Source organism: Macaca nemestrina, chromosome 8 (assembly GCF_043159975.1).
Source record: "Macaca nemestrina isolate mMacNem1 chromosome 8, mMacNem.hap1, whole genome shotgun sequence".
Lineage (NCBI taxonomy): Eukaryota > Metazoa > Chordata > Mammalia > Primates > Cercopithecidae > Macaca > Macaca nemestrina.
The window spans coordinates 22,566,346-22,638,434 of NC_092132.1; the positions used below are offsets into that span (position 1 = coordinate 22,566,346).

Here is a 72,089-nt window from a genome sequence, read left to right on the forward strand (position 1 = left end):
AGGCTCCTGGAGTTGCTTGATCTATGACCTTTCCTATTAGGGAAAAATACAAACCCATTTGGACAGGCAGCGATTTGGGTGATGCTCAACCTTCTCATCGCCTCTCTCAGTCGGCAGCTTAGGTGCTGTCAGAGCATCCCCGTAATACATGAATACTGTAGAACATTTTGAAATTACAGATAAGAAAAAATACCCAAGAAAATTAAAATGTAATTCAACCACCGAATTAGTACCACTGGCATCATTTTTAGTCATTATCTTTCCAGGTCGTTGTGCGTGTGTGTGTACATGCCTGCATGCATGTGTGTGTAAGTATTACATTAAACTATTATTAAAACTCTTATTAGGTCATGTCATATACATTAGTTTGTGTGTGTATATACCTGCTTCTAAAAATGACTTCACGATACATTACAGTCAGTTTTCTGTGACATTAAATATTCTTGCACAAAATCATTTTCAGTGGCTGCTGGGTATTTCACCGTGGAGATGAAAGATAATTTAATTATCTACTCTTCTGTTGTTGGGCCTTTAGATTGTGTCCAGTTTTTCACTATTATAAACAATTCTGGAAATAAAAATTCTTTAGTGGTATTTTTGTGTACATCTATGATTATTCACCTAAGATAAATTCTTCCAAGCGGAATTGCTAAGTCAAAGCATTTGCAAACTCTGGAGGTTTTGTGACAGATATTTGACATCCAGTTGTGCAGTAGTTCCCTTCAGCAGTGGCCCATTTCCTTGAAATATGCCATGCCTGGGCGGTAGTGGGTCTTCAGCATTTCATTGCCTAATTGATAAGTGAGATGCCTCCTGAAGGGGCGCCCAGTGGTTTGACCTTCAGTTACCCACAGAGATAACTCTCTCATTAGCACACCCTTGCTTGGTGTTTTTATCTCCCTGTCTCACTTCTTGCATTTCCTCATTTGTCTTCATGGGATGACTTCCCAAATAAACTCTTTGCATCCAAGTCATTACTACAGAGTCTGTCTGAGTTTGAGGGAACCAACACCAAGTTTACGGAACTCAAACGAAGACATGTGGGAACACAGGGGAGGGAGGAGTCATTCTGTCTTCGTGGTAGTCGTAGCAGGAGTCATTGTTAAAATAATAACGGTAATAATATTTACAAGGCGGTAACAGCATCACCACTTACTGTGTGCTTCCTGCGTGCCAGGCACAATGATAAGCTCTTCATGCCCACTGGGCCACTCTACCTTAGAACTGCACGGGGTGTGTACTATTTTATCCTATCTGATGGGTGAGGAAACCAAAGCTTAGGAAGGGTAAGCGACTCTCCCTAGACATGTGGTACAAAGCGGGTAAGCTGGGATTTGGAGTCCGACTCCGGGATCTATAACCTTAGAGAAGGACACATTTGTGCTGATGCCTTGGTGAACAGTGTGTGGGGTCTGCCAGGTGTATAAGGAAAGAGGGACGTCTCGGGCAGATGGAGGAGCTTGTTGGGGCAGTGGGTCTTGCACAGGGGCTTGGAGGGAAAAGTGGGATGTGTCAGGAAGGGTCTAGATAGAAAAGAGAATCGAAGCTGCAGCATTTGGCGAGGCCAGGCTGTGATGGACTTCATTTATCCTGCTTAGAACTTTGTACTTGGAGGCATTGGATGGCACACTGTGAAGCACAGAAATGACATGCTCAGGCTTCATGGCAGAGTGGAGAGCGGAGAGGTGGCAGGGAACCCAATTAGCACACAATTGCGATGGGCTTTGCCTCCACCCTGCCATTTTCCTAACCACCTCAGTGGAGAGGGATCTGGGCCAGCTGGCAAGTGAGCTAAGTGGCTCCCCTGGGATTATTTTTTCAGCAACTGGCTGTTCTTCATACAGATTTGCTTCGCCAGGTTTCCAAAGCAGCCACAGACTGTCCTGATCTATAAATAAGTTATATCTGTCTCCGTTCACCCCCTCCCCCATCGCTCCAGGTGCAGCCTTTTCTTTCTAGAATTCAGATAACCAGAGAGATGGCCTGCAGCCTGTGCTGGGAATGGTGGGGGAGGGAGGGCATGTGGACAGGCACTGACAGTTCTGAGGATGTAGGTGGTGAAGCTTTGAGTGCTTGAGCTGTGCAGGACCTAAAGAGAAGAGACCTATATGACGTGGGGAAACTGAGGCTTAGAGACGCGAGCCTGGGTCTCCTGACTCCTTTAACTTACACAGCCTCACCAGAGGCCCATCTCTTCAGCTATTCCTGTTGCCTAAAAATGCATTTATTCCAGGGAGTCACTTGAAGACTCCCTACTTCCTTCAAATCTTTGCTTGAAATCTGCCCTTTTCTATGAGACCTACCTAGATAGCCCATTTAATATTGCAGCCTGGTCCTCCCTGACCCTCATTTTGTTCTCTCTTTTGCTTTAGCATTTATTGCCTTCTAATATACAATGTCATTAACTTGCCATTTTTACCCCTGCCCTGCTTTCCTCAGGGACAAGGTCTATGTCTACTTTGTTCACCGATCCCAAGTTTCTAGAGATGTCTGGCAATAGCATAAGCTCAATAAATATTTGTTGGACTAACCATAGTGCTTGTCTTTCTCTTCCTGGCTGCCTTTAATGGCGATTTGCAATTAGTCTCCCTGATACAAAATGTTAAAGTTGTGTAAATACGAGAAAAAACATGGTGGTAGTGATAATTTTAAACTCAGGGCCATAGTCAAATTGCTAAGGAAGAACTTGAGAACCTGCCCATCCAGTCTTAAACATTTAACAAATCACTTCTTTGAAAACACCCGTCTAAGCTTCAGCATTCTAGATCAGAGCCTTAGATCTGAAGAAAATGGGGTCACCTTTTCTCTGTTCCCTCAAGTCTAGACTGGCTGGCCATGCAGTGCCATGTCTAAGTCCACTTACCCAACCAGATTCATGGGTAGGGATGGCCAGGTTGCATGACAAACCCAGTAATGGGCAGAGAATCAGGCACAGAGAGAAGGCTTCCTTTGGGAAGAGGGCTGTGTGTGCAGATGCAGAAAGTGGGGTGCGGTCCAATAGAAATATAATACAAGGACACACACATACTTTTGAATGTTGTAGTAGCTACATTAAATGAGTAAAAAATGAACAGGTGAAATTAATTTTAATAATTCATTTCATTGAATCCATCATAGCCAAATATTGTCATTTCAACGTATAATCACTGTAAACATGATTAACGAGTTTTTATATATTTTTTTCTCCTTAAGTCTTTGAAATCCAGTGTGTATTTTATGCTTCCAGCACATCTCAATTTGGACTCATTGCTGAGCAACCACAGAAACCAGTGGTTTCCATACTGGACAGGGCAGTTCTGGAGGGGAAGACATGGCCTTTTTCCTCTAGTGGCTTCTATGTGAGCCAGTGGCAGCAGCACGTGGTAAGCCCAGGAGTAGAGGTGGGAAGTGGGTACAAGAGAAGACCAAGGCAGATGGGATTAGTTCTGTTTGAAGGGAGAGAAATTGGCAAAGACATGAAAAATCAGGTGTTTATTTTAACATCATTTACTGTTTGGTGGCAAATTGGATGGCTCATGACATGGAAAAGAACTTGGGGTAACTATGGTTCAACCTCCTTGTTTTATAGGTAGGGATGCTGAGATACAGAAAGGGGAGGTGACTAGCTCCGGGTCATACAGCAAGTCAATTTCCCTCTCTGTAAAATGACAAAACCCCTGTTCTACCCTCCCTTCAGAATTATTGTTGGAACAAATGGGATTGTAAACAGGATGTGTCTTGCATGGAAGAAAGTCTTTTTCTTCCATGCTAAAGTACATTTTCGCCCATGGCTAAAAATGTTATTCCCAAAGGGACTCTTTCTGAGGGGGTGTGGGCCTCAAGTTTCTCCATGTGTCACATGCTTCAGGGCTAAAGAGGCCTTGCTGAAGTCTATGCGCTGCCACGAGCTGTGTGTGTTGTGGGTTCACGTCTTTGCTGGTCCCAGTGCCTCCTCTGTATAGAAAGCCTGAGTGCAAAGTCTCCTGGGCGGGGAAAGAAATGAGTTTGAAGACAGGCAAATTAGGGTTTGCATGTTGGCTCAGTCACCAATTGCCTGAATGAGGTTGGGCCAGTCCCTCACTCTGTTTAAGCCTCAGTTTTCTCATCTGTAAAATGGGAGTAACCACAAGGCATGTGCCAGGTACTTGTTGTGAAGGCTCATAAAGGTAGCTCATGGGAGATGCTCACAAACATTTTTCTTCCTCCACCCCTTCCAGCCCCAGCTTTTGATATGGCCATTCACCCATTGCACCCTCCAGTGTGCCTGGCACCAGGCTGAGTGATTTGTAATATTACCCTGAAAATTCTTACAATCGCTTCTGTTAGGTGATTGAGAGGTGTAAGTGGAAGACATGGGAAATTGGCTAGAACCACGTGAAAACCTGCCTTTCCCAAATCAGCCCAGGTGTGGCCTCTCGCAGTTCTCCCTCCTCAGTCATTTCCCTCTACAGCAACTAGCAGGGTAGGCAGGGGCTTGCGGGCCCCACATCTTCCATTTTTTCCATTCCAGCTTCCTCCTGAAACTTCTTGTGCAGGAATTGCCCCAAGGGACAACAGGAGCCAAATTACCTTCTTGAGCAGTGGCAGGAATTCACAAGGTGTCACACTCACCTGAGGAGATTTCAGAGGGCGTCCTGGCCACACCTCTTGGCTCTCTGTCAAATCAACTTTCTCCTTATTTCTATTCATTGCAGAAATGTGAAAATTCAAAGCTAGAGTACAATAAACAATGATAATACAGCCAAGATTGTTAAGAATAATATCTGTATATTTCTACATGTAGATGGAGATTTAAAGCATGGTGTTGGATTACACCCACCTGTGAAAGTTGCTTTATTTCTATATAATATATGACAATCACCTTTCTTTTGGTCCATAAATATTCATTTGAAAGTTACTTAACAGCTGAGTGGAATTCTCTATTATGACTATACCCTATTACTGGACAATGAGTTCAGGACTGAGGTTTTATTGTTAGAAAGCAAAGCTTCCATGCACGTCCTTGTCAGCTCAGCCTTTGTGCCTGGGCTTATTTCTTTCTTCAACTTAAATTCCTGCATTGAAATTGATGAGTAAAAAGAGTTACACAATAAAAACTCTTAAATAAGAAAATTGTACTTAAAAAAGGATAAAAAAGTAGGCATGCATGATTTCTATAGTGATAGTCCCCTTACTCTCTCTGCCTCTCCAAACCATCCCTGGAGCCATCCCTGGAGTGCTGGTAACATTCCGTTGGGTATCCCTTCAAAACTTTTCTAGATTCAGCCAAGCATCCTTGTATGCAAACCCCACATGCCCTACACACACACACACACACATAAATATTGCTTCAAGCTTTTGATGTGTAATGTCAGGTTTTATTCCATAAAGATCTTTCTTCCCTTTAAATCTCCACTTGTTTCTGTCTTGTGACCCTGCTGCAGAGCCTTTGTGCCAGGTGCTATGGGATTTTTGGCACATCCAGCCTTTCGGAGCTCTCTGAGGCCAGGCAGAGAAGGTTTGAGTTGTGAAGTCTCTGCATTGTGGTGTATGTTGGGAGCAAAGCTCATTCCTGATTCTGCTTTGGCTCTTGACCCAGCCCAATCTGTCCCAAGGACAGAAAGGTATGGAGAGATTTAAAGACCATCCTGGCTCCTTTGAAGAATGTAATATAACACTCCCAACTTTGGCAAAGCTTCATGCCTCTTTGTCATAAAGCTCATGTGCAAGAAAAGAAAAACAGAAGGAGAAAAATACAATTTTTTTTTCCCCATAGCCTAACACAGTGAGGGCTACACCTAGGGCAGAGGCAGGGAGCTCTGTGGCCAAGACTGCTGAGAAGGTAATCATATAACTTACCGTCCAAGTGGGATACTTCTGGGAATGAAGTAGAGAGCTAATAATGTGTATACTTGGACAACAGGCACAAGCCAGGTATCTGGTTACTCTTCCTTACAAAGGATGTCTTCAGCTTATAGGAGACACAGGTGGGGTGCAGTTGATGGGGGCACCAGGTTGGAATCAGAAAGACTGGATTGAAGGTCCTGCCTCTCGTGATTGGTAAGACCTGAGACAGTCACTTCACACCTAGAGCCTGTTTTCTCCTCTGCAAAGTGAGGGGTAAAACTATTTACCTTACGGAGCTGATGCAGAGAGTAAATAGGATGTCGAGCTTTGTAAAGTGTGATTTGCTGTGTATGTGCTAGGTATTGGGGAACAAATTCCTTCAGCCTCATTAGTGAACCCCGTAGAAGGGTCTTGTGGAAAGAGCCTACTTAAGGTAACGACGGGGAGTTAAACTAATAATACTGACTTCAACCACATTCCAGTACTCCAAAGAAGGAGCAAATCCTCATATGAACCCAAGATAGAGATAAAGTGGGTGCTGTGGGCTGAATAGTGACACTAACATTCATGCCCAACTTGAACTTCAGATTGTGACCTTGTTTGGTGCTCTGGTCTGAATATTTATGTTCCTCCAAAATGCATGTGTTGAAATCAAATCCCCAATGTGTTGGTTTTAAGGGGTGAGGCCTTTGGAGGTGACTAGGACATGAAGGTGGAAACCTCATGAATGGAATCATTTCCCTTAATAAAAGAGGCCTGAAGAAGCTTGTTCACCACTTCAGCCACGTGAGAACCCAGCAAGCAGGTGCCATATTTGAAGCAGAGCCAGTCTCATCAGGTGCCAAATTGACTGGAGGCTCGCCTTCAGAACTGTGAGCAACAAATTCCTGTTGTTTATAAATTATCCAATAGAAGGTATTTTGTTATAGCAGCCTGAACAGACTAAGACATTTGGAAATAGGATCTTGCAGATATAATTAAGGTAAAGATTGAGAGGAGGTCATGCTGGATTAGGGTGGTCTAAGGTTACTCAATGCGAGTGTCCTTAAATGAAGAGGAGAGGACACACACAGGGAGAGGGAGGAAGGCCCTGTGCAGATGGAGGCAGAAATTAGAGAGATGCTGCCACAAGCCAAGAAATGCCAGGAGCCGCCAGAAGCCAGAAGAGACAGGGAATTATCTGCTCTAGAGCCCTGGAGGGTGCAAGACTCTGCTGACTCCTTGATTTCAGACTTCTGCCTCCAGGATTGTGAGAGGATAAATTTCTGTTGGTTTTAGCTACATTTGCTGCTGGTCATTACTGGATATCAGCAAAGGTGCGTGCCTTAGCAAAGGCCCAGAAGTTCTTTGAGTAGAAGGTTTAAAACTCACCATTGGCCGGGTGCAGTGGCTCATGCCTGTAATCCCAGCACTTTGGGAGACCAAGGTGGGCAGATCACTTCAGGTCAGGAGTTCAAGACCAGCCTGGCCAACATGGTGAAACCTGGTCTCTACTAAAAATACAAAAATTAGCTGGGAGTGGTGGCACATGCCTGTAGTCCCAGATACTCAGGAGGCTGAGGCACAAGAATCACTTGAACCTGGGAGGCGGAGGTTGTGGTGAGCCGAGATCACGCCACTGCACTCCAGCTTGGGCAACAGAGCGAGACTCCATCTCAAAACAAAACAAAACTCACCATCGAAGGCAGGAAATATGTGGCAGTCTTTGATATACACAACAGGTGTCAGCTAGACTTGAAAGGGGTGTAGGATACACAAACATACACACATGCACACCTCTTTCTTTACCAAATATGAGAGTCCTCTGCTTCCTCATCCTCATTACCGGCAGGCTTTAATTCCTGGGAATTAAATTGTGTCCTGGGTGGGCAGAGATGGTTTCTGCAGGTCTTTTGCTCTACTTCGCTCAGTGAAATCCTTCAAATTGGATTCACATTTCTCTTGATCACAAATAGTGCTACAAAAAGGGCCCTGAGAGTTTAAGCAGCAATGTGATGTAGAAAAAAAATATACTGTCTCTGAAGCCAGAAGACTAAGACTTCTTCAAGGACACACACCAAGCACATAGCCCTGAATACGCCTTTCCCTGTTTTGATGAAAGTTACACATATGGGTGCTCAAACCCTACTTAATCGACAAATTGATGTGTGTCCCTGGAATTGTTTGTGCAGCCAACTGCATGTGAATCCCAGAGAGGCGAGGGCGTCAGAAGGGCGAGCGTCTGGGATATTTTAATATTCAGTATTTTCAGACTCAGCAGGCAGCAGGCTAAATCTGTCCGCTGATGGGCAGGCATGAATTATGAAACCACTCACGCAGGTTGAGAGGTTGCCCTGAGCTGGGGGGGTGCTGCCCCCAGTGTCTGCTCAAGGTGGTTGGGGGATGGATTGCTCCCCACTCGGGAAAGAAGGGGGAATATGAACAGGTGAGTGACCACATTGGGGTTGTGACCCATAGACAGTGGGACCAGTGGGGGCTTCTCAAATCCGGGGCCCTCAGACTTTAGGATCAGAAGGGGGAAAAAACCCGGTAGGACAGGCTCAGCTTCCGGAGGCTGGAGGGTGAGGCTGCCCCCTAGTGGCTGAAGTTCATGACCGGACGGACGTTCAAGGAATCTCAGGCGTTCCAATGCCTTCTCCCAGGAAGCGGGCTGTGCAGGCTGGAGGTGCCCTAGTGTCAGGCTGAAGGCTGGGAGCCGACATCTAATCATCAAGATGATGGAACTCTGAGGGCTGAAGGTAAGACAGGAGGTGGTGGCGGTGGAGGATTGTGTGTAATGGCCAGGGGAGAGAACGAAGAAGCTGAGACTCTGTAGTAATACTTAACGACAGTAGCTCATTAAGAATAACTACTTATTGATGTTCTGTTTGTGTCTGACCTGGTGTTAAGCATCTCACATATTTTCTCAATTTATCACAACAACCTATTCATTAGATATAATTACCTTCAAATATACAGATAAGAGGCAACATAAATAATTCACTATTATCATTACAATGTGTGTGGTAGTTTATAGCTATGTAATACTGTCGCATAGGCACTTGAGAAGCATTATCTCTTTCAGTCTTTACACTTATTTTCCTGAGGTAGGCTTTATTCCTATTTTTATTATTTCTGTCTTATCATTGAAGAAACTGAGGCTTAGAGAGGGTGTATACCAGTTAGCTTTTACAATGTAGCAAATCATCCTTCAAATTTAGTGGCTTGAAACAATAGTTACTTATTTAGTTTGTAATGCAGTGAGTTGGCAATTTGGGCTGGGTTCAGCTGGGTGGTTCTTCTGGTCTCAGCTGGTGCATTGAGACCACTATACCTCAATGGTCAGATGCTGGTCAGCTAGGTGGTTCTGCTTCAAGGGATTGGTTAGTTGTGGGCTGGGGTAATGGGTGGAGACTGGTCCATGTGTCTCTCATCTAGCAGGCTAGCCTAGGCTTGTAGCTGGAAGGAGTCTGAGAGAAAGAATGGAAACATGCAATATCTCTTGAGGTCCAGGATCAAAACTAGTACAATGCCACTTCTACTCAACTATTGGCCAAGGCAGGTCACATGACTAGTACACATTTAAGGGGTTGGGAATATAGACCCCACCTGCTGATGGGAGGAGCTGTAAAATCACATAGCAAAGAGTGTGGTTATAGGAAGGGGTGGTGAACTGGGGCCAGTTTTGCCACTTATCACTGAGTGGCTGTGGGGAGTAGAGGATGGCTCCCAGGCAGAAAGAACAGAATGTACAAAGACCCCCCTGAGACTCTAGGCAGGAAAGAGCATGTATAAGCTGGCATGCCTAAAATACAAAAGAGGAGACAGTAGGAGAAGTTGGGATGGAGTGCTGTTCTTAGAACTTTGTATGGGTTAACTAACTTAATTCTCACAACAACCCCATGAGGCAAACAGTATGATTTTATTCCCTTTCTAGGAGGGAAAGCTGAGGCATGGAGAGGTTGCACAATACCCTAAGTCATACAGCTAGAAAGCAGCAGCATCAGATTCCAGGGAGCCTAGCTCCAAAGCCCATACCACAAACCACTTGTCACACTGCTGGCACCACAACAGGTGCCAAGAAAGAACATGGGAAGAAAAGGTTCTTGGTGTTGAGTTTGAGGGCCGAATGTTGAAACCACTTTCCTTAGAGGCTTAAAGACCATCAGGTGGAGATTCCCTGTCACCTGTTTGCTCAAGATTGGGACTGCTTATTTCTGCTTAAAGGTAGAAAGGAATCAGGAGAACTTGTGTTTCCTTCTGGCTCTGTGACCCTACAAATTGGTGCACAATACTGTCCAGTGTATTCACTAGGATCCTTTTGGTTTTAAGAAACAAACTGACTCAGTGTAGCTCAAGTTTTAAAAAGAGGTGTTCCTTAGTGCCTTACTGGGTGAGCTCAGAGAATTAGAGGATCTTAGGAAGGGGAGGAACTAAATGAGGTCCCGGGACTTCACTGATAGTAGTTTGTGGGTTCACTTTCTAGATTGTAGCCAGCCAGCTGAGTCGATTCTAAAGACTTCCCATCACTACGTCTCCTTGTTCAAGTCTTAACTTTCCGTGAGAGGGAATTTGCCACAACTTGGGTCACATGTCTTTACACTGGGCCAATTGAACCTGGTGAGGAGAACACATTCATGAGTATAACCAAGGCCACTCGGGGAATCACTATGAAGCCATCCTTATCGGAGTCTATTGCTTGGTGATGGGATGAGTTCTAAGCCCCACTACCTACACCCACCTGGAAAGTTCCAAGGATGCATCTATTTCTAAAGCAAAGGAGTAGCCTTTCTTCTCCCAAGGATCCCAAAGTTCCAGAGTTTCTGAGCAAACTCATATCCAGCAGCTTTGTTGCAGATACAAATTCTCAGCCAGAGAATTTGGATATTGTTTTATTAATTACATTTTTTGAGACCAGCAAATAGCTTTCATTAAATTATAACAACACAAGGCAGACAATATATTTAAGCCCAAACAATTGTACTGTGCAAAGCTTGTATTTATGAGATAGTGCTAGTCAATCCTGACTTCCTAAAAGATCAGGGTGGTAAAATATTTATTAGCAGTTCAAAGACATGTCTTTTTCAAATCCAATATCTTCTTTAGGATAGATATGAGGGCAGGCAGCTCTATTTGTTGATTTCACAGCATGATGTTCTTTGGATGGTTCAAAGGTGCTTCCTTGTGTTTCCAGAGAGATGGAGCTGGGTTCTGTAGATTAACAGTTCCTCTTCTAAGCTTCATGTGTGATTTGCCCCCAGACTGAAGAGTCCACTTGGACAGATTAGGTGAAATCCATGATTTTCAAAAATATATTTTGACTACTTAAATTTCCAGAAGAAAGTTTCTTATACACCAGCACAACTGTCTTGCACATAAATGCTTTATAACACTGATCATTCTAATTCTTGACATAGATACAATTTTTGTTTAAACATAATCTATTTGGAGAGTTTTGGGGTTGGAAATTTAAGACTCGAATACTCAGCAGGGGTGACTTTGCTACCAATCAATTCATTATGTGACCTTGGACGAACACCCCAGAATTTCTATACTTTTTTTCTATTTCAATATATAAAACTGGGATTGGTAATACCAGTTAGGAATGTGTTCAGCTACAAATAATGGAAAACCTGTTAGGGGTTTATTTTTCTCACCTGAATAGTCAAGACGTAGGAAAGGTAGAGTTGGTGTAATAATAAGAGGATGTTACTTAGGACCCAAGATCCTTTTCTATTCCTGTGATCAGCCTGTGGTTTTGTCCTCGTGGTGGCAAGATGGCCACTGCACCTTCAAATAGGGAGAAGAGGAAGGGTCATGGGTCAAACGAAATGCTAGCTGAGTCTGTGTTCCTCCTATTTTTAGGGAAGCAACAGGTTTCCTGGAAGATATCCCTCTGATTCCCAAATAGTCTTCTCATTACATCTCATCTGCCAGAACTGAAATATGCCCATCCTAATTGTGAAGGTGTCTGGGGAGGTGATCTTGTTTTCTGGGCATATTGTAGCCCTGAAGTTAAGGGCCTATTGGTAAATAATGAAAAATAAATGTTTTGTAGGAAACTAACAGTGTCCTTTTTTGTCCCAAAAAGGTAGATGAAAACTATTATTTATTGGTCTTCTACCAGTTGACAAGCATTGTGCTAAGCCTTTTTCACCAATTATGTCAAATTTAATTTCTACAACATACACACACACAAACACACACAGTAGGTGTGAACTTTATTTTATAGAGATGAAGAAACTAAAGTTCAAGAGATTAGGTAAATTGCTCAAGGTTACAGAGTGGGATGAATTAAAAATATCTCCTATCTCTATTGAGTTCAGAAAGGCTGGAGGAGGTTTTGAGTTACTTTGAATATTTTCTGTTGGCCTCTTGGGGAGGAGCTTAATTTTCTTTTCTTTCCTTTTCTTTTTTTTTTCTTAACTCTATATGTCTGAAGAAGGGATGGATGTGGGGGTAAGGGTAGAGCTCCCAGAGGCCCAGGGCCTCCCTGTGAATGCCCACCATGCTGTTAAGGGGCTCTGGCCTGTGCTTCCTTAAAGATGCCACCAATCCTTTCTATATTTCCCAGAGCTGAGTTGTGGTGGTCTCCCACCCCTTAAGGTTCCTCCTATGCTTGAGCCAGATCCCTTCCTCATTGTCAGTCCCATTAAAAACTTCACGTAGCTCAATTGCAGTGATTTGAGGGAAATGGAGCAGGACTCAACTGCCCCCCGACTCTCTGGAGCAAATAACACAAGGAGCCTTGCTGCAAGTAGTCAAGGATGCAGTGTTGAGAGGCGATTGCTGCCTTTGAATCACCCCTTGCCACTTATTGGCCATGTGACTTGCCAGTTACTGGATGACTCATCTCGGTTTCCTCATCTGTAAAATGGGCCTTAACAACAGTACCTCTGTCATCAAGTTGTTGTGAGGATGAAGCCGTGTAAAACACTTGTAACAATGCTGCCTACTACATAGCTAACATCTGTGAGTGCTTAGTCTTGCTGAATGTCCTCTTTTAGACATCTTTGTCATCTACTCAATTTTAGAGATTCATTCTTTTGAATCTTGAGAGCCAAATTTCTTGGCTTGTTCTTTTTTTTTCTTTTTTTTTTTTGAGATGGAGTCTTGTTCTATTGCCCGGGCTGGAGTGCAACGGCATGATCTCAGCTCACTGCAACCTCCGCCTTCTGGGTTCAAGCGATTCTCCCGCCTCAGCCTCCTGAGTACTGGGATTACAGGCAACTGCCATCATGCCTGGCTAATTTTTTTTTTGTATTTTTGTAGAGGTGGGGTTTCATCATGTTGGCCAGCCTGGTCTTGAACTTCTGACAGGTAATCCACCCACCTTGGCCTCCCAAAGTGCTGGGATTATAGGCTTGAGCCACTGCGCCCGGCCTGGGTTGTTCTTAAGTGACTATTTGATTTTAGTGAATACCGTACTTGTCAATAATTACCTTTGGTTCTAGCTGTTAATACAAACAAGAAAAAGGATAGCTAATACTTGTTGAGCTCTTATTCTTCTGCTTTGCTAAAATATGGGTTAACAGGACAGTATGAGTTGAGGCCCCTAGAGTTGTGCAATATGGTGGCTCTTGCATAGTCAACTTGGGAGTGGTGGGTTGGTAAATAGCAAAGATCACTTTGTTTTCATCACTGTTGAAGCTAAGCCTGCAGTTTTAAATAGGCTGTTTTCTTTGGCACCAGTTTTACTTTGCTCCAGGCCCATGAAAGCCACCTTTAACCTTCAACATGATGTTCTTCTGTCTTTCCTCAGCATGCAGCCCCTGCCCAGCAAAATACCATCTGGGGACATGAGGCCAAAGCACCCATGTTCTGGTCCCACTTCTACCACTGTCTTGTGCCATGGCATGGGGCAAGTCACTCTCACATTTTGGGCTTCAGCTTCCCCTTCTAAGAGATGATTCCTAGGGCCTCTTCCAGCTCTACTATTTTCCAATAGTCACTAAAAGATGCTCTATGACTTTGGGAGCACAGGGTGCTTGGGAGATTTTGGTTTTGAAGTTTTCCTTCTGAGGATTACTTTAATTTAACGGGCATCTTGTTGCTGAAAAATACAATCAAGAAAGAAAACACACAAATGCCTTTTCCTTCTCCAAATGTGATGCTTAAATAAAATTCAGTTCCATGGAGCAAACACAGAGGAGTATAAATGGATAGGGTTTCTCTTGTCTTTGAGCAGTCCCAGAGGAGGCTGTAAACAGCAGGATATCCCTTCAACCAGATGGGATGCCGAACTACGAGAGCCAAGCACTCACAGAGAAGAGAGAAATGACTTGCGGAAATAAGGAAAGGCTGGTTACCGTGATGTCAGTTTATTCTCACAGCTGAATATAGTCAGTCTGGAAGCCAGAAAGAAGATGAAGATTAACCATGCTGAGAGGCTCTCAAACCCGAGCTGATGGGTGTGATGTTCCAAGTCACAGTTCAGAGTCTAATAAGAATATGGTCCATTGAGTTAACTTTGGATGTGAGACATCCTTGAGAGCAGGACCAGGTTCAGGAAACATTGGGACAGAGTTAGATGGCACTACACCCCCCTTTGGTGGTTTTGCCCCATTTTTCTTGGTGCCATGAACAACTTGGGATACCTAGGGTTTCTTGTTGCCCACAGAGCCCCCTTCTATCATGTCTTACCTAGACCAGCCTTGTCTTATCCAGTGACACTTTGTTTTTAGATTTTTTTTTCTTTCCCCTTTCTCTCATCTTCAATCTTATTAAAATTTCACTTCGGGGATAGTATGATGAGGGTAGAAAAAGTCATTCGTTATCCCTGGACTCAGGCAGTCTTCAGTGGAAATCTTGGCTCCTTTGCTCATGACAGTGAGAACTTAGGCCAGTTCTTTGGTTATCCTGTTTTCTTGCCTTTGAGATGGGTACAGTAAAATCTAACATACAGCACTGTTGACAGAATTGGGTGAGATACAAAGCTTACCTAAACAAGCAGAAAACAAGACACACACACAAGAAATGCTATTTTTTCCTTCCTGTCCCATCTTATAGTCCTTGCACATTAGCATTTGGGGAACTTAAAAAGGTACTGATGCCTGGGATCTGCCTCATCATCTGCTGGGAACTGGTCCTCTTTAAAAGCTCCTCAGATGACCATGTGCAGCCTGGGCTAAGACACACTGCCCTTGGGAATTGCTGATTAAGGGTTTGCTCCTCTACTCTCAACCCTGTTTCTATTCCCATCCCCTTGGATTTGATTCCTAAAGTCAATCTATCTTCTGTATTCCAATCTGACAAACAGTAGGTGATTAATCAAGGTTTGTGCACCCGATCCCTTCCCTCTGCCTGGATACTTGTTTTCCTTGGGACCTTGACAAGAGTAGGGCCATCTTCTCTAAGAGGAGGGAAAAGATGAATAAAGATTTACTGAAATGTTGTGGCAGAGATCTTTGGCGTAGAATGAGGTGTTCTCTGGCACACTGGCGGAGAACCAGAGGGCCCAGGTAGGACCAGTGAGCCAGTTGGCCAGATTTCCTGTCTTCTTTCAGCAATGCTGAGGCAGGAAAACAGGCTGAAAAGCACTTGGTAAATTTAGAAATCAGGGAATTGGTGATTCCAAGGTGCAATGGACAGCTAGGGTATACCTGACCATGAGGTGTGGTCTGGGAAGGGAGACAGGCGTTTAGGGCTGAAATCAGTTCCTGAAATGGCTGACAATGAGCTACTCCTTCTGCCTCCTAGTTACATCTCGGAGGAGACCTTTGAACTATATCGTCTTAGTGCAGCCCAGAGGTTATCTGCAGACAATTCCCTTCCAGCCCAGAGCTTCTGGTGTCCCTCTGCCTGAGAGTGTTCTGTGGCCATGGGCATTTGGTCCTCACATGGGGCAGGCTGGAAGTATCAGGAAGTTAATGGATTTGTTTCTACCTTCATCATGGAGGGATGACAGTGGGTGGATGTATTAGCCAGGGTTCTCTAGAGGGACAGAACTAATAGGATAGATGTATATATAAGGGGGAGTTTATTAAGGAGTATTAACTCACATGATCACAAGGTCCCACAATAGGCCGTCTGCAAGCTGAGGAGCAAGGAAGCCAGTCTGAGTCCCAAAGCTGAAGAACTTGGAGTCCAATGTTCAAGGGCAGGAAGTATCCAGCATGGGATAAAGATGTAGGACAAAAGACTAAAACAGTGTAGTCTGTCCATGTTCTTCTGACTGCTTTTATTCTGGCTGCACTGGCAGCTGATTAGATTGTACTCACCCAGATTGAGGGTGGGTCTGCCTTTCCCAGTCCACTGACTCAGATGTTAATCTCCCTTGGCAACACCCTCACAGACACACCCAGGAACCATACTTTGCATCTTTCAATCCAATCAAGTTGATGGTCAATATTAACCATCACAGTGGATGAACACCCGACTTCCTTGTTCCTTGGAGGGACAGTCCTGAGGCATGTTCCACACAGTTTCTCAGAGGTCTCCTATGTAGCCAAGCCCTAGATACCCAGTGACAGCACATCCATGTGCCCTCTTGCTGACTTTCCTCTGTCCCCTGCCTCACTCCCTGCTTCCTGTGCGTCCTGGTATCACCTTGAAAATAAGCTACTTGGACTCAAATCCTTGTCTTAGGGTCTACTTCTATGGGAAAATACCCACCTTTTATCAGCCTTTACTTACTCAGGGGTTTTTGCATCTCTCTTCATACATCTGCCTTGTGAGATGGACCTGCCAGTGTTCTCTGAGGGGATACATTACAGAGTTCCTCACCTTATATGTGTCTTCATTGTTGAACACACATCTTTCACAGTTGAGGGCAATGCTTTTCAATCTGCAGATTGTGACCCACTGTGGATTTAAAAATCCACTTACTAAAAATGGAAAGAAATGGGTGTGTGTCAGATTGTATTACACATTACAAGGTGCATATTGTTATATGAAAATTTCATTTCAGTTGTGTGTGTAGATGCTCACATATTGGTGAAATATGTTTCTTAACGTGCAACATGGTCAAAAAATTTGGAAGCCACTGCTTTAGGGGGTCTCTGTGTTTTTTTAAATCCCAGGATTCATTCTTCCCTTTCCCTCTGGTAGTAGCACCTCAGTATTCCTTTCAACAAGGAAAGAAGCCTGTGTTCCTCATTCTGCAGTCTTGGTTGGACTGTCAATCGTGGTGTTCTATTGTTCCTTGGTCAAAAGATGATCACATGACTCATGACAGGTCACTCAGATGATTGCTCTAGGGGACCAGAAGGAGAAACACAAGGGGTGAAAAGAGTTGAAGATGCTTCATTCAAAAGGGATGTCTGGAAGACAATATCTATTTTTTTCCCCTGCTCCCCGTCTTTGAACTTCTTTGAACTTCTTTGATTTTTTTTTCCCCATCAACATCTGGTGGTTCAGTTGTTGGGTTGCTTCCACAAAATACCTATGGACTGCTGCTTTTTTCCCCTATCCTTATGAAGGTAGAGCTGTTTTCTGTTTCTAGAAATCAAAGAACCTTCCCATGGGTGAGGGTTTTGGAGTTAGTTGATCCTGACTCTACTACTTCCTGGCAGTGTTGATCCTGACTTTACTACTTCCTGGCTGTGTAAAATTACTTAACCTCTGCAAGCTTCAGGTTCTTCTCTTGTAAAATGGGGATAGAAATGCCAGGCTGAAGGTTACTGATGATGTTTATGTAGCCACTGGCCCTAGATGCTCAATTGATGGCAGCCACTATTCTGGGCCAAATGTTATTCATCTTTGTTTTACTAGTGATTACTTTTTACTTATTTTCCATGTCTATATGGAAAATTAATGAATCCTCATGACAATGTGGATTTTTTTTGATTTAATATTTTATTTAACCTAGTATATCAAAATATTAGCATTTTAATATGCAATGGTTATAATATTTATTAAAGAGATAGCTTACTCTCTTTTTTTCCTACTATTTATTTATTTATTTATTTATTTTTAATTTATTATTATTATACTTTAAGTTGTAGGGTACATGTGCATAACGTGCAGGTTTGTTACATATGTATACTTGTGCCATGTTGGTGTGCTGCACCCATCAACTCGTCATTTACATCAGGTATAACTCCCAATGCAATCCCTCCCCCCTCCCCCCTCCCCATGATAGGCCCCGGTGTGTGATGTTCCCCTTCCTGAGTCCAAGTGATCTCATTGTTCAGTTCCCACCTATGAGTGAGAACATGCGGTGTTTGGTTTTCTGTTCTTGTGATAGTTTGCTAAGAATGATGGTTTCCAGCTGCATCCATGTCCCTACAAAGGACACAAACTCATCCTTTTTTATGGCTGCATAGTATTCCATGGTGTATATGTGCCACATTTTCTTAATCCAATCTGTCACTGATGGACATTTGGGTTGATTCCAAGTCTTTGCTATTGTGAATAGTGCTGCAATAAACATACGTGTGCATGTGTCTTTATAGCAGCATAATTTATAATCCTTTGGGTATATACCCAGTAATGAGATGGCTGGGTCATATGGTACATCTAGTTCTAGATCCTTGAGGAATCGCCATACTGTTTTCCATAATGGTTGAACTAGTTTACAATCCTACCAACAGTGTAAAAGTGTTCCTATTTCTCCACATCCTCTCCAGCACCTGTTGTTTCCTGACTTTTTAATGATCGCCCTTCTAACTGGTGTGAGATGGTATCTCATTGTGGTTTTGATTTGCATTTCTCTGATGGCCAGTGATGATGAGCATTTTTTCATGTGTCTGTTGGCTGTATGAATGTCTTCTTTTGAGAAATGTCTGTTCATATCCTTTGCCCACTTTTTGATGGGGTTGTTTGTTTTTTTCTTGTAAATTTGTTTGAGTTCTTTGTAGGTTCTGGATATTAGCCCTTTGTCAGATGAGTAGATTGCAAAAATTTTCTCCCATTCTGTAGGTTGCCTGTTCACTCTGATGGTAGTTTCTTTTGCTGTGCAGAAGCTCTTTAGTTTAATGAGATCCCATTTGTCAATTTTGGCTTTTGCTGCCGTTGCTTTTGGTGTTTTAGACATGAAGTCTTTGCCCATGCCTATGTCCTGAATGGTACTACCTAGGTTTTCCTCTAGGATTTTTATGGTATTAGGTCTAACATTTAAGTCTCTAATCCATCTTGAATTAATTTTTGTATATGGAGTAAGGAAAGGATCCAGTTTCAGCTTTCTACTTATGGCTAGCCAATTTTCCCAGCACCATTTATTAAATAGGGAATCCTTTCCCCATTTCTGTTTCTCTCAGGTTTGTCAAAGATCAGATGGCTGTAGATGTGTGGTATTATTTCTGAGGACTCTGTTCTGTTCCATTGGTCTATATCTCTGTTTTGGTACCAGTACCATGCTGTTTTGGTTACTGTAGCCTTGTAGTATAGTTTGAAGTCAGGTAGCGTGATGCCTCCAGCTTTGTTCTTTTGACTTAGGATTGTCTTGGAGATGCGGGCTCTTTTTTGGTTCCATATGAACTTTAAAGCAGTTTTTTCCAATTCTGTGAAGAAACTCATTGGTAGCTTGATGGGGATGGCATTGAATCTATAAATTACCTTGGGCAGTATGGCCATTTTCACGATATTGATTCTTCCTATCCATGAGCATGGTATGTTCTTCCATTTGTTTGTGTCCTCTTTGATTTCACTGAGCAGTGGTTTGTAGTTCTCCTTGAAGAGGTCCTTTACATCCCTTGTAAGTTGGATTCCTAGGTATTTGATTCTCTTTGAAGCAATTGTGAATGGAAGTTCATTCCTGATTTGGCTCTCTGTTTGTCTGTTACTGGTGTATAAGAATGCTTGTGATTTTTGCACATTAATTTTGTATCCTGAGACTTTGCTGAAGTTGCTTATCAGCTTAAGGAGATTTTGGGCTGAGACCATGGGGTTTTCTAAATATACAATCATGTCATCTGCAAACAGGGACAATTTGACTTCTTCTTTTCCTAACTGAATACCCTTGATTTCTTTCTCTTGCCTGATTGCCCTAGCCAGAACTTCCAACACTATGTTGAATAGGAGTGGTGAGAGAGGGCATCCCTGTCTTGTGCCAGTTTTCAAAGGGAATTTTTCCAGTTTTTGCCCATTCAGTATGATATTGGCTGTGGGTTTGTCATAAATAGCTCTTATTATTTTGAGGTACATTCCATCAATACCGAATTTATTGAGTGTTTTTAGCATGAAGGGCTGTTGAATTTTGTCAAAAGCCTTTTCTGCATCTATTGAGATAATCATGTGGTTCTTGTCTTTGGTTCTGTTTATATGCTGGATTATGTTTATTGATTTGCAAATGTTGAACCAGCCTTGCATCCCAGGGATGAAGCCCACTTGATCATGGTGGGTAAGCTTTTTGATGTGTTGCTGAATCTGGTTTGCCAGTATTTTATTGAGGATTTTTGCATCGATGTTCATCAGGGATATTGGTCTAAAATTCTCTTTTTTAGTTGTGTCTCTGCCAGGCTTTGGTATCAGGATGATGTTGGCCTCATAAAATGAGTTAGGGAGGATTCCCTCTTTTTCTATTGATTGGAATAGTTTCAGAAGGAATGGTACCAACTCCTCCTTGTACCTCTGGTAGAATTCGGCTGTGAATCCATCTGGTCCTGGACTTTTTTTGGTTGGTAGGCTATTAATTATTGCCTCAATTTCAGAGCCTGCTATTGGTCTATTCAGGGATTCAACTTCTTCCTGGTTTAGTCTTGGAAGAGTGTAAGTGTCCAGGAAATTATCCATTTCTTCTAGATTTTCCAGTTTATTTGCATAGAGGTGTTTATAGTATTCTCTGATGGTAGTTTGTATTTCTGTGGGGTCGGTGGTGATATCCCCTTTATCATTTTTAATTGCGTCGATTTGATTCTTCTCTCTTTTCTTCTTTATTAGTCTTGCTAGTGGTCTGTCAATTTTGTTGATCTTTTCAAAAAACCAACTCCTGGATTCATTGATTTTTTGGAGGGTTTTTTGTGTCTCTATCTCCTTCAGTTCTGCTCTGATCTTAGTTATTTCTTGCCTTCTGCTAGCTTTCGAATGTGTTTGCTCTTGCTTCTCTAGTTCTTTTAATTGTGACGTTAGAGTGTCAATTTTAGATCTTTCCTGCTTTCTCTTGTGGGCATTTAGTGCTATAAATTTCCCTCTACACACTGCTTTAAATGTGTCCCAGAGATTCTGGTATGTTGTATCTTTGTTCTCATTGGTTTCAAAGAACATCTTTATTTCTGCCTTCATTTCGTTATGTACCCAGTAGTCATTCAGGAGCAGGTTGTTCAGTTTCCATGTAGTTGAGCGGTTTTGATTGAGTTTCTTAGTCCTGAGTTCTAGTTTGATTGCACTGTGGTCTGAGAGACAGTTTGTTATAATTTCTGTTCTTGTACATTTGCTGAGGAGTGATTTACTTCCAATTACGTGGTCAATTTTGGAGTAAGTGCGATGTGGTGCTGAGAAGAATGTATATTCTGTTGATTTGGGGTGGAGAGTTCTATAGATGTCTATTAGGTCTGCTTGCTGCAGAGATGAGTTCAATTCCTGGATATCCTTGTTAACTTTCTGTCTCGTTGATCTGTCTAATGTTGACAGTGGAGTGTTGAAGTCTCCCATTATTATTGTATGGGAGTCTAAGTCTCTTTGTAAGTCTCTAAGGACTTGCTTGATGAATCTGGGTGCTCCTGTATTGGGTGCATATATATTTAGGATAGTTAGCTCTTCCTGTTGAATTGATCCCTTTACCATTATGTAATGGCCTTCTTTGTCTCTTTTGATCTTTGATGGTTTAAAGTCTGTTTTATCAGAGACTAGTATTGCAACCCCCGCTTTTTTTTGTTCTCCATTTGCTTGGTAAATCTTCCTCCATCCCTTTATTTTGAGCCTATGTATGTCTCTGCGTGTGAGATGGGTCTCCTGAATACAGCAGACTGATGGGTCTTGACTCTTTATCCAGTTTGCCAGTCTGTGTCTTTTAATTGGAGCATTTAGTCCATTTACATTTAAGGTTAATATTGTTATGTGTGAACTTGATCCTGCCATTATGATATTAACTGGTTATTTTGCTCGTTAGTTGATGCAGTTTCTTCCTAGCCTCGATGGTCTTTACATTTTGGCATGTTTTTGCAATGGCTGGTACCGGTTGTTCCTTTCCATGTTTAGTGCTTCCTTCAGGGTCTCTTGTAAGGCAGGCCTAGTGGTGACAAAATCTCTAAGCATTTGCTTATCTGTAAAGGATTTTATTTCTCCTTCACTTATGAAACTTAGTTTGGCTGGATATGAAATTCTGGGTTTAAAATTCTTTTCTTTAAGAATGTTGAATATTGGCCCCCACTCTCTTCTGGCTTGTAGAGTTTCTGCCGAGAGATCTGCTGTTAGTCTGATGGGCTTCCCTTTGTGGGTAACCCGACCTTTCTCTCTGGCTGCCCTTAAGATTTTTTCCTTCATTTCAACTTTGGTGAATCTGGCAATTATGTGTCTTGGAGTTGCTCTTCTCGAGGAGTATCTTTGTGGCGTTCTCTGTATTTCCTGGATTTGAATGTTGGCCTGCCCTACTAGGTTGGGGAAGTTCTCCTGGATGATATCCTGAAGAGTGTTTTCCAACTTGGTTCCATTTTCCCCCTCACTTTCAGGCACCCCAATCAGACGTAGATTTGGTCTTTTTACATAATCCCATACTTCTTGCAGGCTTTGTTCATTTCTTTTTCTTCTTTTTTCTTTTGGTTTCTCTTCTCGCTTCATTTCATTCATTTGATCCTCAATCGCTGATACTCTTTCTTCCAGTTGATCGAGTCGGTTACTGAAGCTTGTGCATTTGTCACGTATTTCTCGTGTCATGGTTTTCATCTCTTTCATTTCGTTTATGACCTTCTCTGCATTAATTACTCTAGCCATCAATTCTTCCACTTTTTTTTTCAAGATTTTTAGTTTCTTTACGCTGGGTACGTAATTCCTCCTTTAGCTCTGAGAAATTTGATGGACTGAAGCCTTCTTCTCTCATCTCGTCAAAGTCATTCTCCATCCAGCTTTGATCCGTTGCTGGTGATGAGCTGTGCTCCTTTGCCAGGGGAGATGCACTCTTATTTTTTGAATTTCCAGCTTTTCTGCCCTGCTTTTTCCCCATCTTTGTGGTTTTATCTGCCTCTGGTCTTTGATGATGGGGATGTACTGATGGGGTTTTGGTGTAGGTGTCCTTCCTGTTTGATAGTTTTCCTTCTAACAGTCAGGACCCTCAGCTGTAGGTCTGTTGGAGATTGCTTGAGGTCCACTCCAGACCCTGTTTGCCTGGGTATCAGCAGCAGAGGCTGCAGAAGATAGAATATTTCTGAACAGCGAGTGTCCCTGTCTGATTCTTGCTTTGGAAGCTTCCTCTCAGGGGTGTACTCCACCCTGTGAGGTGTGGGGTGTCAGACTGCCCCTAGTGGGGGATGTCTCCCAGTTAGGCTACTCAGGGGTCAGGGACCCACTTGAGCAGGGAGTCTGTCCCTTCTCAGATCTCAACCTCCGTGTTGGGAGATCCACTGCTCTCTTCAAAGCTGTCAGACAGAGTCGTTTGCGTCTGCAGAGGCTTCTGCTGTGTTTGTTATTGTTTACTGTGCCCTGTCCCCAGAGGTGGAGTCTACAGAGACAGGCAGGTTTCCTTGAGCTGCTGTGAGCTCCACCCAGTTCGAGCTTCCCAGCAGCTTTGTTTACCTACTTAAGCCTCAGCAATGGCGGGCGCCCCTCCCCCAGCCTCTCTGCTGCCTTGCCGGTAGATCACAGACTGCTGTGCTAGCAATGAGGGAGGCTCCGTGGGCGTGGGACCCTCCCGGCCAGGTGTGGGATATGATCTCCTGGTGTGCCTGTTTGCTTAAAGTGCAGTATTGGGGTGGGAGTTACCCAATTTTCCAGGTGTTGTGTGTCTCAGTTCCCCTGGCTAGGAAAAGGGATTCCCTTCCCCCTTGCGCTTCCCAGGTGAGGCAATGCCTCGCCCTGTTTCAGCTCTCGCTGGTCGGGTTGCAGCAGCTGACCAGCACCGATCGTCCGGCACTCCCCAGTGAGATGAACCCAGTACCTCAGTTGAAAATGCAGAAATCACCAGTCTTCTGTGTCGCTCGCGCTGGGAGTTGGAGACTGGAGCTGTTCCTATTCGGCCATCTTGCTCCGCCCCCCGACAATGTGGATTTTTACAACTAAAACCCACAGTTGAATTTCTTTAGATATTTACAACTCCTTGTTTATTACACATGTGATTTATTGTTCAAAAACATAAGAAAATATCCATAGTGTGAGGTTAGACAAAATAGTTCTTACACATAATAACAAAAGCACAATCCATAAAAGAAAAAATCAATATATTGGACATAATCAAAATAAAAACTTATGAACTGTCAGAGACAATGTTAAGAGAATAAAAGTCAACCTACAGACTAGGAGAAAATATTTGCACGTCATATAGCTAACAAAGGACTTCTATCTAGAATATCAACACACTTTCAAAACTCAGAAAATATATAACCTAATTAAAAATAGGTGAAAGATTTAGAGATATAATCAAAGAGAACATGTGGGGGACAAAAAAGCATATTAAAGATGCTCAAAATCATTAGTCATTAAGTAAAAGTGATTTAAAGCCATAATGAGATACAACTACCTATCAGAATGGCTAAAATAAATAAAACTGATAATTCCAAGTGCTAACAAGGATACAGAGCAGATGAAACTCTCACATGTTAGTGGTGGGAATAAAAAATAGCTCAATTGCTCTAGAAGACAATTTGATAATTTCTTACAAAGTAAAACATACATTTGCCATATGACCCAGGAATCCTACTCCTGAGTATTTACCCTAAAGAAATGAATACTTATGTTCACAGAAAAGCCTGTACACATATTCATAACAACTCTACTTATAATCATCCCAAACAATTTAAATATCCTCCAGCAGGTGAATGGATAAACTGTGGTCTGTGTACACCATGTAATGCTACTCAGTAATAAAAAGGAATGGACTATTGATGCCCACAATAAACTTGCAGGAATATCAAAAGCATATGCTGAGTGAAGGAAACCTACCTTAAAACATTGCATAGTGTATGATCCCATTTGTATGGAACAGATGAGGAATTAGACATTAGGGAATGAGGGGATTAGGGGAAGGTGGAAGGTTTGAATGTAAAAAGACAGCACAAGAGAATTCTTTGGGGTGATGGAACTGCTCTGTGTCCTGATTATGATGGAGGTTATATGAATCTACACGTATTAAAATTCATAGAACTATACATCAATAAGTCAATTTTGCTACATGGTAATTTAAAAACCTTTTTCATTATGTAGAGTCATTTGTTGGTTATGTGGAGTCCTTCGTTGGTTATGTAGAATCCTTTGTGGTTATGTGATTTGCCCTTGTGTTCACCTGGACATTTTGGTATTCTGTAGACCTGCCCTGTCCAACACAGTAGCCACTAGCCACATGTACCTAGGTTAGTCTGAACTGAGGTGTGGTCTAATTGCAAAGTGGATACTGGATTTTGGAGACTTAGAATGGGAAAAGAATGCAAAAGAGCTCATTAATTTTTAAATAATGATACTTTTAAATAGATAAAATGATACTTTTAAATAATAATACTTCTAAATACATTTTCAATAATGAAAATATATGATTTTGAATATATTGGATTAAATGAAACATATTATTAAAATTAATTTCATCTTTTTCCTCTTCTTTTTAAAAATGTGATTACTAGAAAGTCATAATTATAATATGTGGCTTGCACTATATTTTTATGGGACGGTGCTGCTCCAGATGACACAATTGGGGAAGAACAGGGAAATCTAGATTTTTCTCTCTCCATTAGAGTCAGGCGTAGGATTGCCCCATGCAGTGCTGACTGAGGCCCACCTGGACTCCTGTGTTTGGAGGCTGCTCACTTCCACCCAGTTTGTCTGAGGAGGTGAAAGCCACCCACAACATCCGCTTTATTTCCCATTTGGTTGGCTTTCCCTAACCTTTATGGGAAGAAGAAGGTGAGGGGAGGATGAGAATCATACAAGGTGGGGTAGGATGAGGGGTTAGACCTGTAGGAGCATCAAGCTTTGCTGTTAGATTTGCACTTGAATTCTGTTTCAGCCACCAGGTAGCTGAGCAGCTCTGAATCTTTCTTTCGTTCTTTTTTCTTTTTTTTTTTTTGAGACAGAGTCTTGCTCTGTCACCCAGGTTGGAGTGCGGTGATGTGAATTCGGCTCACTGCAACCTCTGCCTTCCAGGTTCAAGCGATTCTCCTGCCTCAACTTCCCCCCACCACACCCAGCTAATTTTTGTATTTTTAGTAGAGACAGGGTTTCGCTATGTTGGCCAGGCTGGTCTTGATCTCCTTACCTCAGGTGATCCACCCACCTCGGCCTCCCACAGGGCTAGGATTAGAGGTGTGAGTTTTTTCATGTGCCATATATATATCTTTATATATACATATATGTGTGTGTATATATACACATATGCTTGTATATAAAGTTCTCCCAGGGGTTTCCTTATGCATAAAGCTTTCCCCAGGACACCCAGGGAGAGTTCATTGAAAGCACCCAGGAGGCCTTCAGGAAGTGATAATTTTGCTACCGCCATTATTGCTTTGTGTGGTGTTTGCTCTCCTAACTCTGACTCGGTTCTTCCTCCCTCTGTCCTTCCTTCCCTCCTTCTCTCTCTCTCTCTCTCTCTCTCTCTCTGTGTGTGTGTGTGTGTGTGTGTGTGTGTGTGTGTTGAGCCTCACAGGCACTCTGCCCAACTTTTCTCCCTGATTCAGCACTGAGAAATGCCAAGGCGAGCGTTCCCATGAAGCTGCTTGTCAGCAAACACCCACTCTCGTTTCAACTCTCCCCAGTGTGTCAGAGCCTGGCCTGGACTCCCCGCGAGGCCCAGGGCTGTGCCAGCTCCCAAGACTGATTCACATACACCCTGCTGCACAGAGCCTTCAGGGCTACACTCCCAACCTGTGAGATGAGAGATTGGAGGCTCCCAAGCGATGCAACCGTCCAGAGGAAAAAGCCCTCCAGCCATCCACAGAAGGTGCAGCAATTTTCCTGGATTCCGTTTCAAAGACATAAAAGCCTTGGTTTCAAACATTTAGCTGCTGCCTGGCCTGCCTTTCTCACTTTCTCTCCTTTGCCTTTCGTTTCGATTGCACTTTTATTAAATCATTCTTGTTGCTTGCCTCCAACCGCTCAGTGTTGGCATCAAATATCAGGTAGGTGCAGGGAAAATGAATACTTTTCCAGCCTTAACAGCTACATAGATTTTCATCACAGGGACATATTAAGTGTCTGTCTGGGCCTGGCACTGTATGACGCTGTGTGACAGGGAAGTTAAATAGACACCAGTGGTCTCTTGGGGCTCGTCCACAATGGTGGCCACAGTTGTTACCTGGTAGGGTTATGCTGTTCCCCAATAGGGCTCTGAGAGCCACAAGACCCTGTCAGATCCTAAGTTCAGAGGGCTGTGTTTTAAAGACTTCAGAAGCAGGCCTCAAGGCCCTCTTCCATGAGAGTGGCAGTGTGACTGGGTGGCCAAGCCCATGGGTTTTAGAGTCCAGCAGCTCTAGGTTTGCACCTGCAATCTTCCACTTAGGAGCCACCTGGGGGCATAACCTAATCTTCTCGGGCCTCAGTTTCTCATCTGTGAAGTGGGATCACAATATCAACCTCGCAGATTGATGTAAGAAATGTGATACCTGCTATTTATTGAGCTGTTGCTACATGGCAGGCACCATGCTAAATGCTCTATAGCGGTTTTCAGATTTAATCCTCACAACCACCTCATAAAACAGATATCATTCTTATCCTCATTGGATAGATGAGGAAATGGAGGCTTAGAGAGGTTAACAATGTCCAAAATGATACAGCTGGCAAATGTAGGAGAGGGGATTTAAATGCCAGCAATTTCCCCAGACTTCCCCCATGCCTGTGCTCAGGTGAGAAGAGGGAAGGAGAGGCATGAGCACAGGGGTGGAGGCTCAGATAGCTGTGTCCTCCCTTGGGAAGTAGGGAGATGCCAGGAGTTAAGACTGTATGAGCTAAGGCTCTTGGCTTCCAAAGCACGCTACATTGTCCTATCGGACTTTACTTCCAAAGCATAAGCTCCAAGATAAAATTTGAGAATTTCAAGATGGTGACTGCAGAGCCTTATAGCCCAAGCATGAGGCATTCTGGGCTTGGACCCCACGTGGCTGCCCTGGTTGAATGTCCAGGAAGTTGACACTCATTCAATGCTTTCTATGGCATGAATTTTTCCAAAGTGAAAAGTAGATGCTTACTTTGTTTTTTGTGACTCTTTCTCTATATTGAGTTTCTTAAACTGGGAGTGGACTCATCTGCATGAATGTGCATTTGAAAACACCTGGCACCAGCTCAGCCCATATGATACAGTGACAGTGAGTGTCCCGGCAGTCTACTTTACACAATGTTCCCTGTCCCTTCAGTGGCTCTGCTGAGGGCACCTGAGCTTGCACTGCCCCACCATGCCCAGTTTGAAGAGTGGTTTACACTTTCCTTGGGAGATAGAACAGTGATGTGGCTAAGGGCTTCCATTCCAAGGAATCAAAATACTTAGATTTGTTTACCAAGCTCCTGTCTCTACCACTTTCTAGCCATTTGACATTGGGCAAAGTACTTAGCACTTTTATTTATTTATTTATTCATTTATTTTGAGACGAGTCTTGCTCTGTTGCCCAGGCTAGAGTGCAGTGTTGTGATCTCAGCTCATGGAAGCCTCTGCCTCCCAGATTCAAGTGATTCTCCTGCCTCAGCCTCCTGAGTAGCTGGGACTATAGGTGCACACCACCAGGTCCAGCTAATTATTATGTTTTTGGTAGAGAGGGGGTTTCACCATGTTGGCCAGGTTGCTCTTGAACTCCTGACCTCAAGTGATCCACCTGCCTCGGCCTCCCAAAGAGCTGGGATTACAGGTATAAGCCCGGCAACTTAGTACTTTTCAACCTTGGTTTTGCTGTCTGTAAAATAGCCACATACAGCAGGTCCTCCAATAACGTCGTTCATTCGTTCAACGTTGTTTTGTTATAACATTGATGAGGAAAAAAATCGATTCCTGGCTGGGGCCGCTGTTTGTGTGGAATCTGTATATTTTCCCCATGTCTATGTGGGTTTTCTCTGGGTACCAGGGTTTCCTCCCACATCCTAAAGACGTGACAGGAGGTGAACTGGCGTCTACACGGTCCCAGTGGGAGTGGGTGTGGGTGTGGGTGTGGGTGTGACTGTACCCTGTGAGGAAACGGTGCCCTGTCCAGGCCTGGTTCCCGTCTTGTGCCCTCAACTGCCTACTGGCGATCCTCAACTGGAATAATTGGTCAAACAATTATCTTACTTGTTTTTATTAAGCTTCTTAAGTATATCTAGAGCTCACATTTTGTTGTTGTTGTTGAGACAGGGTCTCTTTATTGTCCAGGCTGAAGTGCAGTGGCACAATCATATCTCACTACAGTCTTGACCTCCCAGGTTCAAGTGGTCCTCCCATCTCAGCCTCCTGGGTAGCTGAGACTCTAGGTGTGCACCACCATGTCCAGCTAATTTTTGTGTGTGTGTGTGTGTGTGTGTGTGTGTATATATATATATATATATATATTTTTTTTTTTTTTTTTTTTTTGTAGGGGTGGGGTTTTGCTATGTTGCCCAGGTTGTTCTTAAGCTCCTGGGCTCAAGCAATTTGCCAGCCTCAGCCTCCCAAAGTGCTGGGATTGTAGGTGTAAGCCACTGCTCCTGGCCGTATTGCTCACATTTATTACAATATTTTATATTACAAGTGTTTTAGGTCTTTATTTATGAGTTTGGTGAGATTTCTGTGTCCAGAAATATGCCATAGGAACATAACTCTTGTTTATGTCAATCAGCCTATGATGAAATTGGTTTCCTTATATGCTGTTTTGCTGTTTTGCTTAAAGTCACAGTTTCCAAGAACCTATTGACAATGTTGAGGAGTTACTCTAGTAGAGAACAAAGGGAATCAATGTTGAGGGGTTACTGTTGTAGAGAACAAGGGAATCAAACTATCCATATAGTTCCTTTCTACTGTGACTGAGGCTTGTAAGTCATAATGGCATGGGAAGCACCCAGGCCAGTGCCTGTATATTGACCATTCAGTAGAGGTTGGCTATCATCATTATTCCTGAGTTTAAAAACAGCAACAGAGTTCAAGAATTGTGTGTGTGGAGGCAATTCATTATCAAATTGGAATAGTGCCAAGTATATATCAAATGAATGAATTCTGAGAATATTTCTCAGTAGTTGATCATCTAATAATAATGTTTGAGATGTCCATCATTTTATAGTTCACAGAACACTTTGTTACACATAATTCCAGCTGAGACTCCACAATAGCCCTGCAAAGTATGGAATGCAAGAAATTGATTTTCCTGTTTTACAGGTGGGTAACTGGAGGCGCAGAGATTAACAGCTGCTCACTTCTGCAACAGTCATTTAATGAGCACTAACTACGTGCGAGACTCTATGTTAGCTTCCAGGATAAAAATGAATTAAGATTTTTTTTTTTCTACCTTTTGGAAGAAATTGCTGTGGGTCAGGGTAGCTGGAACGGACTTAAAAGAGGATGCTGAACTTCAGGTAATGTATCCATCAGGATAGATTAAATGATGGTGCAGAAAAACAACAATAACAACAAACTTTGGTGGCTTAAAAAACAAAGATTTATTTCTCATTCATGCTATTAGCCCATGATTGGTGTACTGGTGGCTCTGTCCCACTGTATTAGTCCATTTTCACACTGCTGATAAAGACATACTCGAGACTGAGAAGGAAAAAGAGGTTTAATTGGACTTACAATTCCACATGGCTGGGGTGGCCTCAGAATCATGTTGGGAGACAAAAGACTCTTCTAACATGGCGGCAGCAAGAGAAAATGAGGAAGAAGCAAAAGCGGAAACCCCTGATAAACCTATCAGATCTTTTGAAATTTACTATCACAAGAATAGCAGTCTCTTGGCTAAAACATAACAAGAGTCACCTATGCTCCAGTTCCCAACAAGTTCCTCATCTCCATCTGAGACCACCTCAGCCTGGACCTTATTGTTCATATTACTATCAGCATTTTTGTCAAAGCCATTCAATAAGTCTCTAGGAGGTTCAAAACTTTCCCACATTTTCCTATTTCTTGTGAGCCTTCCAAACTGTTCCGACCTCTGCCTCTTACCCAGTTCCAAAGTCGCTTCCACATTTTCGGGTATCTTTTCAGCAGTGTCCCACTCTACTGGTACTAATTTACTGTATTAGTCCACTTTCATGCTGCTGATAAAGACATACTCTGAGTATGGTCTAAGAAGGAAACTGAGAAGGAAAAAGAGGTTTAATTGGACTTACCCTTCCACATGGCTGGGGTGGCCTCAGAATCATGTTGGGAGACAAAACACTCTTCTAACATGGCGGCAGCAAGAGAAAATGAGGAAGAAGCAAAAGCGGAAATTTACTATCATTAGAATAGCAGTCTCTTGGCTAAAACATAACAAGAATCACTTGTTCCAGTTCCCAAGAAGTTCCTCATCTCTATCTGAGACCACCTCAACTTGGACGTTATTGTTCATATTATTATCAGCATTTTTGTCAAAGCTATTCAACAAGTCTCTAGGAGGTTCGAAGCTTTCCCACATTTTCCTATTTCTTTTGAGCCCTCCAAAGTGTTCCGACCTCTGCCTCTTACCTAGTTCCAAAGTCGCTTCCACATTTTCGGGTATCTTTTCAACAGCGCCCCACTCTACTGGTACTAATTTACTGTATTAGTCCACTTTCACGCTGCTGATAAAGACATATCCAAGACTGGGAAGGAAAACGAGGTTTAATTGGACTTACAGTTCCACATGGCTGGGGAGGCCTCAGAATCATGGTGGGAGGCAAAAGGCACTGCTTACATGGCAGTGGCAAGGGAAAATGAGGAAGAAGCAAAAGTGGAAACTCCTGATAAACCCATCAGATCTCATGAAACTTATTCACTATCAGCAGGGGAAAAACTGGCCTCCATGATTCAATTACCTCTTCCTGGGTCCCTCCCACAGCACGTGGGAGTTCTGGGAAATACAATTCAAGTTGAGATTTGGGTGGGGACACAGTCAAACCTTATCACTCAATTCATTATCACTATAAACCAAACTGATGGGGCAGCTGCCGATGGGAGCATTGTTGGTGACAGAAGAGATCTGAGATTGGCAGGGCCTCATGCCAGCAACCGAATTCTCCACTCATGTGTCAGACTCTTCCTAGGCCTTAGCTGACCATAGAGAGAAAAGCAGGAAGTAAAATTCTGCTATGTGCTTAGAAGGCAGAGAGCTGGAACTATTGAATGAAATAATGACTGCTCTAGCCAGGTAGGCTCTAAAGCATGGGTAGGAAACAGGTGAATATTTGTGGGATGGGATTGAGGTGGGGAGAGTGGAAGAGGGGAAGAGATAATATGGAGCCTTAAAGGAGTGGAGGAGGTGGGAAGTGATGGAAGAGAATGATGGAAGGAGGCAGAAATCTGCAAGAAAAGGGGATGGGATATTGAGTGTGTCAGTCTGGCTGGAAGAGTTTGATTCAACAATTTAACAAATACAGGCTTAGCTCCTATTGTGCATTAAGTGGTGGAGATGCAAAGAAGGACAAATGATGGCACTTGCTTTGGAAGAGCTTATAGCCTCATAGGAGAGCTAGATTTTACACAGAGAATGAAGGAAATCAAAGTAACCAAATATAAGAAAGATCAGTGCTTATGTTTGCTAGGTACTCTTCCAACACTTGTATTTTCATTCATTTAATCATCATTGTAGTTCTATGATGTAGGTGCTATTAGTATCCCCATTTTACAGACGACAACACAGGCATGGAAGGGCTGGTAAATAGCAGAAGTAGGCTTCAAATCCAGGCACTCTGAGTCCAGGGTCTGTGCCCATCTTAATCCTAAAACTTTACTGCTTTCTGCTTGGATAACTTGTGAGTTGGGGCTGTGTTGTAGTCTTGGATGGCAAGGAGTTCTGCCCTGAGATCCAGAATGATAGATTGGTATTGGCTGCCTGGAGCTCCACAGTGGGATGGTTTCCAAGACCAAGCTGGGGCTCAGGGAGAGAAGAAAGATGTGATTAATTAGTAATGCCTGCCATGGCCAAGATAGATGGTACTGTCAGCACAATGTATTTGGTAACCCTGGTCTATGCAATGCCTAGGGAAAAATGGATTTAATCAATTTATTAACAAACAAAGAAAGTAAAAACCAAACAACTAATTCATTGACTGTTTTCCTCACGTTTCAATCTGTTCTTACTTTTAGGCTCCATCACTTTTATGGCAGCATACGCACTTCTTGTTCAAAGAGTTTGCTTTCATTTCTGGAGATTAATGTTTAATATATCATAACTGTAGTCCCTCAGGCAAACATACACCTTAATTGTCAAAACAATGAAAATATCAGTCATAGCAAATGTTCAATCCATTGCACTCTTGTTGTGGTCATCAGCTGGGTGTTTAGAGAGAAGTCGGGGTATGTCACGGCAATATGAATAATAAAAAAGGGAATCTAATTGCTGTAGCCAATTACTGTACAAGGAAGAATTCATCAGCTGACTCAGGGAATTCAGTCACAAGAGAATCCAGCTGTAGCATGCATCATTAGTGGAATTTCCTGCCTGAAAATGGTGAGAGGCTTTCCTCTGCAGAGAAAGTTCTAGAAACACTGTTTTTTTGTTTTGTTTTTCCCTCCCCCAACCTCTTTTCTTGGCTTTTCTTCTCCCAAATCCTACTCCTTTCTATGCCCAGACTTTTGTTTCTTTCATGGTTTTCCCAGACATTGCTGGGAATGGATTCTACATTCAGTTACATGGAGGTATAGATTCTAACTAGCAGTTTAGCATTTGGATAATGAGTAGGTTTCCTCTCCTTGGCCAGATGTGGTCAATTGCTGTGGCTACTGAAATCCTGAGTTGAGAAGGTTTAGTTTAGAAGATGAACTTCACCTAAAAGAGTATTGTGATTGATTAGTGATGTCTGTTCTGGGTATGAGGGAGGTACAATTATTTGTGTAGGCTTCTATTGGCTCTGCCAAGGTGGAAAGCCAACACTGTTATTATAGCTGTGATTTTAATGAATGAACTTGGGATTTGGTCCCCGGAGATGCCAGTTGAAGTTCCACCTCTTCTCTTTCTATGTGAGTCTTGGATGTTCTTGGATGTGTCACTTATTTTTTCTCAGTCTTAGTAAAACTTGAATTAAAATAATCCTCCTTATGGAGTGGTTATAAATATTGTAAGACTGATGCAGCTTCATTTATTCAATCATTCATCCAGAAAATATTTACTGAGCACCTACTATGTGCCAGGCAAGGTGTGACCTGCTGGGAGTACAGTGAGGGATAATATGGATGTGGTCTCACCCTCATAGAACGCACATCTAGTGGGGGAATGTGTTAGTTTTCTATTGCTGCATCACAAATGACCACAAACTTAGAGGCTTAAAACAACACACACTACTGTCTCACACTTTCTGTGAGGCAGGAGTCTGGGTCTGGCTTAGCTGGCTTCTCTGCTCAGGATCTTATAGGGTTGTAGTCAGGGTGTCACTGAGCTGAGTTCTCAACTAGAAACTTGCCTGGGGAAAAAGTCTGCTTCCATGTTCATTTAGGCTGTTAGCAGATTGACTTTCTTACCATAGTTATGTCTGCAGGTCCCAGCTTCTGGATATCTGTTGGCTGGATTCCGCCCTCAGGTCCTGGAGACCACCCAAGGAAACAAAGAGGCCTCCTGCAGTTCCTTGCCACGTGGCCTTCTCCAACCTGACCACTTACCTCAATCAGCCAGCAACGAGGGTCTCTTGTTCCAGTCTCCTGAAATGGAGTCTAACATATAATACTGGGGGTGACATTCCATTACCTTATTGGTTAGAATCAAGACACAGGTCCTGTCCATCCTCTGGGGGAAGGAAATATATCAAGGCATGAAGAATAGGGGGCAAAAATTACTGGGGGTTACCTTAGAGTCTCTCCACTGCACAAGTAGACACATAAGCAAGAATAACAATAGTGTGTTAATTGCTATGGCAGGGGAGCTCCAGGGTGTAAGAAAGTGCATACTGGGGCACGTGAACAGTCTCAGGGCTGTCAGGGAGGACTTCCTGGAGGAAGTGACTTTTAACTGACACCCAAAGGTTGAGTATGATTAGCTATATCATAATGTACTACCCATATATTAGATTTTTTTGTTATTTTATATCACCTAGAATGGAAACAATTTATTAGATAAGGTCTTTCAAGCCCAGAATACAGTAGAACTCATTCGATACTTGCTCTGAAGACTCTTCTGTTAATGCAGTCCCAAAGAAAATCAGCTCCTGTTCTCAGCTTTGGGGGTGACATGGAGATAAGTACTAGGACTGGAAGGGTGATAGTAGGTTAAGAATGGAATTCTGGGGATGTCTCTGTCCAGCCAGCGTCAATTCCCACTGATGTTCCCATGTAAGGGAGAGAGACCAATGGTGGCTGTAGGACCTTATGCAAGAGAAACCACCATCTGCTCCAGTTTGGGCTGATGGGTGATGAATCTACGGCCCAGCCAAAGCTTTTCCCATGGCACATGCATCTGTTTAGAAATAATGAGAGCAATCATAATTGTCACCAAAAGTCGTGTTCCAATATATTAAGGAATTTTAATAGGAATTACTTGCCATTAGTGGGAATAGTGCATCCTGTTTTTGAACACTTGCTGTGTGACAGGCAATGGCTAAACCTGATGTGCTTGAGTTGGATAATCTTTCTCAAAACAGAGCTTTCTCCATATCTTCCAATAGCACCAAATGAAATGCCAATGAAAAGGCTGTCTTACTTTTTTCTTGCTATTAAAATTCTCCTCATCCTGAATGCTCCATCTCCAGTCTCACCTCTTCCAAGAAACCTGTCATGACCACTGCGATACATATCATCAGTATCATCAAGTTCATCACCAAATTAACTTCTGTCTTCCACCACTTGCTAATGAGGATGACTGCATTTTGATGATCCCTTCCATCTGTTCCTTCCTATCTGTGCTTCCATTTTATGATCTCTATCCCAACTAGTTGACAACATGAAGCCTGGTCTCTCTGTCAGCAGCCACCCCCTCCCACTGCTCAGCCCTGGGCAGTGCAGACAGGTTGGAATTCCTAAAGTTCAGCCCTGATTGTGCCACTTTATAGCTCAGAAACTTCCAGTACCAAATCTTTAATCCACCAATTTCACTTCTCCCAAAGTACCCTCCAGACCTTCTTGCTCTTGTGTGAAATGATGATTGGAGGACTTGTTGAGTGCTGTGTTGCTTACAATAGCAAAAAATCTGAAGCAGCCTGCATATCCATCAATGGGGTCTTGATGGACAGTAAGTTATGGTGGATCTATAACTGTGATTTTCAAGCCTGGCTGCACATTCAGGTCCCCTGGGTGTGGTACATTATGATTATAAATTTTCCTCCTATTCAGAGGTGGAGTCTAATTTCCCTTCCCTTGAATCTGGGATTGTGTAGGGATTTGCTTGACTAACAGAATGTGGTTGAAGAGATGGTCTAGTACCTCCAAGGCTAAGGCATAAGAAGCTTTGTAGCTTCTGCACTGGCCTCTTGAAACTTTAGCTCTGGGTTGAGTCAGCTGCTATGTAATAAATTCAACTACTCTGAGACCACCATGCTATGAGGAAGCCCAAGTTACCTGCTCAGAGAGAGAGAGACATACACAACACACACACACACACACACACACACACACACACACACACACACACACACACACAGAAAGAGAGAGAGAGAGAGAGAGAAAGAGAGACCCATATATCCCCAGCTGTTACAGCCCACATAGCCCAGTGGTCCAGGCAGCAGACAAGTGAGTAAGGAAGCTGTATTTGTCTGTTTACATGCTGCTGATAAAGACATACACAAAATGAGGAAGAAGCAAAAGCAGAAACCCCTGATAAACCCATCAGATCTTGTGAGACTTATTGACTATCACTAGAATAGCATGGGAAAGACTGGCCCCTATGATTCAATTACCTCCCCTTGGTTCCCTTCCACAACACCTGGGAATTCTGGGAGATACAATCCAAGTTGAGATTTGGATGGGGACACAGCCAAACCGTATTATTCTGCTGTGGCCCCTCCAAATCTCATGTCCTCACATTTCAAAACCAATCATGTCTTCCCAACAGCCCCCCAGAGTCTTAATTCATTTGAGCATTAACCCAAAAGTCCACAGTCCAAAATCTCATCTGAGACAAGGCAAGTCCCTTCTGCCTATGAGCCTGTAATATCAAAATCAAGCTAGTTACTTCCTAGATACAATGGGGATACAGGTATTGGGTAAATACAGCCATTCCAAATGGGAGAAATTGGCCACAACAAAGGGGTTACAGGGCCCATGCAAGTCTGAAATCCAGTGGGGCAGTCAAATTTTAAGGCTCCAAAATGATCTCCTTTGACTCCATGTCTCACATCCAGATCACACTGATGCAAGAGGCTGGTTCCCATGGTCTTGGGCAGCTCTGCCTTGTGGCCTTGCAGGGTACAGCCTCCCTCCCAGCTGCTTTCATGGTCTGGCATTTAGTATCTGTGGCTTTTCCAGGCACACAGTGCAAACTGTCAGTGGATCTACCATTCTGGGGTCTGGAGGATGGTGGCCCTCTTCTCACAGCTCCATTAGGCAGTGCGCCAGTAGGGACTCTGTGTGGGGGCTCCGACCCACCATTTTCCTTCTGCACTGCCCTAGCAGAGGCTTTCTGTGAGGGCCCTGCCCCTGCAGCAAACTTTTGCCTGGGCATCCAGGCATTTCCATACATCATCCTCTGAAATCTAGGCAGAGGTTCCCAAACCTCAGTTCTCTACTTCTGTGCATCCGCAGTCTCAACACCACGTGGAAGCTGCCAAGGCTAGCGGCTTCCACCCTCTGAAGCCACAGCCTGAGCTCTGCGCTGGCTCCTTTCAGCCATGGCTGGAGCAGCTGGGACACAGGTCCCTAGGCTGCACACAGCACGGAGACCCTGGGCCTGGTCATGTAACCACTTTTTCCTCCTGGGCTTCTGGGCCTGTGATGGGAGGGGCTGCCATGAAGGTCTCTGACATGGCCTGGAGACATTTCCCCATGGTCTTGGGGATTAACATTAGGCTCCTTGCTACTCATGCAAATTTCTGCAGCTGGCTTGAATTTCTTTCCAGAAAAGGGGTTTTTCTTTTCTATCGCATAGTCAGGCTGCAAATTTTCCGAACGTTTATGCTCTGCTTTCCTTATAAAACAGAACGCCTTTAGCAGAACCCATGTCACCTCTTGAATGCTTTGCTACTTAGAAATTTCTTCTGCTTGGCCAGGCACAGTGGCTCATGCCTGTAATCCCAGCACTTTGGGAGGCTGAGACGGGTGGATCACCTGAGGTCGGGAGATTGAGACCAGCCTGACCAACATGGAGAAACCCTGTCTCTACTAAAAATACAAAATTAGCTGGGCTTGGTGGTGCATACCTGTAATCTACTTGGGAGGCTGAGGCAGGAGAATCACTTGAACTCAGGAGGCAGAGGTTGTGGTGAGCCGATATCATGCCATTGCACTCCAGCCTGGGCAATAAGAGCAAAAGTCCATCTCAAAAAACAAAAACAAAAAAACCCAGAAATTTCTTCCACCAGATACCCTAAATTATCTTTCAAAGTTCCACAAATCTCTAGGACAGAGGCAAAATGCCATCAGTCTCTTTGCTAAAACATAAAAACATTTTCATGTCCATCTGAGACCACCTCGGCCTGGACCTTATTGTCCATATCGCTATTAGCATTTTGGGCAAAGCCATTCAACAAGTTTCTAGGAGATTCCAAACTTTCCCACATTTTCCTGTCTTCTTCTGAGCCTTCCAAACTGTTCCAACCTTTGCCTGTTACCCAGTTCCAAAGTCGCTTCCACATTTTTGGGTATCTTTTCAGCAACACCCCATTCTACTGGTACCAATTTACTGTAGTAGTCTATTTTCATGCTACTGATAAAGACATACCCAGCACTGGGAAGGGAAAATGGTTTAATTGGACTTATATTTCTGCATGACTGGGGAAGCCTCGAAATCATGTCGGGAGATGAAAGGCACTTCTTACATGGCAGTGGCAAGACAAAATGAGGAAGAAGCAAAAGTAGAAACCCCTGAAAAACCCATCAGATCCCATGAGACTTACTAACTATCACTAGAACAGCATGGGAAAGACTGGCCCCCATGATTCAAGTATCTCTTCCTGAGTCCCTCCCACAACATGTAGGAATTCTGGGAGATATAATTCAAGTTGAGATTTGGATGGGGACACAGCCAAACCATATCAGAAGCCTTCTTGGACATTGCACACCCAGCAGACATGATATAGAGAATCACCAAGGACTTCAGCTGCTGTAGAACCAGGGCGCCATATATATAGCTCTAAGTGAGCCATTCCTGCCATCTCAACCACCATAGCTGAGGGCCTCAGTCACTGTGGAGCAGAGACAAGTTATCCCTACTATACCCTGACCAAATTATTGACTCCAAAAATTGCAAGCATAATAAAATGATTACTGTTTTATGCTTCTAAGTTTGGGGATGGTTTGTTACAGAAAAAGAGATAACTGGAACTCCTGGGGATTTTCCAAGATTCTCCCATGTCATTCTAATAAACACTCATGTTGAGAACCAGTGGTCTATAAAATCAAATGCTATGTATCCATAGAGATGAATAAAGAAGGTCTTTTCGTTCCACTGTGGGATGATCTACAAGTTTATATTGTTGAGGCCAAAATAGAAAGTTACAAATAATTTTTTATACTATGCTACCATTTGTGTAAAAATGTAAAAATATATAGATATGAATAATGTCTGAAATAACACATTAAAGAGTGGTAAGTAACATTTGTTGGCTCCAGAGAGGGAAACTGGATGACTGGGGAAAAGGGGAAAATTTCTACTTAATACATTATGACAGCTTTCAAATGTTAACACATGTGAATGTACCAGTTCAAAAGTAAATAAATTCTGCCTGTTTCTTAACTGGAAAAGTCAGATTCTTTATCCTGATATGGCTCAGTCTTCATTTCCAGGCTTAATATTCATTTCTTTTACTTTATACTAAAAATAGTTGTAATAAGCAGAATAATGGCCCTCAAAGATGGCCACATCCTAATTCTTGGAAACTGTGAGTGTTTCCTTACACAGAAAAAAGGACTTTGCAGATGTGATTAAACTAAGGATCTTGAGATGAGGAGATTGTCCTGAATTTTCTGAGTGGGCCTAGTGAAATCGTAAGTGTCCTTATAAGTAAAAGAGGGAAGTAGAAGAGTCAGAGTCAGAAAAGGAGATTGGGGCCAGGTGCGGTGGCTCAAGCTGGTAATCCCAACACTTTGGGAGGCTGAGGTGTGCAGATCAGTTGAGGTCAGGAGTTCAAGACCAGCCTGCCCAACGTGATGAAACCCTGTCTCTGCTAAAAATACAAAAAAAAAAAAAAACAAAAACAAAAAACTGGGCATAGTGGCACATGTCTGTGATCCCAGGCATGGGATCTGGAGGCTGAGGCACAAGAATGTCTACTCTGAAGGCTGAGGCATGAGAATCACTTGAACCCAGAAGGTGGAGGTTGCAGTGAGCTGAGATTATGCTACTGTACTCCAACCTGGGCAGGGGAGCAAGACTCTATCTCAAAAAAGAAAAAAAAAGAAGATTGGAGGATGGGAGTAAAAGTTGGAGTGATGTTATAGCAGACTTAGAATATGGAGGAAGAGGCCATGAGCCAAGAAGTGCAAGTGGCCTCTGAAAGCTGGAAAAGGCAAGGAAACAGATTATCCCCTACAGAAAGAACACTGCCCTTTTGACGTTTGATTTTAGCACAGTGAGACCCATTGCAGATTTCTGACCTCCAGAGCTGTAAGATAATAAATATGTGTTGCTTTAAGCCACTAGGGTGATCATATGTTACAGCAGCAACAGAAACTAAAGCAGTGGTGTTTCTCCAGATGCTGTTTCAACAGGTAGGCCTTTTTGAGGGAATGCTAATGAGAAGAATAAAAAAAGTTATCCAAAGTCAAATAAAAAACAAATTATTATTATTTTTAATCAAGTTAAATGAGGCACAATGTACCTATTTTATGTGTAGTTTGATGGATTTTGGCATATGTATATACCCTTGTAACCTACCATCACAATTATCATATAGAATATGGCCATTACCGAGAGTGTTTCCTTGTACCCCTTTGCAATCAATCCTCCTAGTCCCACCTCCAGCCCCAGGCAACCGATGATTTGCTTTTTTGCACTAGGCAAATTACTTTTAATTATAGGACTTTTAAAGATCTTTAATATGTCAAAAGTATTGTGATGCTCCAAGGGAGGGGTTGCATAGCGGGTTGTAACCCCGGGTTTATTTGATCATGGGCCCTTTCATCCTGGAGCATCTTACAAGATGAGGGACTTTAAGAACCCACCTGAGAAATGCTTTCCCGCTCACCTGTCTTGGCTCAGGCAGCTCCCCCTCAGCTTGGAGTGCCCATTTTTATACATCAAAAATTTGCTTATCCTTTAAGGCTTTGTGCAAGGATAAGTTCCTCCATGAAGTAGACCTTTTCTTCGGCTAAGTCTCATACTCTTTGCTTTATGTTTCTTGCAGCATGCAAATTGCATAATGGTTAATATTATAACCATATAATGTTATATTTGCTTAGAGATACATAGTCTTACAGTCTTTTCTGAGAACAAAGAATGACTATTTGCTTAATCATTACATGATTGTCAGGAAATGCTCAAGTGTTCAGTAGGGAGTCAAGATACATTACAAGTAACTTTCAAGCTTCCTTGGACTTGGGGCTCTCACTCACTAAGACATTTTGAAGTTGTGTCTCAGCAACCCACAACTATGTGAGTTCATGGGCTGGTGGTGAATGACTCCCTTATCTTCCTATCCCTGCATCCAGCCCAGCACATCCCTGAGTCCTGTGGGTTTTACTTCAGAACTGTCTCTCCTATCCATGGTTTTCTAGTTCCTCTGCCAATGCCCTTGTCCAGGTTCTTACCATGTCTCACCTGCATTATTTCAACAGCCTCTTAAAAGAGTCTCCCTGCCTCCAGTCTCATTCCTCCCCCTACCTGTCTTCCACTCTAATGCCAACATCCTGATCATGGTGCTCTTCTGCTTAACAACCTGAGTGCAACTGCCATTGCTCACAAGATCAAGTCAGAAGGGCTGGGAAAGCAAATGTGCCTTGCCCCATAAGGGACCCTTTGCTTCTCAAGCTTCACCTCCTGTTACTCTGTTCTATGCACTCTCCACTCCATGGCTTCTCACAGGTTTGTGGACACACCATGCGCTTTCAAGGCACCATGCTCTTCTTTCAACCTGGGATGCGATGCTTTCCCCTTCTCCATCTGGAGAATGATTCTGCTGTAGACTGAATGCTTGTGTTTTCCAAAATTCACATGCTGAAATCCTAACCCCCAAAGTGAAAAGGGAGGCGATTAGGTCACAAGGGCAGGGCTCTTATGAATGGGACTAATGTTCTTATAAAAGGAACCTGAGAGCTCCCTCATCCCTTCTGCCATGTGAGGATGCAGTGAGAAGATGGCCATCTAAGAACCAAGAAGTGGGTCCTTACCAGACACTAATTCTGCTGGTGCCTGGATCTTGGACTTTACAGTCTCCAGAATTGTAAGAAATAAATATCTGTTGTTTATAAGCCACTCAGTCGATGGTATTCTGTGATAGCAACCCAAGCTGACCAAGACTCCTAGTCATTGGAAGACCTTTCCAGATATCACACCTGGGAATCCTTCACTTCATGACACTCCAATAGTACCTGTATACATCTCTTTTGAGTGACTCTTATGAAATCATATTATAATGAAAATTCATTGGTTTTGATCCTATCTCCTAAGCTAGAATATGAGTCTTTGCATCCTTGGCACTTAGTGCAGCACTGGCAAAACATTGATGACTAATAATGACAAACACTTAATGAATTCTTATCTGTGCCAGGCATTGCACTAAGTACTTTCATGTCTAAATTTTGCAGGAGAGAAAACAGCCTCAGAGAGGTTAAAGAAACGTCTAAGGACCTCATGCAAATATGTGGTAGAACTAGTTTTTGAGCTCCAGTTTATGAAATTTGTTTTCTTAGTACTAGTTATCAGTATTTCTTGAGTATTAATAAATACTGATAACTAGTATTTGAAATTCAATTAGTATTCATTGAACAAATGAATGAATGCATGAACAAAATCAGTTGTTTGAACATTTGAAGAGTATATCTTCAAGTAGCTGACTGTGACTGTTCCCTTGGCTCAGAAAAGGGAGACGAGACTTCTAGGTAGAGGTGACAGAACATGGAAAGCCTGAGGATCTGAGCATGGAGGCTTAGAGAAGTGCATATCAGAGTCAGGCTTTGAGCTAGAATAGGTTTCTAGTGCAGGGACTTGGAAGGTTGCCTTCCAGCTTACAGCGACCCCCTCTCCAGGAAAACTCCAACACAAAGATATTTCTAGTCTGGGGTAGGTTTAAGGAGTCAAGAGGGAGCTCCATGTTCTCTGGGGAAGATCACTCCTCCCAGGCCTCCATCCTCCCCTGCCAGCAGCCGAGATGCCCAGAGCTCTGGATTATTTTCTAGCCTCCATGCTACCTTGAGTGGAAATGAGGAGGGTGTTCTAGAATTCTTTGTGCTCCTGGCAAGAGCCTTGTTTCTCCTTGAACACTCACAGCTTCCCTAGTTCATGCTCCGGGGCTGTCGGGATCCATCTCCCTGTGCCCTTTATTGCTGTTTACCTCAGCTTATACACAAAGCGCTGCTTCCCAGGACTGGTCACCTGGATCACCTTCCCATGCAGTTCTGCACAGCCCCTTCCATGAACTCATTGCTCACTGTTCCCTGTCTCCTCAAACCCTTCCACTGTCACTCTGGGACACATGGTTAGCCACCAGCAAAATCTCTTCTTTCCTCAACTATCTTTGAATGTTCTCTTCACCTTCTTCCATCATCATCAAAATGATGAGGACATCATTTTCCCTGTAGCCCTGACCTACTATCCTGATTGGCTAATAGGCCTAGACATGCTCTCTCGTGACCCCTCTTCTCAATAAAAATGAAGTTTTAAATCATTCCCGTAGTAATTGTCTGCTGACCTCACTCTTCTGACACCCTGAAGACTTTAGCTCCGGCACCACCGGCACTCTTTCCAAAATTGTTCTTGTTCCAATTTTTGATGATTTCCATATCTGTATAGATAATCCAGGGCCCTCTGATGACCTCGCCCACCACCTTACCTCAGCAAAGAATCTCCATAGTCAAACCCTAGAACAGCACTGCCCGGTAGAACCTTCTGTGACAATGGAAATGGTCTTTACTTCCACTGTCCAATAGAGTAGCCACTAGCCACATGCAGCCATTGAATACCCTAAATGTGGCTAGTTCAGTTGAGAACTGGAGTTTTAACGTTCTTTAATTTTAATAAAATTTAAATAGCCTCAGGTGGCTCGTGGCTGCCATAACGAATGGTGCAGCCTGGATCATGGAATGACCGCTAATTCTATCACCTTTACAATCCCAGTTTCAAGAATCCCATTCTCTGTCATCTTCTAACTTTCCAGTTTAATTCTTCCAGTTCCCTGACCTTGATGTTTGCTTGACTTTACTGGGACCTGCCAGCCAATGATCCTGTTATATACTCATTGTCCCTTATTTTGTTTGAGCCCTCATGTCTTTTTAAAATCTAGCCTTAATTCCACGATTATTCATTATAAATGACTCCCTTGCATGCAGCCTCAACACATTTCCCAGCATCTCACTTCATTGTGGGTGCCTGGCCAAACCTCAACCCTTGTTAAATCCAACTTTTCTCTCTCTTCCCATCTCCAGACTTGAAAGTGAACATGGCTGGAGAAAAACAAGGGGATGCTGACATATCACAAAGGTGGACTCAAGGCTGCCCAACAAGCACACATTTCCATAGTTGTTCCCCCTTCTAGACAGCTATTTCAAACCTTATCTTCTCTTCTCGTACTTTTAATAACCTTCCTCTCATCTCCCTCAATGGATAAACTGGATTCCTCTTTCAGGGAAAAATCTCAAACAATAGAGGAGACTTCCAGGTGCTCCCACCACTTTATCCATCAGCTTACTCACATTTAAACACGTAGGCTTTGCTTTCTCTCACATGGTAATGGGCAAACTTTCCATGCTCCTCTTCTGGGCTGGCCTCTCCTCCTGCATGCCATATCTTATCCTTTTCCAAATGTCAAGAACATCACTGGCAATTCTGTCTTCTCCTTCAAGCAATCCTCAATGGATCCTTCTCAGCATATAGACATGCTATAATTTCTCCTCCTCAGGGCTTTGTATTTGCTGTTCCCTTTACCTGTCATGCTGTTCCAGGAAATAGCCACGTAGCTTGTCTCTTCACTTCCTTTGAGTCTCTGTATCAATATCACCCTCCTGACTATACTATTTAAAACTGCAAAATTTCCCTCCTCCCTATCCCATTTCATTTTTCTTCATAGGAGCTTCCAACGTCTGACAATCTATATACTCCGTTTTATTTATTCATCTGATCCTCAAAGGGAGGGGTCTTTCATTTTCGTTCTTGTCGCTGTACCCCCAGCACTTAGAATACTGTCTGGCACATGATAGGCCCTCAATGAATGTTTGTTGAAAGAACCATTCAGTGATTTCCCTTTTCTGATATTCCTAATGGTATACTGTAATGGTGTGATTTTTCCAAAGGAACAGCTATTCCAAATGACATTACTACCCACTGCTCTTATTCAGAAGTTCTTAGTGCAATGCTCCTCACACTTCAATGTGCATTTGAATCACCTAGGGATTTTGTTATAGGCAGATGATGATTTAGCAGGGCTGGGGTGGGGACTGAGATTCTGCATTTCTGACAGGCTCCCAGGTGATTCAGATGCTGTTGATTCAGAATGTATTTTGAATAGCAAGTCTGCTTTGGTTATCTTAATTCGTCTTCTCCTTTTCTTTTTTTTTTTTAATAGAGTGAGAATAAATATTTACATACAACATTTACATATTTACCATGTAAACATGACCCTGAGTTCAAGTAATCGTATGGTAAGTGCTTCTATAGCTGCAGGTTACAACATTTGCATGGAGAGCCTCATCCATCACTGGATGTGCCATGGAGGAACTGTTGTCTATTTAGGCTGTTAAATGATGACTGTCCATTTGTTCTGGGCAGAATTAGGTTTTCTGTGCATGTGTGTAAGAATAGATTATTGATGCTAATAAGTTTCCTAGCAATTGCCTGATGCAATTAGCCATGTTTTGGCATGAAATCAATGCAAAGGCAAGTTTTGCCTTTCTATTCAGACTATTGTTATATCACTCAGCTTTTGTCTAGAGAACAGTGTGGAGTGTTTCCTATGATCATCACTGTCATCAATTTGTTTAAAAATCATAGTCAGGGCCTCCCTGTAGAGTTTGTTTGGTTTGTGTGTGCCACAAAGAAGTCCAGTTGGGACGACAAATTAAGACCCCAAACTAGCGAGCATCCTTTTGCCAAGACAAGTGCTCTGGTTGGGGTTGAATTGCCTTTTTCATCTAGCAAACTGAATAAAAATGCCTGATGTTCAATGGCCTTGATCATAAAGCTAGAAAGGGCTACAAAGGAAAATAGAGAGCTCTGAACACAATATTTTCATTTTAGGGATGTTAAAGCACTGAGGGCCACAGCACTTGTTCTCATCAACATCATCATCAGCATCAGCATCATTGTCACCATAACCAGCATCATTGGCATCAGCATAATCAGCATCACTACCCTCATCATCATCAGTAGCATCAATATCACCATCATCAGCATCACCATTATCATCAGCAGCAGCATCGATATCACCATCAGCAGCAGCATCAGCATCATCAGAAGCATCAGCACCATCAGCAGCATCAGCACCATCAGCATCATCAGCACCATCAGCAGCATCAGCAACATCAGCATCATCGTCATCAGCATCATCAGCAGCATCACCACCATTATCAGCAGCAGCATCACCATCTAACATTTTTTGAGGGCTTCAGATGCACAAGGCACTGGGCTGATCGCTTTACATGCATTGTCTCATTTGTTCCCAACAATGATAGCCTTCAAAGTTAAGTATCATTATTGTTAATATCCTCATTTACAGATATGTAAACTGAAACTTAGAGAGATTAAGCAACTTGCTTAGGGCCACAGAGCTATGTGAAGTGCAATTTTCAAAAATGTAAATCACAATTCTCAGGAAAATATAAAATGATACCATGTCAAAGATTTTATTTAACTCAATAATTAATGAGAGAACCAATAAGAAGTTAAAACTTATTCAAAGAGCATTAGTGAATTTAGATATATGCAGGCAATTCAACAACAGAAAATAAGGCAAGTATGATAGGTTAAATTATGTTCCCTCTGAAAAAAATATCTATCCTGATCCCTGGAATTTGTGAATATGCTACTTATGTTACTTTACAAGTAGAAAGGATTTTACAGACGTGATTAAATTATGGGTTTTTAATCACATCTGTAATGGGGAGATTATTCAGGATTATCTGGGTAGGTCCAATGTAATCATATGCATTCTTATAAGAGGGAGACAGGAGTGTCAACTGAGATGGAAGATATAAGAACAAAAGCAGAGGTTGGAGTGATGTGCTTTGAAGATGGAGGAAGAGGCCATAAGCCAAGGAATGTAGGTTATCCCTAGAAACTGGAAAAGACAAGAAAACAAATCCTTTTCTAGAGCCTCCAGAAGAAATGGGCTCTGCTTACACCTTGATTTTAGCCCAGTGAAACTGATTTTGAACTTCTGACATCTAGTACTGTAAGATAATAAATTCTCATTATTTTTACACCCTAAGATGTGTTACATTGTTATATCAGCAGTAGAAATTTAATACCTAAAGATTACTGGGTGAGATAGAAAGCTAGTTAATGTCCAACAGGGCTATCAACTGTAACCCTTGGAGCTAATTCTTCCACCAGAGTTAAATTATTTGCATCTTCGTGGGACCAAAATTTACAAATAAACCTCTGCCCTTATGGAGATGAAATTTGACTAGTCAGTAGAAAGCCCAGCTCTGCACTGGCAAATCACTCAATAATCTCTTCTGCATGTTCCCAAGTTTAGAGTACTCTTTTGGACAGTTAGCAGGTTGAAGCGCTGAGATTTCAACCAGGCTCTTCTAAGTCCAGAATCTGTGCTCTTAATCACCAACGAACATATTTTTTTAATTAGCATTATTTCATAGACTAGCAGGACAATCAGTGGCAAAGAAAATTGTCCATGGAAACTGAGAACACAGCTTAAAGATTGCCAGGTTTGGGCATGGTGGCTCACACCTTTAATTCCAGTGTTTTGGGAGGCTGAGGCGGGAGGATTGCTTGAGGCTAGGAGTTCAAGACCAGCCTGGGCAACAGGGTGAGACCCCCATCTTTACAACAACAACAACAAAAATAGCCAAGTGTGGTGGTGTGCGCCTGTGGTCCTAGGTACTCAGGAGGTGGAGGTGGGAGGATTTCGTGAGCCCAGGTGTTCAAGGTTACAGTGAGCTATGATTGCACACTAGCGTGGGTGACAGAGCAAGATCCTGTCTCTAAAAGAAAAATCTAAAAAAAAGATTGCCAGTTTGATTCACCAAGTCCTTCATGGTGCTTCCCCCAAACAGAGGACCACAGAAAGAACTTTCTCCCTCCTTAACATGGAAATTCCTACACTAGCTCCCTGAAAACTTAGAGCCAAGCTTTTAATAGGTGGTTTAGATAGGTTCCTGGTTGGAGTAACATGAAGGCTGGGGTGAGAAGCTAAAATACACCTCCCGACAATGGTTCTCTTCCTTCCTCAAGAGTAAATGGCCTTGACAGTCCGTTCTTTAAAACTATGTTACTTGGTTAGACATCAAAACACCTTGCCTAGTAAATGCTTGAAAAAGGTTTGCATTGCATTTGGTTTGGTGGAAGTGCAAAATAGACTTTGGGAGTGAGGAAAAGTCAGGAGGGATAAATGAGTGAGTTGTATCGGGAACTAGCATGGCATTCTTAAGAGTCATGTGGGCTGGGCACGGTGACTCATGCCTGTAATCCCAGCACTTTGTGAAGCCGAGGTGGGCGAATCATGAGGTCAGGAGTTCAAGACCAGCCTGACTAACATGGTGAAACCCCATCTCTACTAAAAATACAAAAATTAGCTGGGCATGGTGGCATGCGCCTGTAATCCCAGCTACTCAGGAGGCTGAGGCAGGAGAATCGCTTGAACCCAGGAAGTGGAGGTTGCAGTGAGCCGAGATTGTGCCACTGCACTACAGTCTGGGCGACATTGAAGCGTCCCACTGCAGTTGGGAACTTTTATTGGGAAGTGGGATCTGTAGTTGGACAGGTGGAATGTGGCCAGAATCTTGAAGCAGGGCTAGGCAGTGTAGGTTTTACCTTATAGGGCAATCATTCTTGACGCTGAACGTTAGAATAAACTGGCAAGAGTTAAGAAATATGAATGCAACCCTGTATTCATCTACTGAGGCTGCCATAACAAAGTACCATAGAATTGGTGACTTAAGCATTAATTTTCTCACAATGCTGGAGGCTAGAGATCAAAGTGTTGGCAGTGTTGGTTTCTCCTGAGGCCTCTTTCCTTGGCTTGTAGATGGCTATCCTCAACCTGTGTCTTCAGATGGTCTTTCCTTTGTTACTGTCCATGTCTGAATATTCTTTTCTTATAAGTCTTCCCCTATTGCTCTAATTCTTCCCATTAGGAACCTCACCAGCACCACATGACCCACCACCACCATCACAAGCCTTATCATCACCCCTGCCTTCTCTATCCCTGCAGCAGTCTAGGGATAGACACAGGGAGAGGACAGTCATCTTACCAGCCAAAGAAAGAAGCCTCAGAGAAACCAACACTGTCAACACTCTGATCTCTGGCCTCCAGGATTGTGACCACTCCCGCCACAGTTATCACAGGGGCAACTATAATAGCAGCCACAGCAGCAGCGAGCCCCATGCCAATAGAGAGACATAGGCAGTCACACCCATTGTAGAACCAATCACTTAGACCAAGTTATTAATTTTGTACTGGAGGAAACGGAAGTCCAGAGAGGTCAACTGACTTATTCAAGGCTACAGAGCTCTTAAATAGAAAACCAAGTCTAAAGATCCTATTATTTGGCCTCATGTTTTCTTTCTTTCTACTGGCCCACATGACTTCATCCTAGCCCACCAGCCCTGGAGACTGGACTAAGGACAGCCCCACTATCTGAGTCTGCTTTTCCTTCCTATCGGGAGCAAACCATCATGAAAAGCAGCCCCATTAAACTCTGATTGTCTGTGTCTGGGCCCTGTGTTCCCCTTGTCAAGGGGTTGAAATGCTCTGGTTTAAGGGTAGGCAGGATACTTCTTTTAATGTTTTTAGTTAGGACTTGGTCAGCAAACAGGGACAAACCTGATCAAATGTGGCATAAGAAAAATGCAAACTTGGCTCCTATAACAAGACCAAGGCAGCCCTGGCTCAGGCACAGCAAGATTCAGGGCTCACTTGAAATCACGTGTCTCTCCTTTCTGCTTGCTTTGCAATCTGTTGACTCCAGTCTCAGACTCCATTTGGTAGCAAGATGGAAGCTTCAGCTTCTGAATTCTCTGGTGCAGCACGAAAGAGGTAGCCTGTTTCTCAATAATACAAACAAAAGTCATGGAATTAATTAATGCAAAAATATTTATTGAAGTCCTAGTATGCACCAGACATTCTTCTATAGGCTGGGGATACTGAAGTGGACAGAGAGAAGAGGTTCCTGTCATCATGGAGCTTACATGAGTCTTCCTGGGCTCTGACATGACTGTTTTTGGCCATGTGCAATCTGTGAGCCATGTGTCCAGGAGTATGCGATGTGCTGGGTCATGTGTCCCACTTAAAGAATGCAAGCCTCAGGCCAGGCATGGTGGCTCACACCTGTAATCCCAGCACTTTGGGAAGCAGAGGTGGGCAGATTGCCTGAGGTCAGGAGTTTGAGACCAGTCTGGTCAACATGGTGAAACCCGTCTCTACTAAAAATACAAACATTAGCCAGGTGTGGTGCTGGGTGCCTGTGATCCCAGCTACTCAGGAGCCCGAGGCAGGAGAATTGCTTGAACTCGGGAGGCGGAGGTTGCGGTGAGCCAAAATCACACCACTGCACTTCAGCCTGGGCTTTCTCTCAAAAAGAGAAAGCAGGTCTCTTTTTGAGTGCCAGGACTATGTCATAGTTATGTTTGTGGTATGTCCACAAAATAAGCACATGAGAAGTGACATCAAATGGGTGAACAACTGAGTAAATAAACCACAGAGAGAGAAAAGTTCATGAAAGGCAAATGTGTAAAAACACATGAAGAGGGGACAAATCCAGGTAAATTGAACCATGAAATGCTGGCTCTCAGTTGCTAATCCAAAAAAGGACATAATATTCACTATAGATGACTTGCTAAAACTATTTGCCCAGTGTTTCATGTCAGGCCAAGAAAATCCTGCTCATTATTCAGAGAAACATTAGACACAAAATCTGAAGTTGCAGTTCATTTCAGAGTTGTCCCTGGGGGGTGTCAACAAACCGGGGTCACTCTGGGCCTCACACTTTGAGGAGCAAGTGAAAGAAGAAATGGAGACAGCTCACAGCTGGCAGCTAGAATATGTCGATGTCATTATGTAAATGTCTGCCACCCTCAGCCCTCCATGGTCTCTGTTGCAGCCTGCTGTGGGCACCTGGGAAACACTTCTCCCCGTTGCCTGGTGTTCTTGGACATAGCCTCTTAGTTCCTTTGATGTTCTGCCCTTAATGTTCATTTTATGCAGCTCTCAACTGGTAAAAAAGTTTAAGGCAAGGAAAAAGTCTGGAAGAAAATTTATAGCTCCTAAATTTGTTAGCAAGTAAAAGAGCCTTTCATTGGTCCTAAATCCTAAAAGTGTGGTTCTGTATATATTGTATAAAGCCTATGTGGGTTGGTACTTGGAGGGATGTGTGCAATTTTAGTCATTACACTGCTTAAGGAAAGACCTATAAAGGACACATAGAAAGAGGCAAACTAAATTATTAAGAGGAACCTACATTTGAGCCTGAGCTCAAAGGAGGTGGACTCCAGCATGGAGAGACCAAAGCTTTAAGAAGAAATAAGTACATGCTATGAATTCATGAAGGGCATAGAAAAGATGCCTGTAAATAAACTTATTCACCAAATTTCAATAGAATCAAATAAGAGGGGCACCCATGGGGTTTCAAAAGGGTCAAAATTGTACAAATATTAAGTGCAAGTGGCTTCAAACAATGGCGGCAAACATGAAACTTAAACTAATTTTTATGTTTTAGAGACACAATCTTGGACTTAATAAAACGAGCTTTAAAAGGTCAATTGGTAACAACTGGGGACAATGGGTAAAATTTACAGGTAAGTCACATATTAAATGGCACCATTTAACCAAATAAATGTTAGCTTTCTTAGGTATGACAGGGGTATTGTGGTTATTTGGGAGAATGTCCGTATTCATTCAAGATGCACAGTGAAATGTTGGGGAAAACATGGCTGGATTTTGTAGCTTACTTTCAAATGAATTATAAAAAAAGATCTATAAATATATAAGGGAGAATGACAGAGCAATTGTAGCACAATACAGCCATGCGCTGCATAATGACATTTCAGTCAACAATGGATTGCATATCTCGACAGTGGTCTCATAAGATTATAATGGAGCTGAAAAGTTTCTATTGTCCAGTATTTACTATACTATACTATACTATACTATACTATACTATACTATACTATACTATACTTATTTATTTATTTTTTGGAGACAAAGTTTTGCTCTTGTTGCCCAGGCATGATTTCGTCTCACTGCAACCTTCACCTCCCTAGTTCAAGTGATTCTCCTGCCTCATCCTCCTGAGTAACTGAGATTACAGGTGTGTGCCACCACACCCAGCTGATTTTTGTTTTTAGTAGAGACGGGGTTTCACCATGTTGGCCAGGCTTGTCTCATTTATCTATTTATTTTTGAGACGGGGTCTTCCTCTGTTGCCCAGACTGGAGTGCAGTGGCATGATCACGACTCACTGTAACCTCAAACTCCTGGGCTCAAGGAATCCTCCCATCTCAGCCTCCCAGGTAGCTGGGACTTCAGGTGTGTACCATCACACTTGGCTAATTATTATTATTCTTTTTTTGTACAGACAGGGTTCTTACTGTGTTGTTAGGCTGATCTTGAACTCCAGGCCTCAAGTAATCCTCCCACCTCAGCTTCTCAGAGTGCTAGAATTAGAGGTGTGAGCCATTGTATCTGGCATGGAATTTATTACCTTTAGAAGTAGTACTGCTTGAAAATATAAAATCCTTTAAGAATTTGGATATGTTCATGAGTGATGGGTTGAGTGATGGGTCAGATATGTTCATGAGTGATGGGTCAGAGACTTGAAGATGCTTTTGATACAGTCCTACCCGCAGAGGACAATCACACCCACCCTTGATGCATCTGTCGGAGACCGAACGTTAGACAAGGGTCCAGATGGCTCACAGGCAGGTCTAGGACAGGTCTCAGCAATGTTTTGAGAATAAAATGAGGAAGATCTGCTGAATGTTGAAGTTCTTTTTGACAGGGATGGTTTTTAATACCATAAATGGATTATTAAGGGAATAAATGAAGGAAGGAGTAGACGATCATGAGTAGGAGGCTTTCGGTAACTTTTTGTTTTTTGTTTTTTGAGATGGAGTCTCTCTCTGTGCCAGGCTGGAGTGCAGTGGCAAGATCTTGGCTCACTGCAACTTCAGCCTCCTGGGTTCAAGTGATTCACCTGCCTCAGCCTCCTGAGTAGCTGGGACTACAGGTGTGTGCCACCAGCTAATTTTTGTATTTTAGTAGAGATGGGGTTTCACCATGTTGGCCAGGATGATCTGTATCTCTTGACCTCGTGATCTGCCTGGCTCAGCCTCCCAAAGTGTTGGGATTACAGGCGTGAGCCACCACGTCTGGCTGTAACTTTTTATTTTTAAATAGTTATAGACTGACAGAAACGGGCCAGGAGTACAGGGTCACATATACCCTTCCCTCAGCCTCCCCCAGCAGTGACATCTTATAAAGCTGTGGTACAATAGCAAAACCAAGGAATTGGCACTGGTAGTGATGAACTACACTGCAGATTTATTCTGTTCTCAGCATTTTTTAAGCTTGCATTTGTGTGTATGTAATGTTATTCCATGTATAGATTCATGTAACCACCATTCCAATCAAGATACAGAACTGTTCCATCCCAGTACGAGAATTCCATTCAGGCTGGGCGCAGTGGCTCACGCCTAAAATCTCAGCACTTTGGGAGGCCGAGGTGGGTGGACCATTTGAGGTCAGGAGTCTGAGACCAGCTTGGCTAACATGGTGAGACCCCGTCTCTACTAAAAATACAAAAATTAGCCAGGTGTGGTGACACCCACCTGTAATCCCAGCTACTCCAGAGGCTGAGGTAGGAGAATCGCTGGAACCCAGGAGGCGGAGGTTGCAGTGAGCCTAGACCATGCCACTGCACTCCAGCCTGGGTGACAGTGAGACTGCATCCTAAAAAAAAAAAAAAAAAAAAAAAAGAATTCCATCCTCTGCGTTTGTATTCCTCCCCCCTCATCCTCCTGCTCCCCGTCAACCACTAATCTGTGCTCTTTCTAGCATTTCATCGTTTCGAGACTGTTGGATAAGTGGAAACAGATCCGAAAGGTATGTAACCTTTTGAGACTGGCTTTTTTCACTAAGCATAATGCCTAAAGTCCATCCAGGTTGTTGCATGTACCAAGAATTCATTTGCTTTTGTTGCTAAGTAGTATTCCATTGTATGGAGGTACCAGAGTTTGTTTCATCCTTTGCCTATTGGACATTTGGTTTTCTTCCTCGAGTATTTTGCCATTATGATAAAGACACTATGAATATTTATATGCAGGTTTTTGTGCAAATATAAGTTTTGATTTCTCTGGGATAAATGCCAGGAGTATGACCGTTGGGTCGTATGGTAAGTGTTTAATTTTGTAAGAAACTGGCAAACTGTTTTCCATGGTGGCTGTACCATTTTACATGTCCACTGGCAATGTATAAGAGATCTAGTGTCTCTGCATCCTTACCAGCATTTGATATTATCACTATTTAAAATTTTAGCTACTCTAAGTGGTGTGTAGGCATCTATTATTGTGGTTTTAATTTGCAGTTTCCTAATGACTAATGATACTGAACAACTTTTCTTGCTTATTTGCCATCTGCCTATCATTTTTGGTGAAATAACAGTTCATGTCTTTCAGCCATTTTCTAAATTGGATTTTTTTTTTTTTTTTTTTTTTTACTGTTGAGTTTTGAGAGTTCTTTATGTATTCTAGAAGACACAAAACGTTTGTCACATATGTGGCTTGCAAATATTTTCTCCCAGTCTGCAGGTTGTCTTTTCACCCTCTAAACAGAGTCTTTCACAGCATGAAGCAAGTGGATACTTTAAATGGCCATTTCAGAAAGGCCTGACCTAGCCTTGAGAGTGCCGGACACGGTCACTCCACTGGTTCCCGCTCACGAGGGCAGATCACGGGTTTAAATCCCATTTGCCTGTGCTAATTCAGCTTCACAATAGCTCATCCACCATGGGCTTAATGCTATTCAGTGGCCACAGGTGTGTGTGTTTCAGTACATCACAAAAAGATAAGCTGAGAAAGAGTGGCCCAGTGCTGCCAGAACAGCTTGAAGGGCAAGTCCCCACTGACCCAGAGAGTGAGTCAGTTGCATCACCCCCTCAGAAACCTGGAAAATGCATCATCATCGGTGTAGAGCAAGAGCCAGCATTCAAAACGCCAGGGGGCTTATCAGGCCATTTCACCACAACATCAAGTAACAGGCATACTTGAATTCATCTGGTGCCGTTGACCAACACAGAGAGCCAAAACACACACGGAATTCAAAATCAGAAATAACCCCAAGTTTGAGTCATCCGATGTGGTTGTCTGCATTGATTGCATTCACCAGATAAAAGTCCAATGCACTCTGCAGGGTGAAACAGCCTCTGCCTCAGGTTGGGAGTTGCTGCCATGGAGACCACAAGAGTGGAGATTTTCTGACACATGGAAAGGAGTGGATTACCGCTCCTTCTTATGTAAATTTCCATGGGGGGGAAAAGATTAAAAGGGAAATAATTCTGCTTTAGTCATTTTCATTTAAGGTAATAAGATCCTTTGATTCCATCTTGGAGAAGAAGGCAACAGCTGTTTGTCACAAATGGTAAGACATTTTATTTGACATTTTGCAGGAACTCAATCTTTAGCTGTAATTTTGACCTAATGGTTACACTGAGTTGTTTTTAAGAGAAAGATAGATTTTCTTGAAGCCAATTGGCCTCAGGAATGAGGAATGAAGAACTAATTGTACCAACCTCAGTTTCTGAAGTGGACAGGGAAATCTTACCTTCCAGCCTCTCTATGTTCAGGCTGAGTGGGTCAGAAGGAGAGTGTATTAGGTAAGAAAATTTCTCAGCATCATTTAATGAACACTGGATTTATCCTTTTGCATTCTGGCTGTAGTCCCCAACTTTCACGTGGCAATGCACCCTCACCTCAGCTCTCAGCCCATGTGGTCCCCTTGCTGAGCACTTTAATGAATGATTGCATCTCATTTTCACAGCTCTTTGATGCACCTGCTATTATTACTCTTATTACCATTTTCCAGTGGGAAGCTGCTTCTTGGGCAGGGTGGATTTCCATCTGTGTCTCCTTTTTGGTGTCGAAAGCTGGTAAGTGAGGACACCAGGATTGGAACCTGGGTAGTCTGAGTGCAGACTCTGTCTTTTCAAGTCTTCCTGCTCTCTGCTTCTGGCAAGTTCGATGTCCACTTTTGATCTTCACCTACATTCCAGAATAATAGCTACTTTTGGTTGTTTCCTCAGCAGCACAAGAGAAGTGTGGAGAGATTTTTAGGTGAGTCATCTAGAGAAGTTAATCTTATTTTGGGAATTCTACTGGCAGCTTCAGGTGGGGAAAATTTTGTTATTTTCTGTCCTCCTCTGGTTCTAAAAGAAAGGGAAAAAGGATGGCGAGAGTAGAAAGATGTGACTGTGTTCACCCTTTGTCAGGTGATGAGTGAGCAGCTTGCAAAAGCAATGAAGTTTGGAACAATCCAGAGAACCAAACTTTCAGCTGCCAGAGATGGCACCTGGTATCCTGGGTACATCTGCCTGTAGGACCCAGAAAGAGCTGGAAGCCAAGTGCATGGATCAAGTCTGTAGAAGGTGGGAGAGCCAGGAATCGAGTGTCAGGGGGCATTTATTACCCATGGAGACAGGTTTTTGTCAATTCCGTTCACTGCTGGATCACTAACACCTGGACTGGCGCCTGGCTGGGTAGTGGCTTAATAATCATTGAATCAATGAACGAATGAATGAATGGCTGTAGTAGGTGCTAGCAGGGCATCCTATTTCTTCCATCACCATGAAGGTGAAAGACATCATAAACGGGAATTTAGACAAGCCTCAGGAATTTTCAGCTGCCGTATATCTTGACTTGACGTTTCTAGTAGTTATATTATTTGTAATTCAATCTTTCTTTTTAAAATAGTTGACCAAGTGTGGTGGTTCATGCCTATAGTTCCAGCACTTAGGGAGGCTGAGGCAGAAGGATCACTTGAGCCCAGGAATTTGAGACCAGCTTGGGCAACATAATGAGACCTCATCTCTTAAAAAAAAAAATTAGCTGGGTGTGGTAGTGCACACCTGTGGTCCCAGCTACTCTAGAGGCTGAGGTGGAGCATCGCTTGAGCCTGGGAGGTTGGGGCTGTAGTGAGCTTTGATTGCATCACTGCACTCCAGCCTGGGTGACAGAGCAAGACCCTGTCTCTAAAAATTTAAATAAATAATAAAAAAATTAAAAAGTAACTCCCTTTTCTTTATTTTCAGGCTTCCTTCCCACCTGCTAATTCAAATGCTTTACAGCCAAAAATATCTTACCTTGATCCTGTTTTTTTCTGTATAACCTCTCTATTTCTGTTTCTTTCAACCGAATTTCTTCGGTCATCTACAGTTTTGTTTCTACTTTTCCTTTTTCTATGCATGCCTCAATCCATTGCCAACTCCTCAACCTGCCCCAAGTCCCCACAACTCTGCCAAAAGTAATTCTAACATTTTACCAATCCAATACATCACAGTTTAAAAAAAAAAATTTAAGAAGTATACTTTAGTTGAATTTGAAAGAGTTGCCCACTCATGTTAAATATTTATTTCCTTGTGTCTGGGATATCATTTGATTCTGATTCTGTTCCTAAATCTCTGACCACCCTTTCTTCATAGATTTCTCTTCTTTTGTTCAGCCTTTCACATCCTTAGAGTTCCATCCTCTGGTGATTGTTTGTCCTGTTCCATACATTCTCCTTATATGAGCACTGTGTTTTAGCTCATGAATGGTCACATGACCCAGCCAGGCCAATCAAAGTCTTCCATGGGACTTTTGTTTGTTTGTTTATTTATTTATTCTTCCACATGCCATCTCATTTAACCTGGGACTTTTGTCAGAATTATCAGGAAAGACATTCTCCTTTCTTGGTGACAATTGACTTTTAGGATCACAGTAGTCTGGGGCTGCCAGGGACCATGTTCTCCATGAGCAGAGAGCCTGGCTGAGAATAAAGTCAAAACATGAGAAAGCAGGATGGAGAGACATACTGTCATAATGTTACCCCTGGATCTAACCATATTTGAGGCTTAAACTAATCCCAGACTCTAAAGTTATGAAACTAACATATCTTTTTAAATAATTTAAGCAGGTTTGAGTAAGGTTTCTGACACTTGCAACCAACAGTCCTGAAAAAGATACCTCTACTTAGTCTTCCTATTTCCAATTTCATAACTCCAACTTCCCGATGCTGCCAGAAGGAATGATATGAGATACAGAACAGGTAGTGCTATTGCTCTGTGTAAGACCTTTCAATGGCTCTCCAGAGACTATTCAGGAGTGTGAACTCAAAAGCCTTGAGGGAGCAGGCTGATGGCATAACTGAGGGAAACAGTTCAGGTGTAAGATAATAGAAAAGGGGGGACCCAGTGTTCAGCCCTAGAGTATGCTCTGCCTCCAATCATTAATACTCAGAATGCAAACCCCAAATGCCTGCCAAACAGAACATGTCTGGAGGTTGGATTTAGCCTCCAGCCTCCAAGTTTGCAACCTTTGGCTTATGTTGCAAGTTTAAGCTCCTGCAGACAGCCGTGGAGGCTTTTGTGATCAGGCCTCTGACACTTCACAAGATTCGTTTCCTCTCATTAGATGCTGTAGTGACACTAAATTGGTGCCTACATCGTGTTCTTTTACATTCCTATGGTTTTGCTCATGTTGGCCCCTTACCTGGGACCTCGGCCCACTCTATCCTTTCTATCATGATCTTCATCTCATTAAATCCCATTTGTTCTTTAATATTCATCTCAGGTGTCACCAGCTCCAGGAAGCCTCCTCTTGATGAGACAGGTGCCCCTCCTCCATTCTCTCATGGCCTGCTTTATGCCTCTCTGTCATTGCCTCTGACATATATGGCAGACAATGTTGATTACTCACCTACAACCATTCATCCTCCTGCTTACTTGCTGGCAGAATTTGCCTCTCTCAACGAAAGCTGAAAACACCTGATATTCTCTTTCCCAACCTGCTTTTAGTTAAAGTCTGGGGATGTGATTTAATTCTCAAAAAGATAAGTTGGGAAATCTGCCAAGGAATTCTTGGAGAAAATTTTCCTCCATGACTACAAAGGAATGATCTTTTTCATGTCTGCCTCTAGATGTAGTTTTGTGAGGATGTGATGGTTGGAGCTACAGCAGCCACCTTGAAGCTTTGAGGGGGAAAGCCAAGAGAATCATAGAGGTGGTGAACTGGATCCCTGCCATTCCTGAACTGCCGAACCAACCTGGGAACATTCTCCCCCAGATTTTTGGATATGTGAGATATAGTAATAATCCCTGATACCTAAGTCACATTTTGTGTGTGTGTGTGCGGGGTGGGGGTGGGGGGTGGCGGTATTCTCTTACTTGCAGGCAAACATATTCTAAATGATTCAGCATACTTGTTCACATTGCCTGTGCACTTTCTCTTCTATTATTCTGTAAGTTATTTGTGGGGATAGATGATCTTATAATCTCTGGTCTAGCATAGAGTCAGCATTCAGTAAATGTTCACTGAAATACTCATTTTTTGCATAATTTTTCCACTGAGAGCTCCAGTAAAGGGTGAGTGCCAGATAACATCTGTCCCATTTTGGAGATAGCCCCTGAGTGTTGGAGAGTGGAAAATATGTCAGGGAATGTTACATGACTAACACCCCAGGATTTATGGGAATGAAGAATCTGTTACAAGTGTTACATCATCTTAGTGGAATCGACTAGTGCTACTCAAATTGTTTATTCAGACTTTTCTTTGCGTGAAAGCTTACTACCAAGCCCAGCGTGTATGTCAGATGCAAGTGTGGTGCGTTGGTTGGAGAAGGGAAGGGATGATGGGGTAATTACAGTCCCCTTGTCCATGCTGGGCCTGTCTCCTTTCTTGCTGTGATCCTTGCAGCCCCTTCTCTGACCTCCTCCCCGGGGTCAGTGGGCAGACAATGAAAGCTGCTTTTATGATCTTGAATCCATCAAACCCCTTGGTCTTCCCTTGGTCCTCGGCTCTTTTATTAAAAGTTGGAGGTCACCATTAGCCTTTTGGAGGTCTATGAGATTCCAATTTTATTGGGGTATTTAGAGCACTGCACCAGCTTTAACTAAAAATGGTGCAGCAAATCAAAAAGGCAAAGCCATTTTGAAGAATTTATTTGGCAGTCCCAGTCCTTCAAGTATATACATTTAATTTTATGGTTTGTAACACAAGTTCGTTGAATTTTTCATACCGAAGGAAGCCTTTGTATTTTGGAAAGCTCTATAAACTAAGAGCAGACATTCTTATATGGCATTTGGGCTCTTTTTTTCTTTTTTTTTCTTGCGACAGGGTCTTGCTCTGTCATCCAGTGTAGAGTGCAATGGTGCTAACATGGCTCGCTGCAGCCTTCACCTCCTGGGCTCAAGTGGTCCTCCCACCTCAGCCTCCAGAGTAGCTGGGACTATAGGTGTGCACCACCACACCCAGCTAGTTAAAAAATTTTTTTTTGGAGATTGGGGGTGGGTCTCACCATGTTGCTCAGACTGGTCTCAAATTCCTAGCTTCAAGCCATTCTCCCACCTTGACCTCCCCAGATGCTGGGATTATAGGTATGAGTCACTGCGCCTAACCTCTTTTGTTCTTAATAAAGGGGAAAAAAATCACTTGAGGTTCCAATATTGACTCACAGAGAAATCATTCCCCTTTCACATTTCTACACACTTGTTAACAGAAGTCTGAGTCTTCTCAGATCTTCTGACTGAAATGTAGGTAGTGGAATCAGATCTTCACATGATCTAGATCTCGGAGTTGGAAAGAACAGTGCTCTCAGGGTGGAGGGTTTGGACAGGGTGAAGGATGTTATGGGGATAGCATCATACCTAGATCACTAATGATCACATGTAAAAGAAGGCCAGTCTCTCTCTGTCTCTGTCTCTCTGTTTTCTGAAGAGGAGATTAGATTGTATTTTCATTTTTTCATGGCCACTGGCTTCCCTTTAGCTTCAGGAAAGTAAATTTTAGTCTCTCAGCCTGGATGAATTGCAACCCTGACCAACAAACTACCAGATACACTCAAGCTCTTGGCAGAATTGCCCTCACTTTTGTGAATCCTGTCTCTTCCCCTGGGCAGCAGAGTTCCTGAAGCCCTCTCAGTTGCAGTCTGTTCTTTCTCCAAGATGTTTCCCAAGATGAAAAGATGCCGTTGTTTTCCTTGTTGATTAACAATACAACTCTGAGATCTTTACACTATTTTCTTCATGTTATAACTCCTTTGCAGCCCATAAAACATCCCTCTGCCTGCCCATTCATCCAACAGATATTTACCTTTTATTTGCCAGATATTGTTCTAGGAGCTGAGGATACCGCAGGGAACAAGTCAGGCACACCCCTGTTGGCATAGAGTTTACATTTTAGCTTGGGGACAATAATAAACAAATAAATACTAAATATAATGTCATATAGTGAAAGCACTATGAAGGAAAATTGTGGTAGCTACGAGAACGAGCCTCTGGGGTCTCATGCTGCAGAGCGTGAAAGCGACTGGGAACCCTGGCAGCTGCATTCGGGAATGCATCAGTGTGTCTGCACTGAGACTGGTTCCCCTCAATGTCCCAGGGTGGCAGGGACACTGAGGCAGACTTGGGATTTCTCGATGGGAAACTTTGGCTTGAGTACTCTCTGAAGGCCTTGCTGGAATTTTTGTAGAAGTGTATTCTAGTCTGAAATCCTTCCTCTTTCCCACCCTCCTTTCCTTCCCTCTCTCCTTCACTTAGGGGCAGATCTTCACTGCAGTTTGACAGCTCTTGCCACCAGTCCCAGTTCGCTCCCTTCATTTTTTCATGTGTGTTTCCTGTAATAAAAGTTTACATTTCTTTTTTTTTTTGAAATGGAATTTCACTCTGCCACCCAGGCTGGAGTGCAGTGTCATGATCTCAGTTCACTGAAGCCTCTGCCTCCCGGGTTCAAGAGATTCTCCTGCCTCAGCCTCCCAAGTAGCTGGGACTACAGGCACCCACCACCATGCCTGGCTAATTTTTTGTGTTTTTAATAGAGATGGGGTTTCATCATGTTGACCAGGCTGGTCTCGAACTCCTTAGGTTAGGTGATCTGCCCACCTCGGCCTCCCAAAGTGCTGAGATTACAGGTGTGAGCCACCGCACCCAGCAAAGTTTACATTTCTTATTCCATTCTCGAGCTGACACAAGACTAATGCAGCCTGCAAGAATAGAGAGTGATGTGGAGTGGGGGCTACTTTAGGTAAGTGGTCAGGGAAGGTGACATTGTCTAGAGACTTGACTGGAATGAGGAAATGATCAGAGCAAACCCCTGGGGGAGGAGCGTTTACAGCAGAGGGAAGAAGTCAGAGCATTCATAGACTCAGAGACTTGGGTTTCTGCGGGTTCTCTTCAAAACTGTTGAGGGGCGGCAGTGGGGCTGGGTCCACTCCAAACTTGCTCCCACCATCTCCCTTCCATTTAGAGGGCTCTGTCTTTAACCGCTTTGCGTATTTGGCTCTACCTAAGATTTCATGTTAACAAAGAGTTCCATGTTTAAAATAAAAACACCCTGGAAACCACTGCCCTGGAGGCACTCTGTGTCTCTGCCCTGTTTTATGACTCTGTCGGTTCACTGGCCATGCAGAGAATGGGCAGTGGAAGAAATTACCTCTATTTGGAAGTCTCATTGTTCCACTGTGATACTGGATTAGTGTGAGGCAGGTGTAGATAAGTGGAATTAGAGTAAGTGATTAAAGGACTTGATGCATGGACTCTCGTAGAGAGGGTGGGGCAGGATCATTTGGGGGCTTTTCATGCTAAGCTCAGCAGCGCTGCAGTTGGACAGCAGCCAGAGGAACTGGCATATATCAAGTAGACAGAAGTGGACAAAGGATGGCTGTGAGTGCTAAGGTTTGGGGAGGGAGTGGGAGGTAAAGGGTAGCCTTCCATGTGAACCGAGAGGAGTTTCCAGAGGCAGTGGAGGATAACAGCTGTGCTCAAGGGCTTCAGTTTCAAAATGTAAAATGTTAATATTGCCCAGAAGATGATAGAATTCACCTGTTACCGGTGATTGGTACCTGAATGTATAAAAATTTCCTGGTGACTTCTTTGGTGGTAAAACTTTATCTCTCCCTCCCTCACCCCCAAAGTTTTCAGAAGAAAGAGACTGGCAGCCGTAATGCAAAGACTGACCTGGATGTGAGAGGTTTTTTATTCGGTCCTTTTAGGCTGGGTAGGGAACACCAGAATTGCTGATAGAGAAGTGAATGTATAACACACTGAAATGAAGGTGTGTTCAGCCAGTGAACTCAGGGAATCCTTGAGGTATGTTTTAAAATCAAGTTTGTTTACAAATGAGAGGTTCAACCTCAAAGCCTTAAACATGCAAGAGTCTGTTGTCTCATATAAAATATTTTGGAGATGGGTAGTAAGTACAGGGCTGCTAAGGCAGCTCCATGCATTATCAGAGATCCAAGAGCCTTACGCTTTCTGCTCTGCCACGTGTACTTTCCATCCTCAAGGTCCAAAATGGCTGCTAAAATTCCTGCCACTACATCTGGATCCCAGGCAGCAGGAAGGAGAAACGGAAGAAGACCTGTCCTGTCCCTGAGACAGCGTCATTCAGCATGTTCCATACAACATCTCTGCTTATTGATCACTGGCCAGAACTTGGCAGAGATGAACAATAAGGCCCTTTTATGTTCTGCTAAAGACAAAAAGATAAAAGAGCATATGTATTTACAGTCTACCTGATTTTAATAAAGGATTGAGTGCAGCCTAAGGCATGTGCATGTTATCCTGCAGGTAACAGGGGCCACAGATGGGTTGTGGCTAATGGAACATGGCTGAAGGGACTGAGCCAGTTCTGAGCCTCAGGAGGCACTGCTGGTTCTTCTTGCCCTTCTGGGACTTTCGCCATGGGAAGAACCCACAGTCTGAGAATCTTTTTCAGCCTGGGTTCCAGAATGAGATGCATTCTGAACATGAAGATGGGGCAGATCTGAACTTGACCCATCACCTGAAGCCAAACTGTCCAAACCACCTCTCAAAGCTATGAGCAACAAATAGGTGCTTATTTTGTGTGCCTCAGAGATTTGTAATTGATATACAGTGTCACTGTAGCAGAAACCTGCGAATGCCCCTGGTCACTAGATTCGTCTCTATTCTCTCATACTGTGAGTGCTAGACAGGGGATGTGGCCAGTCCTACCCGTTCGGTATACCAGGTGACCTCAGAGATAGTGGGAGAGAAATGCCACACAGAAATGTCATTGCACAAAACAGAAATGCAGTGCTCATCAGCATGTGACAGCTGGCACCCAGGTGAGCACCAGGGATGGTTTAGCTCAGGGACCCTCAAAACTCAGCACTACTGACATTCTGCTGTGGGGGTCTGTCTGGTGCACGGAAGTTCAGAAGTGTCCCCGGCCTCCACCCACTAGATACGAGTGGCACCACCTCCCTCCTATGCTGTGACAATAAAAAATCTCTCCAGATATTGCCAAATATACCCCACGTGGCAAAATCACTCCCAACTGAGAACCACGGATTTAGCTGATCTGGCTTCAGTTCTTCTGTTAAAGTTAAGACCAGAAAATGACAACTAATGACACCACTTATTGAGCATGTACTGAGTTCCAGGCACTTGGTTAAGCAGTTTCAGGAATTAATTGAATTTGGAACGTTTATGAATGAGGAAGCTCAGGACAGAGAGAAGTAACTTGCTCCAGTAACATGTTTAGTCCACGGTAGAGCTAAGGCCAAGCTGTCTGACTCCAGAATTCATGCTCTTGACCATACTTCATGCTGCCTCCCCGAGAAATTAACCCCTTGAGGGAGTCAGGAAAAGACGCATCGACACGAGTGTTATTCTTGTGACTATCACTTGAATTCTGTATGTGTGACTTATAGTAGCAAAAACAGTGTGGGCTTGTTCAGGTGCGATTCTGGCTCCCCTTACATAGCTGTAGAATAACCTCGATAGTCACCGTCATACTTCCCTGCCTACCTGAGTGGGGCTACACAGACTGCAGGACGTATCCAGCCTCTTCAGGCCTTTTCTGGACAACTCATTCCTACTTAGTGAAAACGTGTTTCCTGCACCTCTTTGATGATAGAGATAAAAAGCCTTAAAAAGGTTTCTACCCATTAGTCTAGCAATTCTGCTTCTTGGAATTTATCCTTAGGAAGGAATCAAATATGTCAAATCAAACAAAGAGTTATGCATAGGATATTTGATTTTAGTGTGATTTGCAAGAGCAAACATTGAATATGATATTGGGCAAATAAATTACAGCATGTCCAGATGGTGGTATGTTCGACTTGTAGATGAATATTTTCTTCCAAGGGAAAAACTTCATGATATATTATTCTTTGAGAAAAAAAAAAGATTTGAATACCATGTAGCATATGATCCCAATTTTGGAAATTGTGTATATATTACACTATCATATTGAACAAGCAGGGACTTGTAGGATGCAACAGAAATGAATGGTATTTTTGGTCTCCCACTGTCTTGTCAAGCTTGTTCTGCAGTATTTATTCTGCTCCTTGATGAAAGTGGGGCAAGTTCTACAACGTCTTTGCCACTCTTATCTAAGAAAACATCATCCAGTTACTTCTTCCACAAAAACCTAGTCTCCATTGGTAGTTAATATGCCCATTCCAGGGTAAGGACCCAAATCCTCCCATCGACATTGCAAATGAAAATTTCCTCCCTCTCCCAGCTTTGCTGTATTAGGCTGGCACCTGCAGTGAGAAGAGGTTGTGGGGCTGTGTGCCTCTATATTCGTCACTTGGTGCTTCCATTTCCCATACCCCCCTCACTCCTTGGCTTCTCCAGGATTGGCTAGGGCAAGGGGGGAAGAGAGGAGGAAGGCAGGTGGGAAGAGACTCACTCCACTGGTGGTGTTCTAGCCATCTGGGGTTGACAGATGACTCACCTCATGGGTTCCTTCATGGGTAATTTGCAGCCACCGCCCCTTATCTGCCTTTGCTTGATTGGGAGCATGCATCTCTTCTGACCGTTCCTCCACTGCTTCTCCCTCACCCGCTAGCATCTGGCACCACACCTCCTAGGCCAGTTCTGCTCCATAGGAAACTCACACATGCTTTGCCCTGACAAACTCGGGAAAAGCAAGTCTCCCTCAACACAATCACCTCGTCTCACTCCATCCTCAGAGCAACTGGCCTGCCGCCATCTCTCGCCCTTTAGATTTCTCAGGGCGAACCAGACATCAATCTATGGAGTCTCCCATGATCAGGGAACATGCTGCAAGTCTTCCAGGAGGTCTCATGGAAGCACCTTCACCTAGGCTTGAGGTGAGAAGAAACAGCCTCTCCTCAGGAGGCTGGGGAGTCTAGGGATTGGTAGCTCTCTCCCCAAATCCTTGTCTAATCCCAGCCCAGCTCCAAATTATTTTTTTTTGTTTTTGAGACGGAGTCTCGCTCTGTCACCCAGGCTGGAGTACAGTGGCACAATCTCAGCTCACTGCAAGCTCCGCCTCCCGGGTTCACGCCATTCTCCTGCCTCAGCCTCCAGAGTAGCCGGGACTACAGGCGCCCGCCACCACGCCTGGCTAATTTTTTTGTATATTTTTTAGTAGAGATGGGGTTTCACCGTGTTAGCCAGGATGGCCTCGATCTCCTGACCTCGTGATCTGCCCGCCTCGGCCTCCCAAAGTGCTGGAATTACAGGTGTGAGCCACCGTGCCCGGCCTCCAAATTCTTTAAAGTTATGGTGGTGGATAGTTTGGGGTCCTAAAACCTGTTTCTGACTACCTCCTGTGTAAGTCTTTGTGGTCTTCCACCTTCCCTTAGAAATGGGGTGCAGTCACTCTTGGTGTCTTGGAGCCCTGGCTGATACTAAAACAGAACCTGTTTTAATATCCTGTTTTGCACAAACACAGAATAAAGAGGCAGACCGTATGCCTATGAGTCTTGCAGAGGCCTCCGGGAGAGAGAAGATGGGGAACTGGATAGCATGACTTCCAGGGTTCCTTCCAACCCAGAGATTGTATGACAGGCTGGCAGGGAATAAGAGAAAGCAGTGGACACATTCCCTGACTGTACTATTAGAGAGACAAGACACGCACTAAGCACCCTGGTAGCAGACCATCACAAATGCTCTTGATGGTACTATAAACGCAATAACAATAAGTATGAACAATCAAGCCTTGAACCGTTTGGAATGAGCTTTATGTCTCAGAGAATAGGGAGGAGTCAACTCACTGCTATAGAAAGTTGCTGAGAGGAGGTAGATGTCAACTATACTTGGTGTTCCGAGAGGACGCCTTTAAACCTCCTTGGCCTCTCCTCCCGGGCACTTTGCACTTGTTTGTTCTCCCAAATGCCTCCTTGCCAGGAAATCAGTCCCGGTCCCTGTAGTTGGAGTAAAGTTGTCATCTACTTTTTGCCATTGCACTTTGTCTACACTCCTTCTGTGCATGTTGTCTCATGCTTGAGCGGAAGCCTCAGAAGGTCAAGGGCTTCTTTCTTTATTCACAGTGATATTTCCTCTCTGGGCCTGGCACGTGGGGACACACACATGCACGTGCACGCACACACACATAAGCACGCACACATGAACGCACACACGCACACACAGGCACACACACGCACATGAGCACGTTGATATTATTCTTTTGTCCACGGCACTCAGTGAGTGATTGGCGAGTCAGGGCTGGAGCTGGGTTGCCGGGTTTCCACTGCACCGCTCTTTCTGCCTCCTCCCCTGGACTCTCCACTCTCTGACTTCCCGGGTCTCTGGGCACCAGGAGCCTGGAAAGCACTTCGCTGGATATTCCAATTCTGTTGGCATTTGTGACTGAGGACATGTGCCCAAATTCATCCTGTGCGTTTCCAACTCAGAGCCTTTTGGAACGGAGGTGCTCCCCAGAGGCAGGGAAAATGCAGCCTGAGGAGATGGGTCACAGAAAGCTGCACACCCGGCGCTGGTATCATACTGAGCAGAGCAGGCCCTCCCGTCCCAGTGGCCCTCCCTTCTGTGTACATTTAATGAGCGTTTGGCTGCGTTTCAAGGAGACCTGGCCTTGGGCACGGGGCATGGAAATGAACTCCTGAGTGAGCTCTCTAGGAGAAAAATAAAGGCCTGGCCTTGGGCCTGATTGATGCCTCAAGACTCTGCCAATGCTGTGTAGAGAAAAAGGCAGTTGTGTTGAGTTACCGCATTTTAAAGTAGAGGCTGTAAACCCTCTCATTTTATGGGTGGAAACCAAGGCTCAGAGAGGGTGTCTGATGCCCAAATTTATGCTTCTGGCTTCGCAGTAAATTCAGTCACCCCTAGACTCTGTAGCACCACTACAGAGGCCAGCTGGAAAGAGGTCTGAATCCCTGCCAACCTTGTTTGGTGCCACCTCAACTTTGGGGAACTCCTGGCCTTCTTGGGTGAATGATAATAGATGCTTCTGCACATCCCTGTGCCTCTGCATGTATCCGTCTGTGAGCCTCTCCCTGGAGAGCCTGCACCATGTGTTTATCATCCCTGGATTTCCAAGAGAGGGCACATTGTGGGCGCACAGGGATCCTATGGTGGGGGGGTCACTGGCACCAGGGCTGGCTTTTCCAAGCAAGTCAGGCCCAGCTCTTCCTGCCAATGCGCCTCCTTTCTCTCTCCTTCCATCTCCCGAGCCTCAGAAAGCTGAGCAGTTTCTGCTGAGGATACCATCCTGTTAATTCTAGGAGGGAAGCCTGCCAGGAGCAGCCAAAATTTCTGGCCCATTTCCCAATGCATAGGACAACTGGGAAATCACCTAGAACAGTGCTGTCCAATAGAAATGTAATGTAAACCACACATTAATTAAAAATTTTCTAGTAGCCACATTAAACGAAGAAAAAAGACACTGGTGAAATGGAGTTTAATAATATAGTCTATGTAACCTAAGATATCTAAAACATCATTTCTGCATGTAGTCAATACAAAAAATTATGAATGAGATACTTTGCATTTTTTGATATTGAGTGTTCAAAATCTGGTATGTATTTTATGCTTATGGCACATCTCAGTCTGAGCTCTAAATTTTCATAGAAAATATTTGATCCATATTTCAATTTCATAAAATTTACAATTGAAACAATAGAGCCATCTCTCTGCGTTGTTCTAAACGTACAGTTTTTTCAACAACTGAATTGTCTATTTAAAAATTTACATTTACATTAATTAAAGTAAAATTTTAAAAAGGCAGTTCCTCAGTCACACTCATCACTTTTTGAGGGTCAAACACAGGCTCTAGAAGATGTGGAAGAAGCTCTGGCAGAACGTGACTGAATCAGATGTGTTAGGCTGTTCTTGCACCACCATAAAGAAATACCTGAGATTGGGTTTTGCTTTTTTTTGTTTGTTTGTTTTGAGACTGAGTCTCGCTCTGTCACCTAGGCTGGAGTTCAGTGGCATGATCTTGGCTCGCTGTAACCTCTGCCTCCCAGGTTCAAATGATCCTCGTTCCTCAGCCTCCCGAGTAGCTGGAATTACAGGTGTGCACTACTGTGCCAAGCTAATTTTTCTATTTTTAATAGAGACTGGGTTTTGCCATGGTGGTCAGGCTGGTCTTGAACTCCTGACCTCAAGTGATCCACCTGCCTCGGCCTCCCAAAGTGCTAGGATTACAGGTGTGAGCCACCATGCCCATGCAAGACTGGGTAATTTATAAAGGAAAGAGGTTTAATTGGCTCACGGTATTGCAGGCTGTTTAGGAAGCATGGTGCCTGCATCTGCTTGGCTTCTGGGGAGGCCTCAGGAAGCTTACAATCACGGTGGAAGGCAAAGAGGGGGGCAGGCGTTTCACATGGCAGGAGCGGGAGCAAGAGACAGTGTGTGTTGGGGGAAGTGCCACACCCTCAAACCACCAGATCTTATTGAGAACTCACTTATTATTGTCCTTGGTGCAAGGACAGTCCCAAGCCTTGAGGGATCCACCCACCGTGATCCACTCACCTTTCACCGCCTCCCACCTCCAATACTGGGGATTACATCTCAACATGAGATTTAGACGGGACACATCATCCGGGGAGAAAGCCCAATGGCTCTAAGGGGTGGGGGCAGCTTCGCTCATTGTTTTGGTGTGTCAAAATACACGTCTCACTTATTTTCCTCAAAGTTTCAGGGATTGAAGGTGGGTGGCAGTCATGGTGGAGGCTGGGCTAGCTTCCAGCACAGTCTTCAGTGGGATTTCACGTCTCTGCATTTTCAGCAGCACGGGGAAGTTTGGGCAGCACTGATTTTGCCAGGGAGACCGGGAGGGCTGGCACTCTGGGGAGAGTCTCCTAGGTCCAGGGACCCCAGAGAATGCCTGCCGGGTGTAGAGGCCCCTTGAGCAGAGAAAGGGAACAAATGCTCCCCCTCCTGGTAGCCAGAGGAACAACAGTCCTGCCGGGCTGCAGTGATGGCAGGGCTGAAGGCAGCCTGTTCCAGGGTGGAGGCGGGTGGACAAAGGGCTGAGGAAAAGCTGCATCTTTTTTGAATTTCCAAGTCTCAGAATACAGAGACCCTTGACTTTGGAAGTACAATGACATGAGTACAGAAAGGAATCTTAGAGAGCAAGATTATTTAATGCAGTTTGGCAATTTTCAAGTACAAAACAAAAATTATTTTTCCCTACATTTTGTTAAGAATCTGTAATCACCTTCAGAAAGACCTCACATGTGAACATATACATTTTCAGAAATGACATATCAAATCCTCCAGTCACCTACTCTATAAGCTGAAATTATGTACATAGTACAATAATGTACATAGTAAAAAATTCAAAGCACACCGTAAGTTATACAATGGAAAGTAAACATTCCCTCTTCTTCCCTTGGACATCTCTTTAAAATGTTCAGAGCAACTGCCAGGTAGTAGCTGCTCAATAAATGCTAGTTTTTGAAATATTGTAGGTGGGCCAAAAAACTAACAGCAACATAATTATTTGATTAAACTGCAAACCAGTGGGGCCATGTGTGAGAAAAGGAGATGTGGCAGCCAGGTTGAGCAATGCTGCTTTGGAATTTTGTGCTTTTGAATCCTGTTGTTTTTGAATTTTGCTTTAAAAGTTATTCACACCCTCTACCAAACACTTAGAGGAGGCACTCCGACTGTGCTTATCTGGAAGCTTCTGGAAACAGCGTGCCCAGGGTAGTAAGGCAGGGAGGGACTTTGCTTTTCAGGGCCTATGGCAGGCAAGTGGTGAAAGCGCTGGTCTTGGATGCGACAGACACGCCCCAGGAAAGAAAAAGCTATGAGCTATGTTCCGTCTTTGGCAGCTGGGTTACATCACTTTAGGCCAATTTAATCCAACCAACATTCAGGCTAGTGGATGGGATAAGAAGAGACAGTTTTTATCTTCAAAGTGTTTGCATCTGAGGGCAACAAAAGGGCACATCCACCTACTATAAAGTAATGCGGAGAATGATGGTCACTGATGGCAAATTCCCCTGGGGTCCAAAGAAGGGTCAGCAAACAATGGTCCACAGGCCAAATACGGCCACCACCTATTTTTTTAAATAGACTTTATTTTTAGAGCAGTTTTAGGTTCACAGCAACACTGAGTGGGATGTGTAGAGATTTCCCGTTTTTTCCTTGCCCTCCCACATGCATAGCCTCCCCCATTATCAACTTCCCCCACCAGAGGGGCACATTTGTTACAGCTGATGATTGGCACATCACTGTCACTCATGGAGTCTATAGTTTACATTCTGGATCATTCCTGGTGTACATTCTATGGGTCTGGACAAATGTATACTGATGTGTATCCACCACTGTAGTATCATCAGAGTAG

The 72,089-nt window shown here is 43.5% G+C and overlaps 1 long non-coding RNA gene across 1 annotated transcript; it reads right to left on the reverse strand.

Annotated features, from left to right (window-relative positions):
* Window positions 1-16,068: 16,068 nt before the first annotated feature.
* On the reverse strand, window positions 16,069-23,841 carry LOC139355645 (uncharacterized). Its single transcript, XR_011606458.1, has 3 exons — window positions 23,753-23,841; window positions 16,840-16,978; window positions 16,069-16,610 (listed from the first exon to the last, which is right to left on the reverse strand). It is a non-coding gene; the product is annotated as an uncharacterized lncRNA (long non-coding RNA).
* Window positions 23,842-72,089: the final 48,248 nt, after the last annotated feature.